Source organism: Salmo salar, chromosome ssa24, assembly GCF_905237065.1.
Source record: "Salmo salar chromosome ssa24, Ssal_v3.1, whole genome shotgun sequence".
NCBI lineage: Eukaryota > Metazoa > Chordata > Actinopteri > Salmoniformes > Salmonidae > Salmo > Salmo salar.
This window is the reverse complement of record NC_059465.1, coordinates 43,338,364-43,410,452: the sequence shown is the minus strand read 5'-3', so window position 1 is coordinate 43,410,452 and position 72,089 is coordinate 43,338,364. Positions and strand designations below refer to the sequence as shown.

Genomic DNA, 72,089 nt, shown 5'->3' with positions numbered 1-72,089 from the left:
CCCAGTAGCTAGTTAGTCTACACCCCCAGTAGCTAGTTAGTCTACACCCCCAGTAGCTAGTTAGTCTACACACCCCCAGTAGCTAGTTAGTCTACACACCCCCAGTAGCTGGTTAGTCTACACACCCCCAGTAGCTAGTTAGTCTACACCCCCCAGTAGCTAGTTAGTCTACACACCCCCAGTAGCTAGTTAGTCTACACCCCCCAGTAGCTAGTTAGTCTACACCCCCCAGTAGCTAGTTAGTCTACACACCCCCAGTAGCTAGTTAGTCTACACACCCCCCAGTAGCTAGTTAGTCTACACCCCCCAGTAGCTAGTTAGTCTACACACCCCCCAGTAGCTAGTTAGTCTACACACCCCCAGTAGCTAGTTAGTCTACAAACCCCCCAGTAGCTAGTTAGTCTACACCCCCAGTAGCTAGTTAGTCTACACCCCCCAGTAGCTAGTTAGTCTACACCCCCCAGTAGCTAGTTAGTCTACACCCCCCAGTAGCTAGTTAGTCTACACCCCCAGTAGCTAGTTAGTCTACACCCCCCAGTAGCTAGTTAGTCTACACCCCCCAGTAGCTAGTTAGTCTACACCCCCAGTAGCTAGTTAGTCTACACCCCCAGTAGCTAGTTAGTCTACACCCCCAGTAGCCAGTTAGTCTACACCCCCCAGTAGCTAGTTAGTCTACACCCCCCCGCAGTAGCTAGTTAGTCTACACCCCCAGTAGCTAGTTAGTCTACACCCCCAGTAGCTAGTTAGTCTACACACCCCCAGTAGCTAGTTAGTCTACACCCCCAGTAGCTAGTTAGTCTACACACCCCCAGTAGCTAGTTAGTCTACACCCCCAGTAGCTAGTTAGTCTACACCCCCCAGTAGCTAGTTAGTCTACACCCCCAAGTAGCTAGTTAGTCTACACCCCCAGTAGCTAGTTAGTCTACACACCCCCAGTAGCTAGTTAGTCTACACACCCCCAGTAGTTGGTTAGTCTACACACCCCCCAGTAGCTAGTTAGTCTACACCCCCCCCAGTAGCTAGTTAGTCTACACACCCCCAGTAGCTAGTTAGTCTACACCCCCCCAGTAGCTAGTTAGTCTACACCCCCAGTAGCTAGTTAGTCTACACACCCCCAGTAGCTAGTTAGTCTACACCCCCAGTAGCTAGTTAGTCTACACCCCCAGTAGCCAGTTAGTCTACACCCCCCAGTAGCTAGTTAGTCTACACCCCCCAGTAGCTAGTTAGTCTACACCCCCAGTAGCTAGTTAGTCTACACCCCCAGTAGCTAGTTAGTCTACACCCCCAGTAGCTAGTTAGTCTACACCCCCAGTAGCTAGTTAGTCTACACCCCCCAGTAGCTAGTTAGTCTACACCCCCCAGTAGCCAGTTAGTCTACACCCCCAGTAGCTAGTTAGTCTACACCCCCAGTAGCTAGTTAGTCTACACCCCCAGTAGCTAGTTAGTCTACACCCCCAGTAGCTAGTTAGTCTACACCCCCCTTGCACAGTCTTCACATGTTGCTGTTGTCTTAATTGCATTTCAAAAGGAAATACATTAGATTTTTTTCCCCCTACTAACACACACAACCTACTCCACCTTTTCAAAGTTAAGGAATTTACTGAGCTTGAGCAATTTTGACAAAAACAATGCGTATACAGTATGTTGACGTATTTTATCTATTTACTTAACCTTTATTTAAACTGGGCATGTCAGTATACTACGTTGCTGTAAGAGTTGTGAGAAGTTGATAGAATTTGATTCCACCAAGTATGAACTCTAATTTGCACAAGTTTTCTATACTTTTTTTCCTTTTGACTTTGGAAATTTTTAATAAGATGTGTACATTGGTAGAAAAAAAGTTATTTTATTAAAAAAAAAAATGTAAACTTAATTTTAAGGCAGCAAAATGTGACCAGTTTCCATAGGTCCTTTATGTACATGTAAGCCCCTCCTTCCACCTCGCCTACTGTTAGCAGTGACCTTTATAGATCAGTAACTCTGATCACTCATAACTAGAACACAGAAGACATTCTGGCACAATGACAGCTGAACTATTTCTATTTTTAGAATCTTTCCAAGTCTGAGTTATTCTGTTTTTGGAAGGAGGCGTTTTCAATGTATTTTTAGTTTGTGGTTTTGAAAGAATCCTGGTCTCGTCGCAGAGTTTACATTAACACAGGTGGAGCCTTGTATTCCATCGGTGGATGGAGGATTTCCACCAATTATAATTTCTTTTTTAAACCTTTATTTTTAACTAGGCAAGTCAATTAAGAGCAAATTCTTATTAACAATGACTGCCTTCCCCCGGCGAAACACAGACGGCGCTAGGCCAATTGTGCGCCGCCTTATGGGACTCCCAATCACAGCCGGATGTGACGCAGCCTGGATTCAAACCAGGGACTGTAGTGACAACTCTTGTACTGAGATACAGTGCCTTAGACCGCTGCGTCACTCGGAAGCAGCGATGGCTCATCAGCAGACATTGAATGAGTTTAAAGTCCTAGATCTACATGACCAAAAGTATGTGGACACCTGCTCGTGGGACATCTTATTCCGAAATCATGGGCATTAATATGGAGTTGGTCCCCCCCTTTGCTGCTATAACAGCCTCCACTCTTCTGGGAAGGCTTTCCATTAGATGTTGGAACATTGCTGCGGGGACTTGCTTCCATTCAGCCACAAGGGCATTAGTGAGGTCGGGCACTGATGTTGGGCGATTAGGCCTGGCTCGCAGTCGGCGTTCCAATTCATCCCAAAGGTATTCAATGGGGTTGAGGTCAGGGCTCTGTGCAGGCCAGTCAAGTTCTTCCACACTGATCACGACAAACCATTTCTGTATGGACCTTGTTTTCTGCACAGGGGCATTGTCATGCTGAAACAGGAACGGGCCTTCCCCAAACTGTTGCCACAAAGTTGGAAGCACAGAATCATCTGGAATGTCATTGTATGCTGTAGCGTTAAGATTTCCCTTCTCTGGAACGAAGGGGCCCGAACCATGAACAACAGCCCCAGACCATTATTCCTCCTCCACCAAACTTTACAGTTGGCACTATGCATTGGGGCAGGTAGCGTTCTTCTGGTATCCGCCAAACCCAGATTTGTCCGTCGGACTGCCAGATGGTGAAGTGATTCATCACTCCAGAGAAAGCGTTTCCACTGCTCCAGAGTCCAATGGTGGCGAGCCTCACACAACTCCAGCCGATGCTTGGCATTGCACATGGTGATCTTAGGCTTGTGTGCAGCTGCTCAGCATTGGAAACCCATTTCATTAAGTTCTCGACGAACAGTTATTGTGCTGACGTTGCTTCCAGAGGCAGTTTGGAACTCAGTAGTGAGTGGTGCAACTGAGGACAGACGATTTTTACACGCTTCAGCACTCGGCGCTCCCGTTCTGTGAGCTTGTGTGACCTACCACTTCGCGACTAAGCCGTTGTTGCTCCTAGATGTTTCCACTTCACAATAACAGCACTTACAGTTGACCGGGGGCAGCTCTAGCAGGGCAGAAATTTGACGAACCGACTTGTTGGAAAGGTGGCATCCTATGACGGTGCCACGTTGAAAGTCACTGAGCTCTTCAGTAAGGACATTCTACTGCCAATGTTTGTCCGTGGAGATTGCATGGCTGTGTGCTCGAATTTTATACACCTGTCAGCAACGGGTGTGGCTGAAATAGCCAAATCCACTCATTTGTATATATAGTGAATCTACTTTGGTTTAGATACAAGCATCATGAAACCTTTAACAAAATTAATTAATTTGACTTCGTGAAAATCTGTTTTGTGGACCAAACTTGCTTGCCACTTTTGTTCACCCGCACTCTCCCCCAATTGCTAATAATCCATCCGCAACCGCCCGACTATGTATAATATAATGAAAATCTGAGGCCAACAAACAACCCTAACTTACAAATATAGAAAATGCGCTGCAGGCCTCAGTGGAGGCTGGTGGGAGGAGCTATAGGATGACAGGCTCATTGTAATGGCTGGAATGGACTTTCAAACCGATCCATATATTCCATTCCAGCCATTACAATGAACCGGTCCTCCTATAGCTCCTCCCACTAGCCTTCTCTTGTAGGCCTACAGTCAGAGATGGCAGAATGTTTTTGGGACGAGGGCGGGGGATTTTTTGTTCTCGCTTGTAATTTCCGACATTTTGGTAAGCTATTAGTAAACTTGTCTATAGTTAGATACATGCAGCTTCTCTTCTGTCATTGCTTGTTTCCCTAGAAGTAAACCCTTGCTCACCATAATAATGTCATAAATCGATAGAATGAATGCTTTAATCTAGTTGACATCAGTAATGTTTTTTTCTCTTTCATCTCTGCTTCTCTTGCGTACTGTGGCGGATGAATCAGAATTAGTTGGGTAACATAGATAATTAAGATGTCTTATCTGCATAATATGCTTATGTGAGATACTTGTTATTAGAATGTATCCCTTTGGACTCTGGTGTTGGCAGTTGCACTTCTTCCCTCAGCTGGGGCTCAGTCACCTGGGGCCCAGAGAAGGGAGAGGTCAGGCTTGTCTTTCACATGTCCCTGGTGCTATGCAGAATATCAGAAAGGGAAGAGGACAGAGTGGAACATTGTCTTCCTATGTGAATGTGTCTTTACCTATTCTTAAACCATGTGAAGGGATGGTGTGATTAATGGGGGAACCAATTACTGGTTTCCAGAATGTCTGTGCGCCAGTCACTCCCTCCTTTGACCTTGGGGGATGTGTGTGGTAGTGTCTGGAGTTGACAATTGAGTTATGCCATTGGTCGAGTTGGTGTTTTTGTGCTAGGAGTAACAGGAACGAGATAGGAACCTCGTCTTAGGGACAAAACTGAACGATAATTTATAGCGAATGCTATCTGGCTACGGGATACTTCTTTCTCATTTAAAAAGTGTCAACTTGTGACCCATTCTGTGTATCTGTTGTTCGTCATGTGGGTTGAAAGGGGTGTATCTTGGCTATAAAAGACCTTTGTACTTTTGTATTGCCACTCAGCGGATCATTAGAAATGGTGAATCGTTGATAAGTCATTGCTATTGCAAAGCTCTCATTATTAAAGATTTAGTTTAAGTATAACTGACTTGTGTGATAAGTTTGTCTCTCCTCAATCGCCTCAATCACCACCTTCCGGAGACACCTGAAACCCCACCTCTTTAAGGAATACCTGGGATAGGATAAAGTAATCCTTCTAACCCCCCCCCCCCATCCCCCCCTAAAAGATTTAGATGCACTATTGTAAAGTGGTTGTTCCACTGGATATCATAAGGTGAATGCACCAATTTATAAGTCGCTCTGGATAAGAGCGTCTGCTAAATGACTTAAATGTAAACAACTGGTGAATAAGCTAGTTCTCTATTGGCCGGTCTGTCCACGGCTGGTGAATAAGCTAGTTCTCTATTGGCCAGTCTGTCCACGGCTGGTGAATAAGCTAGTTCTCTATTGGCCAGTCTGTCCAGGGCTGGTGAATAAACTGTGTTTTTATTTAGAGCGTCTGCTAAATGACTTAAATGTCAATGTAAATTTGATAGTACAGAAATGAACCACCAGGGACTGGAGAGAAAACACAATAACCCCCTCGATAAAACAAGGGGAAAAAATGATGTGCAAAAAAAACAACTAATTACATCAGTTTGACCAGTTTTAACAAAAGTGAAAGCTGTGAAAATGAGATCATATTTCTGATAAGATTTCAGTTCGGCTTGGATGCATATTTCACGTTTTTTAAATACCGTCACGGTTGTCGTAGAGAGGAGCGGACCAAAGTGCAATGTGTGTGTCGTTCCACATTTTATTAACACTGTGAAACTATGCAATACATAAATAAACTGAATGACAAAACACAACAAACCGTGACGCAGAGGTGAAACATACACAACTCAAAACTAATCTCCCACAAACCCAGGTGGAAAAAAAAACTACTTAAGTATGATCTCCAATTACAGACAACGAGGACCAGCTGCCTCTAATTGGAGATCAACCCAAACAGGCACAGTGTGGAGGCACACTGGAGGTCAGGAGCGTATGGCTGGCACAACCCGTCCTGGCTGAATGCTTACTTTAGCCCGGCAAGTGTGGGGTGCGGGCACAGGAGGAACTGGGCTGTGCAGGCACACTGGCGACACAGTGCGTAGAACTGGCGTAGGATATCCTTGACCGAGAAGGCGAACTGGAGACCAGGAGCGCTGAGCTGGCACCACCCTTCCTGGCTGAATGCTCAACCTAGCTCGGCAAATGCGGGGCGCGGGCACAGATCGCACCGGGCTGTGAATGGGCACTGGCAACACAGTGCGCATCACCGCATAACACGGTGCTTGCTTCTTCACTCGCTCCCCACGGTAAGCACGGGGAGTTGGCTCAGGTCTCCACCCTGACTCTGCCAAACTCCCCGTGTGCTCCCCCCCAAAAAACTGATTTGGGGGTGCCTCTCGTGCTTCCGTCGTTGCCGTGCTCGTTCCTCGTAACGTTGCTGTTCTGTCTCGCTGCCTCCACCTGTTCCCATGGGAGGCGATCCCATCCAGCCTGGATCTCCTCCCACGTCCAGGATCCCTTTCCATTCACAATGTCCTACCAGGTCCACTCCTGATCACGCTGCTTGGTCCTTTGGTAGTGGGAGATTCTGTCACGGTTGTCGTAGGAATGAGCAGACCAAAGTGCAGCGTGTGTGTCGTTCCACATTTTATTTATACAGTGAAACTATGCAATACATAAATAAACTGAATGACAAAACACAACAAACCGCGACGCAGAGGTGAAACATACACAACTCAAAATGAATCTCACACAAACCCAGGTGGAAAAAAACCCTACTTAAATATGATCTCCAATTAGAGACAACGAGGACCAGCTGCCTCTAATTGGAGATCATCCCAAACAAAACCAACATAGAAATACAAAACTAGAACATGAACATAGAAATACAAAACATAGAAAAACTTCCCCTGTCACGCCCTGACCTACTCTACCATAGAAAATAACATCTTACTATGGTCAGGACGTGACAAATACTATCAGCTTTTATGATACTGATAAAGATAGCACCTTTACAGACGGTCCCTAACTGCACATTCACATTCTCTCAAGATGCTGAAAAAAATATATATATTTCTCCACTCCTGTTCCTGAGTAAAATGTGCATTTGTTGCATCATTACAGGAAATGCTTAATTCTGCAGGATATTTGGTTATGTGAAAGGTTATACACCTACAGCCAGTATCCATATTTCAGTTACCACTCCATTTAACCCATCTGAACACAGTTCCGTTGACTTTCCCTATTTGAAGTCACCGTCATGACTGTTGAATTTGGATTGCGCCTCACAATCATCAAACATAACACTGCTATCATCCTCTTTTACCACTTAACCAGATCTTTCCCAGACAGACTACTGCTCTGGCCCTCCCTTATCTTTATTTTAAACTCTCCATTTAGCAGCTTCCCGCTGTGCACAAACTGGTTGAATTAACATATTGCCGGATGGGGCGTGATAGGGTGTGGAAGCCAAACGAACTGGCAGGAGCGTGGGAGCCTGGCGAGCCGGCTGAGGCATGGAAGCCCGACGATCCGGCTTAGGCAAGACGCCTGTCGATCCCGCTGCAGCGAGAGAGCCAGGTGATCCGTTGGAGCATGACGTGGGATGGAAACCTGCTGAGCCAACCGAGGCAAGGAAACCTCTCGAACCAGCCAGGACGTGCTAGGGCGTGGAAGCCCGACGAGCTGGATAGGCACCCCCGGTTCCATCGGCGGCGACCCAGAGCCGATGTCACCACCAACCGGAACGTCAGTACTCCCCGATGCTTTGTATGTTGGCTGCTGCATTAATTGTTTTTTTGTCTGTATTACTCGTTTGCTGACGCTGTTCCCGTCCGCTCCTCATTAAATGTTTGACTCCCCATACCTGCTTCGTCTCTCCAGCGTCATTCCATGTGACAGAATGCAGCAGCCGGGAACAGAGCAAGGGAACTGAAAAATATAGGGGAGGTAACAAACAAGTGATGAGTGAGTCCAGGTGAGTCCAATATTGCTGATGCACGTGACGAGGGAAGGCAGGTGTGCGTAATAGATTGCAGGAGTGCGTGATGCAAGGCAGCCTGGCGCCCTCAAGCATCGGGGGGGGGGAGCAGACGTGACACAAACCTTGTATAAAATATCAAATTTGTACCTTTGAAACATCAGATCGTTTAACGTTATATCCACTATCAGAAAAAAAAATAGGATGGGCAGCAACTCCTAATGGAGAGTTTATCTAGCTACAGCTTCTCTTTGGTCTCCTATCCAGGCTGGGCAGCACCTGCTAATGGAAATTTGATCGATTTACAGCAATTCAAGAGCCCACGGGAGAAAACAGACAACTTCTATAAGACCCTGCATTACACCATTGCAGCTTACTTCCCAAAAGGGGTGGTTAGGATGCATGCACAGGATAAGGAGCTGATTTCACCGAGAATCAAAGAGCTGATTCAAAGCAGACAGAAAACCTTCAGTGAAAAAGACTGGCCTTCATGGAGCACTCTGAGAAACACAACCCAGAGACAGATCCAGGCAGCAAGATCAACATTCTACCACACCGAAATCCAGAAAAACAAGAAGGCGAACCCAGCCACATGGTACCATCAAATTAAATCTCTGACCAGCACTAAAAAGACCGTCTCAATCAAAGCTGAGCGGCTCGACCCAGACAATTGAATGACCAGTTATTTGTCACCACATCATTACCACCACTAAACCTGTCAGACCTAACTGCATTCACTTCCGACTGTTGAACTATGGGAAATGCACAGGAAACTACTCTCTGTTCTAACCAGGAAGACCTTTTTTGATCTTGTGGATCACACCAATGCAATGAAACACCTTTTGGAATTATCTGACCGACCAGAGATCATGCCATGGATTTGTAACTTCCATTCCGACAGTAGTCAGGTGACAAAATACCATGACACTGTATCGCAGGCCCAAGAACTCTCCTGTGGCCTGCCCCCACGGCACACGGCTTGGTCCAATTGTATTCGTGGCTCACGTCAATGGTACATCAGAGGGTACCCTATGCAACACCTGGGCCTAGGTGGATGACCTGAACCTCATCGAATCAAGACCCATAGGTGACACTTCCACCATACAGCAGATCCTCAACTAATTAGCCGACTGGTCAGAACCAAACAAGATGAAGTTCAACCCAACCAAGTGCAAAGTCATGTACACCTGTTTTAGACACAATCCTGACCCACCTCCGCCATTATCCATCTCCGGCCACACACTTGAGGTGGTATCCAGCGCCAAAGCGCTTGGTGTGACATTCCAAGCCAAGATGTGTGGGACACACACTCATCTCCGACATTAACACCGAATCCCAGGATGACTACAAATGGCTGCCTCAGATGAAAGGCCATGTCAGTGGCAGATCTACCTGATCCAGTCACAAACTGAACCTTCTCCTTACTACCTGATCCAGTCACAAACTGAACCTTCCCCCTACTACCTGATCCAGTCACAAACTGAACCTTCCCCCTACTACCTGATCCAGTCACAAACCGAACCTTCCCCCTGCTACCTGATCCAGTCACAAACTGAACCTTCCTCCTACTACCTGATCCAGTCACAAACTGAACCTTCCTCCTACTACCTGATCCAGTCACAAACTGAACCTTCCTACTACTACCTGATCCAGTCACAAACTGAACCTTCTCCTTACTACCTGATCCAGTCACAAACTGAACCTTCCCTCTACTACCTGATCCAGTCACAAACTGAACCTTCCCTCTACTACCTGATCCAGTCACAAACTGAACCTTCTCCTTACTACCTGATCCAGTCACAAACCGAACCTTCCCCCTACTACCTGATCCAGTCACAAACTGAACCTTCTCCTTACTACCTGATCCAGTCACAAACTGAACCTTCCCCCTACTACCTGATCCAGTCACAAACTGAACCTTCCTCCTACTACCTGATCCAGTCACAAACTGAACCTTCCCCCTACTACCTGATCCAGTCACAAACGGAACCTTCCCTCTACTACCTGATCCAGTCACAAACTGAACCTTCCCCCTACTACCTGATCCAGTCACAAACTGAACCTTCCCCCTACTACCTGATCCAGTCACAAACTGAACCTTCTCCTTACTACCTGATCCAGTCACAAACTGAACCTTCCCCCTACTACCTGATCCAGTCACAAACTGAACCTTCCTCCTACTACTTGATCCAGTCACAAACTGAACCTTCTCCTTACTACCTGATCCAGTCACAAACTGAACCTTCCCCCTACTACCTGATCCAGTCACAAACCGAACCTTCCCCCTTACTACCTGATCCAGTCACAAACTGAACCTTCCCTCTACTACCTGATCCAGTCACAAACTGAACCTTCTCCTTACTACCTGATCCAGTCACAAACCGAACCTTCCCCCTACTACCTGATCCAGTCACAAACTGAACCTTCTCCTTACTACCTGATCCAGTCACAAACTGAACCTTCCTCCTACTACCTGATCCAGTCACAAACTGAACCTTCCTCCTACTACCTGATCCAGTCACAAACTGAACCTTCCCCCTATAACCTGATCCAGTCACAAACCGAACCTTCCCCCTACTACCTGATCCAGTCACAAACTGAACCTTCCTCCTACTACTTGATCCAGTCACAAACTGAACCTTCCCCTTACTACCTGATCCAGTCACAAACTGAACCATCTCCCTGCTGTGACTGACAGATACTACAACAGTCCTATGGCTTACTCTGTGAGACTGCTTAATGCCGCTTAACTGTAATATTGTATACTACGTCTGATATGTTTTGTTTTATTTACTTAATTATGTAGGTTTATGTATGCTGCACATTACCTTTTAGCTGCAAATATGTACAATAACAAAATAAACCTTCAATATATGTATTTTGTCTGCCATCCAGGGTTTTAACCAAGCCCAGCCCTACTTAGCTTTGATATTACTCACTGACTTCTACCAATGTGCTATCGTGAGGAAGATTAATGAGAGATCTCTTAATAACTAATGTAGTCACTGTTGTTATTGACGTCATTCCAAAGGGCGGGTTTAAAAGAGGAAATGAAATGCGACCATTACTTCATAAGTCATATATTACCAAATAATACTATGAAGGCCTGTAACTTCATGAATCTGGAACAGCCTTCCGTGTACTTTTTAAATGTAATCTCAACGACAATCCAGGTAATTGGGTTCTGCTATTAGATGAAGACCAGCGATAACACATTAAGTTGTTGTATAAATACTGGAAATAATTGAAAAAACTATTTCAGATTTTTGGTTTAGTTTAGTCACCCGAATGTCTATCACTGTCAACCATTTAAAAGGACAGCAAAGTTCAAAGTTCAAAAGGCATTTCAAGAACATCACAAACCAAATGTGGAATCGGTCCGGAAACACACTTTCAAGAATGAAATCTAATTGTGTCCTAATGAGCAACAGAAAAGCGTAGGTGCCAGTCGACGTGCTCAGGGGTGCTTTAGGTGCAGCGTGTACATTTGGAGACAGCAACTGCTGTCCCTGTCTCTGTCTCGGTATCGGTATTTTTTTGCCAAGGAAACTAATGTCCCCTCAGGCCTCTACTCCACCACATATCTTCAGCACAAAATGCATGTGTGTATAGTCCGTATGTCACGTCCTGACCATAGTAAGATGTTATTTTCTATGGTAGAGTAGGTCAGGGCGTGACAGGGGGTGTTTTTGCTATGTTTTGTATTTCTATGTTCATGTTCTAGTTTTGTATTTCTATGTTGGTTTTGCTTGGGATGATCTCCAATTAGAGGCAGCTGGTCCTCGTTGTCTCTAATTGGAGATCATACTTAAGTAGGGTTTTTTTTCCACCTGGGTTTGTGGGAGATTAGTTTTGAGTAGTGTCTTTCACCTCTGCATCACGTTTTATTTATTTATAGATATTTTTTGGGGTCATTCAAGGTTATTTATGTATTGCATAGTTTCACAGTATAAATAAAATGTGGAATGATACACACGCTGTACACACGCTGCACTTTGGTCCGCTCATTCCTACGACAACCGTGACATTGTATGTTATCGTGTGTGTAGTTCGTATGTTATCGTGTGTGTGTAGAGCGTATGTTATCGTGTGTGTATGCATGTGCCTATGTTTCTGTTGCTTCACAGTCCCCGCTGTTCCATAAGGTGTATTTTTATCTGTTTTTTAAATCTAATTTTACTGCTTGCATCAGTTACCTGATGTGGAATAGAGTTCTATGTAGTCATGGCTCTATGTAGTATTGTGCACCCCCCATAGACTGTTCTGGACTTGGAGATGGTGAAGAGACCTCTGGTGGCATGTCTTGTGGAGTATGCATGGGTGTTCGAGCTGTGCGCAAGAAATTCAAACAGACAGCTCGGTGCATACAACATGTCAGTACCTCTCATAAATACAAGTAGTGATGAAGTCAGTCTCTCGAGATTGACATGCATATTATTTATATTGGCTCTCTGTGTACATCCAAGGGCCAGACGTGCTGCCCTGTTCTGAGCCAATTGCAATTTTCCTAAGTCCCTTTATGTGGCACCTGACGAGAAAACTGAACAGTAGTCCACGTGTGACAAAACTAGGGCCTGTAGGACCTGCCTTGTTGATAGTGTTGTTAAGAAGGTAGAGCAGCTCTTTATTATGGACAGACTTCTCCCCATCTTAGCTACTGTTGTATCAATATGTTTTGACCATGACAGTTTACACTCCAGGGTTACTCCAAGTAGTTTAGTCACCTCAACTTGCTCAATTTCCACATTATTTATCACAAGATTTAGTTGAGGTTTAGGTTTTAGTGAATGATTTGTCCCAAATACAACGCTTTTAGTTTTAGAAATATTTAGGACTAACTTATTCCACCCATTCTGAAACTAACTGCAGCTCTTTGTTAAGTGTTGCAGTCATTTCAGTCGCTGTAGTCGCTGACATGTACAGTATTGAGTCATCCGCATACACAGACACACTGGCTTTACTCACAGCCAGTGGCATGTCATTAGTAAAGATTGAAAAAAGTAAGGGGCCTAGACAGCTGCCCTGGGGAATTCCTGATTCTACCTGGATTATGTTGGAGAGGCTTCCATTAAAGAACACCCTGTGTGTTCTGTTAGACAGGTAATTCTTTATCCACAATATAGCAGGGGATGTAAAGCCATAACACATATGTTTTTCATTCAGCAGACTATGATCGATAATGTCAAAAGCTGCACTGAAGTCTAACAAAACTATATAGCTTGTATGCATACCTGATTCAACTTGTCAACTGATCATCAAACCCTCAATGAGTCGAATCAGGTGAGTTTGTCCAGGGTTACAAAGAAAATCTGTACAGTTGTGGGTACTGGAGGACCAGGGTTGGGGGTACTGGAGGACCAGGGATGGGGGTACTGGAGGACCAGGGTTGGGGGTACTGGAGGACCAGGGTTGGGGGTACTGGAGGACCAGGGTTGGGGGTACTGGAGGACCAGGGTTGGGGGTACTGGAGGACCAGGGTTGGGGGTACTGGAGGACCAAGGTTGGGGGTACTGGAGGACCAGGGTTGGGGGTACTGGAGGACCAGGGTTGGGGTACTGGAGGACCAGGGTTGGGGGTATTGGAGGACCAGGGTTGGGGGTACTGGAGGACCAGGGTTGGGGGTATTGGAGGACCAGGGTTGGGGGTATTGGAGGACCAGGGTTGGGGGTACTGGAGGACCAGGGTTGGGGGTACTGGGGGACCAGGGTTGGGGGTACTGGAGGACCAGGGTTGGGGGTATTGGAGGACCAGGGTTGGGGGTACTGGAGGACCAGGGTTGGGGGTATTGGAGACCAGGGTTGGGGGTACTGGAGGACCAGGGTTGGGGTACTGGAGGACCAGGGTTGGGGGTACTGGAGGACCAGGGTGGGGGGTACTGGAGGACCAGGGTTGGGGGACTGGAGGACCAGGGTTGGGGGTATTGGAGGACCAGGGTTGGGGGTACTGGAGGACCAGGGTTGGGGTACTGGAGGACCAGGGTTGGGGGTACTGGAGGACCAGGGTTGGGGGGTACTGGAGGACCAGGGTTGGGGGTACTGGAGGACCAGGGTTGGGGGTACTGGAGGACCAGGGTTGTGGGTTCTGGGGGACCAGGGTTGGGGGTACTGGAGGACCAGGGTTGGGAAACACTGTTCTATATCTGTCAGTATGTATGTACCATGACCTCATCAACATGCCTCCTGTCTTCACTGATCCACTTCAATGTCCCCCTTCATTTATCTCCTCCAAGGTGATTGTGCAGAGATCATTACCCACACAGACACTCACAGACACAGACAAGACACACACACATGCACACACTCACAGGCCAGACTGACTACCTCACACTGACACTGACTACCTCACACTGACTACCTCACACTGACTACCTCAGATTAACTACCTCACACTGACTACCTCACACTGACTACCTCAGATTAACTACCTCACACTGACTACCTCAGATTAACTACCCAACACTGACTACCCCACACTGACTACCTCAGATTAACTACCTCACATTGACTACCTCACATGGACTACCTCAGATTGACTACCTCATACTCTCACCACCTTTTAGTTCTGTTGTTTACTGAGGTTAGAGACCCTGATCACACGCTAGACAACGCCACACTACATAACGAAGGGAACACCCTGTCACCTCTGCAGCTACTGTTTCTATCTTTCTGAGGCAGAGTTATTCAGTTTCGGGAAGGTAGAGTTTTTTTTTTTTTTAGGCAAGGCCACGGGTCTGAGACTCCAAACCAATCGACGACACTTCAATTCTGGGACACTTTATATTTCACATCCCCTGTCTATTCTATTTAAACACACTTTCCGAATAAACACCTTTCAAACACCCCAACATAACTGATATTACAAAAGTATTCCTATCTGAGGAATGTGTCCTGCTTTCTTTTATTTTTATTTTACATAATGTTTACTTTTTTTTTTATCTAACGCGGACACGTTGTTCAGAAAGTGATAGTTTTCTAGTAAGAGTTGGATTGGAGTGTTGTATGTAAGGTGTTTGAGACTGATTTTCATAATGAAACAGTCTCTATGGTGATACATTGACATGGAGGAAGTCTGAACAGCAGAACAGGTCTATTGTATGCTTTATTCATGTTATATATATGGCCTAAAATGTGTACTCTTGTTTCATCAAATAAACATATTTATACAGTTTTTATATTTATGAAAAATACACCACAATACAACACAACATCAAATGAACGTCATGTTATCACAAACATATCCAATCATTTGACTGATCTTACAACTGAACGACAATGCATTTAGACAAATTACTGGGAAAGTTCAGCTAGAACCAGTCGTGGCCAGATCTGACAATACAAGCATTTCGCTACACCCACAATAACATCTGCTAACCGTGTATATGGACCAATAACATCTGCTAACCATGTGACCAATAACATCTGCTAACCATGTGACCAATAACATCTGCTAACCATGTGTATGTGACCAATAACATCTGCTAACCATGTGTATGTGACCAATAACATCTGCTAACCATGTGTATGGACCAATAACATCTGCTAACCATGTGACCAATAACATCTGCTAACCATGTGTATGTGACCAATAACATCTGCTAACCATGTGTATGTGACCAATAACATCTGCTAACCATGTGTATGTGACCAATAACATCTGCTAACCATGTGTATGGACCAATAACATCTGCTAGCCATGTGTATGTGACCAATAACATCTGCTAACCATGTGTATGTGACCAATAACATATGCTAACCATGTGTATGGACCAATAACATCTGCTAACCATGTGTATGTGACCAATAACATCTGCTGAACGTGTGTATGTGACCAATAACATCTGTTAACCATGTGTATGGACCAATAACATCTGCTAGCCATGTGACCAATAACATCTGTTAACCATGTGTATGTGACCAATAACATCTGCTAAACGTGTGTATGTGACCAATAACATCTGCTAACCATGTGTATGTGACCAATAACATCTGCTAAACGTGTGTATGTGACCAATAACATCTGCTAACCATGTGTATGTGACCAATAACATCTGCTAACCATGTGTATGTGACCAATAACATCTGTTAACCATGTGTATGTGACCAATAACATCTGCTAGCCATGTGACCAATAACATCTGCTAACCATGTGTATGTGACCAATAACATCTGCTCAACACATGTGACCAATAACATCTGCTAACCACGTGTATGGACCAATAACATCTGCTAACCATGTGTATGTGACCAATAACATCTGCTAACCATGTGACCAATAACATCTGCTAACCATGTGTATGTGACCAATAACATCTGCTCAACACGTGTATGGACCAATAACATCTGCTCAACACGTGTATGTGACCAATACAATTAGATTTTATTTGATTCAACACATCTCTCAGAAAGGCTCAGGTGTCATTTCGTCTGGCTCTGAGAGGATCTGTTATGATAGGAGTCAAACCTGTAGCACCTGAATCATTTCTCACTTCTCATGACAACAGCCCATTCGTATCTTACTGAATGTGTGTGTGTGTGTTGATTCCAGGAGTTCCAGCTGAGAGGAAGGGAAAGGAGCTGACTTCTAGGGGTTCTAGGTGTTCTATGTGTTCTGGGTATATTATGATCTAGGTGTTCTGTATTCTAGGTGTTCTATGTGTTCTGTGTTGTAGGTGTTCTGTGTGTTCTATATGTTCTGTGTTCTATGTATAATGTGTTCTATGTGTTCTAGGTGTTGTATGTGTTGTGTGTTCTAGGTATAATGTGTTTGTAGGTGTTGTAGGTGTTATTTGTGTTCTGTGTCCTAGGTGTTCTATGTGTTCTAGGTATAATGTGTTCTATGTGTTCAGTATTCTTTGTGTTCTAGGTGTGCTGTGTTCTAGGTGTGCTGTGTTCTAGGTGTGCTGTGGTCTAGGTGTTCTATGTGTTCTAGGTATAATGTGTTCTATGTGTTCAGTATTTTTGTGTTCTAGGTGTGCAGTGTTCTAGGTGTGCTGTGTGTCTGTGTTCTAGGTGCTGTTCGAGGGTATGCTGTGTTCTAGGTGTGCTGTGGTCTAGGTGTTCTATGTGTTCTAGGTATAATGTGTTCTATGTGTTCAGTATTTTTTGTGTTCTAGGTGTGCAGTGTTCTAGGTGTGCTGTGGTCTAGGTGTGCTGTGGTCTAGGTGTTCTGTGTTCTAAGGGTGTGCTGTGTTCTAGGGTGTGCTGTGTTCTAGGTGTGCTGTGTTCTAGGTGTTCTGTGTCCTAGTTGTTCTATGTGTTCTAGGTATAATGTGTTCTATGTGTTCAGTATTCTTTGTGTTCTAGGTGTGCTGTGTTCTAGGTGTGCTGTGTTCTAGGTGTGCTGTGTTCTAGGTGTGCTGTGGTCGAGGTGTTCTGTGTTCTAGGTGTTCCAGACATGGCCCAGACAGTTTGCTCCAGCTGAGAGGAGCTTGGTTCCACTGGGACTGAGGGCCAGGTGCAAAACACGACCCATGTGACCTGAAAGACCATCACAATAACAGCATTGTAACAATGAGAAAAATACATATCTGGTCTTATCAGGCAGCTCTTATACAGTACCAGTCCAAAGTTTGGACACACCGACTCATTCAAGGGTTTTTCTTTATTTTTACTATTTTCTACATTGTAGAATAATAGTGAAGACATCAAAACTATGAAATAACACATATGGAATCATGTAGTAACCAAAAAAGTGTTAAACAAATCAAAATATATTTGAGATTCTTCAAAGTAGCCACCCTTTGCCTTGATGACAGCTTTGCACACTCTTGTCATTCTCTCAACCAGCTTCACCTGGAATGCTTTTCCAACAGTCTTGAAGGAGTTCCCACATATGCTGAGAACATGTTGGCTGCTTTTCCTTTACTCTGCGGTCCAACTCATCCCAAACCATCTCAATTGGGTGGAGGCCAGGTCATCTGATGCAGCACTCCATCACTCTACTTCTTGGTCAAATAGCCCTTACACAACCTGGAGGTGTGATGGGATGGCGTATCACTGCAGAATGCTGAGGTAGCCATACTGGTTAAGTGTGCCTTGATTTCTAAATCAAACACAGAGAGTGTCACCAGCAAAGCACCCCCACATAATCACACTTCCTTCTCCTTGCTTCATGGTGGGAACCACACATGCAGAGATCATCCGCTCACCGACTCTGTGTCTCACAAAGACACGGCGATTGGAACCAAAAATCTCAAATATGGACTCATCAGACCCAAGGACAGATTTTCACCGGTCTAATGTCCATTGCTCGTGTTTTTTGGCCCAAGCAAGTCTCTTCTTATTAGTGGTTTCTTTGCAGTAATTCGACCATGAAGGCCTGATACACACAGTCTCCTCTGAACAGATGTTGAGATGTGTCTGTTACTTGAACTCTGAGATGCATATATTTGTATTACTGTGAGTCTCTTACCATGTAGCTGGTAGGACCAGTGAGGAGTAGTAGTAGTAGTAGTAGTAGTAGTAGTAGCAGCAGCAGTAGTAGTAGTAGTAGTAGTAGTAGTAGTAGTAGTAGTAGTAGTAGTAGTAGTAGTAGTAGTAGTAGTAGTAGCAGCAATAGTAGTAGTAGTAGTAGCAGTAGTAGCAGCAGCAGTAGTAGTAGTAGCAGCAGTAGTAGTAGTAGCAGCAATAGTAGTAGTAGTAGTAGCAGCAGCAGCAGCAGCAGTAGTAGTAGTAGTAGTAGCAGCAGTAGTAATAGTAGTAACAGTAGTAGTAGTAGTAGCAGCAGTAGTAGCAGTAGTAGCAGTAGCAGCAGTAGCAGCAGCAGTAGTAGTAGTAGTAGTAGTAGCAGCAGCAGTAGTAGTAGTAGCAGCAGCAGTAGTAGTAGTAGCAGCAGCAATAGTAGTAGTAGTAGTAGCAGCAGAGCAGTAGTAGCAGTAGTAGTAATAGCAGTAGTAGTAGCAGTAGTAGCAGCAGAGCAGTAGTAGTAGTAGCAGTAGTAGTAGCAGTAGTAGCAGCAGAGCAGTAGTAGTAGTAGCAGTAGTAGTAGCAGTAGTAGTTCTAGCAGTAGTAGTACTAGCAGTAGTAGTAGTACTAGCAGTGGTAGTAGTAGCAATAATAGTAGTAGCAGTAGTAGCAGTAGCAGTAATAGTAGTAGTAGTACCAGTAATAGTAGTTGTAGCAGTAGTAGTTCTAGCAGTAGCAGTAATAGTAGTAGCAGTAGTAGCAGTAGCAGTAATAGTAGTAGCAGTAGTAGTAACAGTACTAGCAGTAGTAGTAGTAGTAGTTATAGTAGCAGCAGTAGTAGTTCTAGCAGTAGTAGTAGTAGTACTAGCAGTAGTAGTAACAGTAGTACTAGTAGTACTAGCAGTAGTAGTAGTAGTAGTAGTTAGTACTAGCAGAAGTAGTTAGTACTAGCAGTAATAGTAGTAGTAGCAGTAGTAGTAACAGTAGCAGCAGTAGTAGTAGTAGCAATAGCAGTAGTAGTCGTAGTAGTTGTAGTAGTAGTAGCAATAGCAGTAGTAGTCGTAGTAGTTGTAGTAGTAGCAGCAATAGCAGTAGTAGTCGTAGTAGTTGTAGTAGTAGCAGCAATAGCAGTAGTAGTCGTAGTAGTTGTAGTAGTAGCAGCAATAGCAGTTGTCGTCGCGCAGTAGTAGTAGTAGTAGTAGTGGTAGTAGTAGTAGTAGTAGCAGCAATAGCAGCAGTAGTCGTAGTAGTAGTAGTAGCAGCAGCAATAGCAGTAGTAGTAGTAGTAGTAGTAGTACTAGTAATAGCAGTAGTAGTCGTAGTAGTTGTAGTAGTAGTAGCAGCAATAGCAGTAGTTGTAGTAGTAGTAGTAGCAGCAATAGCAGTAGTTGTAGTAGTAGTAGCAGCAATAGCAGTAGTAGTCGTAGTAGTTGTAGTAGCAGCAGCAATAGCAGCAGTAGTAGTAGTAGTAGTAGTAGTAGTACTAGTAATAGCAGTAGTATTAGTAGCAATAGCAGTAGTAGTAGTAGCTATAGCAGTAGTAGTAGTACTAGTAATAGCAGTAGTATTAGTAGCTATAGCAGTAGTAGTCGTAGTAGTTGTAGTAGTAGTAGTACTAGTAATAGCAGTAGTCGTCGTCGTAGTAGCAGATGTGTCTCACCATGTAGCTGATAGGCCTGTTCTAGTGAGGGGGAGGGGCTCCAGCAGGTAATGTGGTGATGAGGAAGACCATGGCCAGTGAACAGAGCCTTCCTCTCCTCTGACCAGACCATGGAACACACCTACAATAGAATAGAACAACTTCCAATAATACATTTGATAACAATAACCTAGCAAATTACATTGGTTGTCAACAACTTATAAAACCTAATATTGTGCAAGCCATTTTCCAAGCATTTGAATACATATCACAATCGCTAATACTATAGAGTATCTTCGTAAAGTATTCTGACCCCTTCACATTTTTGTACATTTTGTTACATTAGTCTTATTTTAAAATGTATAAAAAATTCTTGTTTTTCCTCATCAATCTACACACATTACCCCATAATGACAAAGCAAACAAATTGTTTTTAGACATTTTTGCAAATGTATTTAAAATAAAAAACTGAAATATCACATTTACATAAGAATTCAAAGCCTTTACTCAGTACTTTGTTGAAGAACCTTTAGCAGCGATTACAGCCTCGAGTCTTCTTGGGTATGATGCTACAAGCGTGGCACACCTGTATTTGGGGAGTTTCTCCCATTCCTCTCTGCAGATCCTCTCAAGCTCTGTCAGGTTGGATGGGGAGCGTCGCTGCACAGCTATTTTCTGGTCTCTCCAGAGATGTTCGACCGGGTTCAAGTCCGGGTACAAGGCCACTCAAGGACATTCAGAGACTTGTCCCGATGCGGTGCCTTGTTTCCTCCAATCTTGGTTTCATCAGACCAGAGAATCATGTTTCTCATTGTCTAATCGTCCTTTAGGTGCCTTTCGGCAAACTCCAAGGTCCTGTGCCTTTTACTGAGTAGTGGCTTCCGTCTGGCCAGTCTACCACAGAGTGTCTGTTGAGATCAAATATATGAACCGACCGCGTTGTGGAACACCCACCTGTGAGTTGGTCTGGGCGGAGTCAACGCAGGTACCTGATTGGTTATTCCAGATCCTCAGAACGCCATCGCTCTGCCCCCCTCCCGTGGCGATCAGCTCCTTCTGCCAAGGACACCATGCCATAGCCTACACACACACACACACACACACACACACACACACGCACGCACGCACGCACGCACGCACGCACGCACGCGCACACACACACACACACATTATGATAACACTCATCTCAGTTAACTAAAGAACTAAAGTCTCGTGTAAATTGGTCAAATGCTTGATTAAGTTCTAGATCTATACGTGTTAAGAGACGAGATAGAACGAGGATTGGAACCAGAACGAGGATTGGAACCAGAACGAGGATTGGAACCAGAACGAGGATTGGAACCAGAACGAGGATCGGAAACACAACGAGGATCGGAAACAGAACGAGGATCGGAACCAGAACGAGGATCAGAACCAGAACAGGAACCAGAATGAGGATCGGAACCAGAATGAGGATCGGAACTAGAATGAGGATCGGAACCAGAATGAGGATCGGAACTAGAATGAGGATCGGAACCAGAACGAGGATCAGAACCAGAACAGGAACCAGAACGAGGATCGGAACCAGAACGAGGATCGGAACCAGAACCCTCTCTCTCTTTGTTAGTTATGGGCAAGTCTACGGGTCAAAGGTCCCCTCCCCTAGAAATCATGATTTGTCCAAAAGCCACAGAATTTATTATGCTTCTCATCACAGAACATGTTTATTTTTTTTATTGAACCTTTATTTAACTAGATAAGTCAGTTAAGAACAAATTGTTATTTACAATGACGGCCTAGCGGGGACAGTGGTTTAACTGCCTTGTTCAGGGGCAGAACAACAGATTTTTACCCTGTCAGCTCGGGGATTGGATCTAGCAACCGTTCAGTTACTGGCCAAACGCTCTAGCCACTAGGCTACCTGCCGCCCCAACATGGGTCAGTTAGTCACCCGCCCCAAGTTGTTGTTGTAGTGACAGAACATTTATGTTTATTAGCAGTAGTAGAGAACACACACTCTCTCTGAGGCCACACACCTTCACCGCACTGGGTTGTGTCATTGTCCTGGCAGGTGGGTGTGTCTTCGTCTTAGACCCCAGGTCATTGGTCCAGATGTTGAGGAGGCCGTCTATTGAGCCACTGGCCAGCCAATCTCCTTGCGGCGCCCACTCCAGCCCGCACACGCCCCCTTGTTGTCGGAACACACCCACTGTCGGGGTGTCTAGTCGGTAGTCATGGTGATGGATTAGCCCGAGAACAGAACCGCTGTCAGGGACAAGAACATAGTTGTGTTTCTCAACTCCTCAAGATCCTTAACAGTACACACACACACACACACACACAAACCACCACACCACACCACACACACACACACACACACACACACACCACACATACACACACACACACACACCACACATACACACACACACACACACACACACACACCCACACACACACACACACACACACACACACACACACACACACACACACACACACACACACACACACACACACACACACACACACACACACACACACCACACACACACACACACACACACACACACACACACACACCACACCACACCACACACCACACCACACTACCTGCTGAGTACGTGTTGGTTCCAGCTAAGCGCCCCCACTCCAGAGAGGTGTGACCTTATAGTTCTCAGTCTGGTCCTCTTCTCCACATCCCACAGCTGGAGGGAGAAGGAGAGGCGGAGCGAGAGGGAGAGGGAGGGGCAGAGAGGGAGAGGGAGGGAGGGGGAGAGGGGGAGAGGTGGGAGGCAGAGAGGGGAGGGGGAGCGAGAGGGAGAGGGAGAGGGGGAGCGAGAGGGAGGGGCGGAGAGGGAGGTAGGTAGGTAGGTAGGTAGGTAGGTAGGAGGAGGGAGGGAGGGAGGGAGGGAGGGAGGGAGGGAGGGAGGGAGGCAGGGAGGGAGGGAGGCGTCTTACAAACATCACTAATGTAGAATATGATAAGCACGTGGTAGTGCACGGTCCCTAAGCTAAACATAACCTCCCTGTAAGACAGAAGCAGGAAGTCACTCCACTGTGTTTGATGACGTGATATTGTTCTGTCTTCGTCAACAAAACAATCCAACACACGCAAAAGGAAACAACACAAATATATCATGCATTATATTAAAGCAGCCAGGTCACCCGTGATACAAGTCAGTATTTGACGTCCATCCATGTCTGAAGAAGTCGGGAGAGGACGTGGACACCGTCCACTAGGGGAAACAGTGAGCACCTAGGTTTCAGTCGTGGATGGAGGAGACCATTTGCCTCTGATTCCAAAGGTCTCAATTTCGAATCCAGCGATAGAAAGTTGTTTTTGAGATTTTTGTTTTCAGCCTGCCCCAAATCTTAACCCTTACCTTAATCATTCAGAGTTAATGCCTAACCTTACGATTTCAAAGAGTTAATGCCTAAACTTAACTTTAAACACTTCAAAATTTGACATTTGCAAACAACTTTAAAATGTGATGTTTGAGAAACATGGAGCAACATCTAATTTTGACGTGAGACTGTGAGACCTGGTCGATTAAAGGCACACTCTAGAACATTTGTATAATTTCAGCCAGTAGTTTTGAAAGTGGTTCTCACGAGCTAAAAGTGGTCCCTGTTTTTTGTGTACTATGTCATCCATTTTGTGTGATGTGTTACGAATCAAATTAGTGCAAAATATATTTTTTCTTAACCGTTTATTTTTGGGTGGGGGAGGCAGTATATCAGCTTTAATATTACAGATAGATTGTAGGATCTATCAATTTATTTTATTTGAAGCATTTTGAATTTCGTATGCAATATGTTTTTACGAATATTGTTGTGCTTATGGGTCGAGCATGTTTGTCTCTACCTGTACGTCCCCCTCCTTGGTCCCGATGCCCAGTGTACATCCATCTCTGCTCCAGGACACAGAGGAGACAGAGTGAGACAGGCTCAGTGGGAGAGAAGGTGCTGCTCTGGGCTGGATGCAGCCCTGCAGAGTGTGTGTGTCTGCCTTCCACAGGAACACATCAGACCCCAGGGCTATGGCCACAATACCACTGTTACTCCAGTCTAACGGGTGGCTGTCTGAGGAGAGAGGAGATAGTATGTTCCTTCATTTAAAAAAAAAAATCGATTTACACATTGTATTTGTAGTGACAGTATTCTATTAAATAGACAGCTGTTTTTTTTTGTGTGTGTATTATCACAAGATCATGTCAAATTGTGTCCATATGTGAAGTTTGAGTTCGACCTACGAATTTTGTGGTTTTGTGTTAAATGCTCTACGACAAAGCTTTCTCAGTGTCCAACAAGCTTTCTCTGCCCTTAGCCTTGTTCTGAACACCTCCAAAACAAAGGACATGTGGTTTGGTAAGAAGAATGCCCCTCTCCTCACAGGTGTGATTACTACCTCTGAGGGTTTAGAGCTTGAGGTAGTCACCTCATACAAGTACTTGGGTGTATGGCTAGACAGTACACTGTCCTTCTTTCAGTACATATCAAAGCTGCAGGCTAAAGTTAAATCGAGACTTGGTTTCCTCTATCGTAATCGCTCCTCTTTCACCCCCAGCTGCCAAACGAACCCTGATTCAGATGACCATCCTACCCATGCTAGATTACGGAGACATAATTTATAGATCGGCAGGTAAGGGTGCTCTCAAGTGGCAAGATGTTCTTTACCAATACGGCCATCAGATTTTCCACCAATGCTCCTTATAGGACACATCACTGCACTCTATACTCCTCTGTAAACTGGTCATCTCTGTATACCCGTCGCAAGACTCACTGGTTGATGATTTATTATAAAACCCTCTTAGGCCCCCACCCCCCCAATCTGAGATATCTACTGCAGCCCTCATCCTCCACATACAATACCAGTTCTGCCAGTCACATTCTGTTAAAGGTCCCCAAAGCACAGTGAGTGATGTATTGTCGTCTCTACCTTCTTGCCCTTTGTGCTGTTGTCTGTGCCCAATAATGTTTTTACCATGTTTTGTGCTGCTGCCATGTTGTGTTGCTACCATGTTGTTGTCATGTTGTGTTGCAACCATGCTGTGTTGTCATGTGTTGCTGCCTTGCTATGTTGTTGTCTTAGGTCTCTTTTTATGTAGTGTTGTGTTGTCTCTCTTGTTGTGATGTGTGTTTTGTCCTATATTTTTATTTCATTTATTTTTAATCCCAGCCACCGTCCCCGCAGGAGGCCTTTTGTCTTCTGGTAGGCCGTCATTGTAAATACGAATTTGTTCTCAACTGACTTGCCTAGATAAATAAAGGTTTAAATAAAATATAAATAAATAAATACATACAATCTGATTGTGAAGGCAAACACTGACAACTGCATATCAATTTCCAGTGAACTTAACAAATCGTCTGATTTTGGAATTTATATTTCACTTCCTGGAGAATCTGTTAAAGGCCAGCTGCGTCACTCTATACCTTCCATTAACTAGAAGATAAACACACAAAAAAAAAAAACACACACACACACACACACACACACACACACACACACACACACACACACACACACACACACACACTATAACTATAACACAATGGATAAGCTTGGTATCTACATTTTATTTCCATTCAAAATCTTATTTTACCTAACCCGGAAACCAAACCCTAAACCTAACTCCTAAACCTAAACCTAACTCCTAAACCTAACCCTAACTCCTAAACCTAACCCTAAACCTAGCTCCTAAACCTAACCCTAACTCCTAAACCTAACTCCTAAACCTAACTCCTAACCCTAAACCTAACTCCTAAACCTAACTCCTAACTCCTAAACCTAACTCCTAACCCTAAACCTAACTCCTAAACCTAACCCTAACTCCTAAACCTAAACCTAACTCCTAAACCTAACCGTTAGAGCGTTGGACTAGTAACCGAAAGGTTGCAAGATCGAATCCCCGAGCTGCCAAGGTAAAAATCTGTCGTTCTGCCCCTGAACAAGGCAGTTAACCCACTGTTCCTAGGCCGTCATTGAAAATAAGAGTTTGTTCTTAACTGACTTGCCTAGTTAAATAAAGGTAAACAATTTTTATTTTTAAAACCTAACCCTAACTCCTAACCCTAACCCCTAAACCTAACTCCTAAACCTAACCCTAACCCTAACTCCTAACCCTAACCCCTAAACCTAACTCCTAAACCCTAAACCTAACCCTAACTCCTAACCCTAACCCCTAAACCTAACTCCTAAACCCTAAACCTAACCCTAACCCTAACTCCTAACCCTAACCCCTAAACCTAACTCCTAAACCCTAAACCTAACCCTAACTCCTACCCCCAACTCCTAACTCCTAACCCTAACTCTAACTCCTAACCCTAACTCTAACTCCTAACCCTAACTCCTAAACCTAACTCCTAACCGTGTGTGTGTGTGTGTGTGTGTGTGTGTGTGTGTGTGTGTGTGTGTGTGTGTGTGTGTGTGTGTGTGTGTGTGTGTGTGCGTGTGCACGCGTGCGTGAGTGAGTGAGAGAGCCACATGCACTCACAGTAGTCATCCTGCAGAGAGGGCAGTGCCAGAGTCAGATGTGGTCTAGACAGGTCTGGAGACTGGTCAGGAGACTGGTCTGGAGCAGAGGGAGCCATATACAGGACTGAGAATGGCTGCAGGACAGATTCACACACAGAGACACACAGTCAGGTCTAAAACACACAGTAAAAATTATACTGTAGCACAGGTGGCACCTTAATTGTGGAGGCTCATCATAATGGCTGGAAAGAATTTATGGAATGGTATCGGATTTCATTCACTCCATTCCAGCCATTACTATGAGCCCGTCCTCCCCAGCCTCTTGTGTACTGCTGATACAGCAGGTAGTAAATAGAACTCAAATATAGCAGACATACTGTACCTGCCTTCTCTGTGCCTCTGTCCTGTTCTCCAGAAGCAGACCACACCCAATCCTACAACAACATCTTGTTATTTACAGTACAACCAAGGAAAATTATCCTTTGTGGGTACATTTCCCATATCCCCATGTGGACAAATGCTATTTTATGTTTAGAGGTTAGGTGTACAATTAGGTTTAAGAGTTAGGTTTAGGGTTTGGGTTCCCGGGTTAGGGTTAGGTGTAGGATTTAGGAGTTAGGTTTAGGCTTAGGAGTTAGGTTTAGGGTTAGGAGTTAGGTTTAGGCTTAGGAGTTAGGTTTAGGGTTAGGAGTTAAGTTTAGGGTTAGCGTTCCCGGGTTTTCATTAAGGTGGCTCAGTTGGTAGAGCATGCTGTTTGCAACGCCGGCATGGTGTGTGCAACGCCAGGGTTGTGGGTTCGATTCCCATGGGGGGCCAGTACAAAAAAAAAATGCATGAAATGAAATGTATGTATGTATGAAATGTATGCATTCACTACTGTAAGTCGCTCTGGATAAGAGTGTCTGCTAAATTACTAAAATGTAAATGTTAGGTTCAGGAGTTAGGTTTATGGTTAGGAGTTAAGTTTAGGGTTCAGGAGTTAGGTTTATGGTTAGGAATTAACTTTAGGGTTCAGGAGTTAGGTTTATGGTTAGGGTTTGGGTTTCCGGTTTAGGGTTTGGGTTCCCGGGTTAGGTTCAGGGGTTAGGAGGTTAGGAGTTAAGTTTAGGGTTTATGGTTAGGGTTTGGGTTCCCGGGTTAGGAGGTTAGGAGTTAAGTTTAGGGTTTAGGGTTTGGGGTTAGGTTCAGGAGTTAGGTTTATGGTTAGGAGTTGGGTTTAAGGTTTGGGTTCCAAGGTTAACGTTAAGGTAAGGGAAAATAACATTTTGAATGGAAATCAAATGAAGGTCACCACAACGATAGAAGAACCCAAAAACATGCGTGTGTGAATAGACCTGTTTAGGCACATTCCTCCTGTAAGTGGTTGATGGTGAGATTGATCTGACGACATTACAGTGTGACACTCCAGCCTCCGTCACTGTGTCTGACAGAGAAAGTTTACACAGTCAGCTTGCATCATGTACACTGAACAAAAAATATAAAATGCAACAGGAAACAATTTAAAATATTTTACTGAGTTACAGTTCAAAAGGAAATCAGTCAATTTAAATAAATAAATCAGGCCCTAATCTATGGATGTCACATGACTGGGCAGGTGTGCAGCCATGCGTGGGCCTGGGGGGTCATAAACCCACCCACTGGGGAACAAGGCCCAGCCAATCAGAATGAGTTTTTCCCACAAAAAGGCTTTACAGACAGAAATACTCCTCAGCACCCCCCCTCCCCCAGCACAAGGTGCACCTGTGTAATGATCATGCTGTTTAATCATTCTTGATATGCCCCACCTGTCAGGTGGATGGATTATCTTGGTAAAGGAGAAATGCTCACTGACAGGGATGTCAACACATTTTGTGCACAAAACTTGAGATAATTTTATTTGTGCGTATCGGAACATTTCCCATGAAACATGAGACCAACACTTTACATGTTGCATTTATATTTTTGTTCAGTGTATGTCTGTGTACCTTTACAGTCATTGGTGCTTACATTAACAGGAAATAAGATGAGGCCCTTTTCACATAACCAACATTGTGTAAATTTGTGGCTGTTTGCAAATATAAGAAATAGACCTTGTAGAGCTAACTGTTACCTGCAGTAGGCTACTTATATAATAAGGAAAAAATCATGAATTCATTCATTCCTTAATTCAAACCTTGAAGGCTTGTCTCTGTGCTCTGCTGTTGTGTCCGTTTTGTTCTCGCTGCGCCCCCTGACGGTGAATCCAGAGACAGTCTCTGACAGACCGTGTGGAACTCCCGGCTGGGAGAGTGGCGCCCCCTGCCGACCAGGGGGCTACTGGCTAAAGGCTCTGCGCTCAGCCGCCGGCTCATCATCCGACTCTTGAAGCGCTTGTACGATGATGAGAGATGAGGCGCCTCGGTGCTTGTCTAAAAAAGAGGAAAATTAGACATCACATTAGAATAATGGCTGATAAAACATGAGTTATTAACTGTAAGATATAGGATTAAGTGTATCCCTATGTTCACATTTTACGGATTTTTATTTTATTTTTTAAAAGTAGACTACAGTAAAACATTTCAGATTTAAAGAATTTGCCCGAGATGTAGGCCTAGACAAATAATAAATCAGAGTTTTGATAAATCGACATAAAAACTGAATTCCTTTAATGAAATTTGATGCCGAACACAGAACAGACCTCCTCCAAAGCCCGTTGCCTCCTCAATTCGCTATGCGCCCGTCCAGCCAGCCAGCCAGACTCAACCCAACAGCGGGTCACCACTCCTTCCCCCGCACCCAGAGCATTATCCCCTCCAAGATGGAGGCGCTGGAGGTTTTGGGGGGCTACCCGAACAAGCCCTCTAACCCTCGATCACGAATGGTCAGGGTTTTACTGAGTATGACTGTTGTTATGGGATGTTTATTAATGTTACATAGTTTTCTGAAAATCGCTATGTCGCGGAAGCCGCAAGATTTCTACTCTTTTGAGGTGAAGGACGCCAAAGGGAAAAGCGTTTCTCTGGAGAGATACCGAGGCAAAGTAAGTCCACATCAGCAAAACTCCGCAAGTAAACTAACTGAACTCAGTGTAGGCGTACTGCTGAAGTCACTTCGTTTTTCTAAAATGTTAGATAACTGGTTTCTGCGATTTAGATATAGAAAATATATAGTATTTAGGCCTAATGTTTACAATGCTGTGCTTTTCTTGCTGCGCGCAGGCGTCTCTGGTTGTCAACGTGGCGAGCCACAGCGAACACACAGACAATAACTACCGCTCTCTGCAAGAGCTGCACCGCGAACTGGGGACGTCCCATTTCAACGTGCTGGCTTTTCCCTGCGGCCAGTTCGGGGACACCGAGATGGGGACCAGCCGGGACATCGAGGCCAACGCCAAGAACACCCATGGTGTCACCTTCCCTATCTTCAGTAAGATTAAAATCATGGGATCGGAAGCGGAACCAGCTTTTAAATTCATAACAGGTAAGACACAGTAGACTTTATCATTAAACCAGAGATTTAATCGAGATAGTTTAGTCTTTTTTCTAAGGACAAGAACAAGGTGAAGTTTATCACAAGTAAACAAAGCTTAGCCTATAGACCTTTACAGCCTTATCTTTAGTCTAAATATTTTTTTTATTTTCTATAGGAGATTATGTTTTTCATGGACACTGTGGGTGTAGGAGGGAATTAGTGTACTCATTGGTGTAGGAGGTGTAGGAAGAATTGCAGTTATTGTGGTACATTGACACACAACCCAACACAGAACATTGGGGCCTAATAAATGTTTGTTTCCATTCATCGTACAGATTCTGTAAAAAAGATTCCTAAGTGGAACTTCTGGAAGTTCCTGGTGAACCCTGAGGGCCAGGTGGTAAGGTACTGGAAGGCAGAGGAGCCCGTCGAGAGCGTGCGTCAGGAGGCCACGGCCATGGTGCGTCAGATCATTCTGAAGAAACGGGCAGAGCTCTAACAGGTTTGAACTTGGAACTTGTCGAGACAGGAGGGAGACCTCTGAGTTCAAGAGTTCAGTTGAACGTTCCTGGGCTACTGTACGACGGACGAACATTTCAACACACTTTATTACCCTGTGACATGGGAAATGATTTGGCCACTTTGCAGAAGATCATGCTCACTGCACTGTAGGTGGGTTTACTATTCCACTGGATCGCAGCAGGACTAGAATAACAGCTGTGTGTCTCTGTGTCTCTCTGTGTGTGTGTGTGTGTCTCTCTGTGTGTGTGTGTCTCTGTGTGTGTGTCTCTCTGTGTGTGTGTGTCTCTGTGTGTGTGTCTCTCTCTGTGTGTGTGTCTCTCTGTGTGTGTGTGTCTCTGTGTGTGTGTCCTGTGTGTGTGTGTGTGTGTCTGTGTGTGTGTCTGTGTGTGTCTCTCTGTGTGTGTGTGTGTGTGTGTGTGTGTGTGTGTGTGTGTGTGTGTGTGTGTGTCTCTCTGTGTGTGTGTGTGTCTCTGTGTGTGTCTCTCTGTGTGTGTGTCTCTCTGTGTGTGTGTCTGTGTGTCTATCTTGTGTGTCTCTGTGTGTGTGTGTGTGTGTGTGTGTGTGTGTGTGTGTGTGTCTCTGTGTGTGTGTCTCTCTCTGTGTGTGTGTGTGTGTATCTCTGTGTGTGTGTCTCTCTCTGTGTGTGTGTGTGTGTGTGTCTCTGTGTGTGTGTGTGTGTGTGTCTGTGTGTGTGTGTGTGTGTGTGTGTGTGTCTCTCTGAGTGTGTGTGTGTCTCTGAGTGTGTATGTGTCTCTCTGAGTGTGTGTCTCTCTGAGTGTGTGTGTGTGTGTGTGTGTGTGTGTGTGTGTCTCTCTGAGTGTGTGTGTGTCTCTCTGTGTGTGTGTGTGTGTGTGTGTGTGTGTGTGTCTCTGAGTGTGTGTGTGTGTCTCTGAGTGTGTGTGTGTCTCTCTGAGTGTGTGTGTGTGTTCTGTGTGTGTGTGTGTCTCTGAGTGTGTGTGTGTCTCTCTGTGTGTGTGTGTGTGTGTGTGTCTCTCTGAGTGTGTGTGTGTCTCTCTGAGTGTGTGTGTGTCTCTCTGGGGTGTGTGTGTGTGTGTCTCTCTGAGTGTGTGTGTGTCTCTCTGAGTGTGTGTGTGTCTCTCTGAGTGTGTGTGTGTCTCTCTGAGTGTGTGTGTGTGTGTGTGTCTCTCTGAGTGTGTGTGTGTCTCTCTGAGTGTGTGTGTGTCTCTCTGAGTGTGTGTGTGTCTCTCTGAGTGTGTGTGTGTCTCTCTGAGTGTGTGTGTGTGTGTGTGTGTGTGGACCATGTGCCATGTCGTTTACTACTAAGCTAGTATCATGGCCTGGAGGAACCACTTTGATGTGTAATATGGATTTTCTGTTCCATACAACTCTTTTTGTCAGTACTCTCTGGTAACTACATGTATACATGGCCATCTTGTTCAGTTTGTCTTGCTCTGAGATAGATTAAAGACTGTTATGTTTATCCATGTTCAAATCAAACTTTATTTGTCTCGTGCGCCGACTACAACAGGTGTAGTAGACCTTACAGTGAAATGCCGACTACAACAGGTGTAGTTAGACCTTACAGTGAAATGCTGACTACAACAGGTGTAGTAGACCTTACAGTGAAGTGCTGAATACAACAGATGTAGTAGACCTTACAGTGAAATGCTGAATACAACAGATGTAGTAGACCTTACAGTGAAATGCTGAATACAACAGGTGTAGTAGACCTTACAGTGAAGTGCTGAATACAACAGGTGTAGTAGACCTTACAGTGAAATGCTGAATACAACAGATGTAGTAGACCTTACAGTGAAATGCTGAATACAACAGGTGTAGTAGACCTTACAGTGAAATGCTGAATACAACAGGTGTAGTAGACCTCACAGTGAAATGCTGAATAAAACAGGTGTAGTAGACCTTACAGTGAAATGCTGAATACAACAGGTGTAGTAGACCTTACAGTGAAATGCTGAATACAACAGGTGTAGTTAGACCTTACAGTGAAATGCTGAATACAACAGGTGTAGTAGACCTTACAGTGAAATGCCGACTACAACAGGTGTAGTTAGACCTTACAGTGAAATGCTGACTACAACAGGTGTAGTAGACCTTACAGTGAAATGCTGAATACAACAGGTGTAGTAGACCTCACAGTGAAATGCTGAATACAACAGGTGTAGTAGACCTTACAGTGAAATGCTGAATACAACAGGTGTAGTAGACCTTACAGTGAAGTGCTGAATACAACAGATGTAGTAGACCTTACAGTGAAATGCTGAATACAACAGGTGTAGTAGACCTCACAGTGAAATGCTGAATACAACAGGTGTAGTAGACCTCACAGTGAAATGCTGAATACAACAGGTGTAGTAGACCTTACAGTGAAATGCTGACTACAACAGGTGTAGTAGACCTTACAGTGAAATGCTGAATACAACAGGTGTAGTAGACCTCACAGTGAAATGCTGAATACAACAGATGTAGTAGACCTTACAGTGAAATGCTGAATACAACAGGTGTAGTAGACCTTACAGTGAAATGCTGAATACAACAGGTGTAGTAGACCTCACAGTGAAATGCTGAATAAAACAGGTGTAGTAGACCTTACAGTGAAATGCTGAATACAACAGGTGTAGTAGACCTTACAGTGAAATGCTGAATACAACAGGTGTAGTTAGACCTTACAGTGAAATGCTGAATACAACAGGTGTAGTAGACCTTACAGTGAAATGCTGAATACACCAGGTGTAGTAGACCTTACAGTGAAATGCTGAATACAACAGGTGTAGTAGACCTTACAGTGAAATGCTGAATACAACAGGTGTAGTAGACCTCACAGTGAAATGCTGAATACAACAGTTGTAGTAGACCTCACAGTGAAATGCTGAATACAACAGGTGTAGTAGACCTCACAGTGAAATGCTGAATACAACAGGTGTAGTAGACCTCACAGTGAAATGCTGAATACAACAGGTGTAGTAGACCTTACAGTGAAATGCTGAATACAACAGGTGTAGTAGACCTTACAGTGAAATGCTGAATACAACAGGTGTAGTAGACCTCACAGTGAAATGCTGAATAAAACAGGTGTAGTAGACCTTACAGTGAAATGCTGAATACAACAGGTGTAGTAGACCTTACAGTGAAATGCTGAATACAACAGGTGTAGTTAGACCTTACAGTGAAATGCTGAATACAACAGGTGTAGTAGACCTTACAGTGAAATGCTGAATACACCAGGTGTAGTAGACCTTACAGTGAAATGCTGAATACAACAGGTGTAGTAGACCTTACAGTGAAATGCTGAATACAACAGGTGTAGTAGACCTCACAGTGAAATGCTGAATACAACAGTTGTAGTAGACCTCACAGTGAAATGCTGAATACAACAGGTGTAGTAGACCTCACAGTGAAATGCTGAATACAACAGGTGTAGTAGACCTCACAGTGAAATGCTGAATACAACAGATGTAGTAGACCTTACAGTGAAATGCTGAATACAACAGGTGTAGTAGACCTTACAGTGAAATGCTGAATACAACAGGTGTAGGACCTTACAGTGAAATGCTGAATACAACAGGTGTAGTAGACCTTACAGTGAAATGCTGAATACAACAGGTGTAGTAAACCTTACAGTGAAATGCTGAATACAACAGGTGTAGTAGACCTCACAGTGAAATGCTGAATACAACAGTTGTAGTAGACCTTACAGTGAAATGCTGAATACAACAGGTGTAGTAGACCTCACAGTGAAATGCTGAATATAACAGGTGTAGTAGACCTTACAGTGAAATGCTGAATACAACAGGTGTAGTAGACCTCACAGTGAAATGCTGAATATAACAGGTGTAGTAGACCTTACAGTGAAATGCTGAATACAACAGGTGTAGTAGACCTCACAGTGAAATGCTGAATACAACAGGTGTAGTAGACCTTACAGTGAAATGCTGAATACAACAGGTGTAGTAGACCTCACAGTGAAATGCTGAATATAACAGGTGTAGTAGACCTCACAGTGAAATGCTGACTACAACAGGTGTAGTAGACCTTACAGTGAAATGCTGAATATAACAGGTGTAGTAGACCTTACAGTGAAATGCTGAATACAACAGGTGTAGTAGACCTCACAGTGAAATGCTGAATAAAACAGGTGTAGTAGACCTTACAGTGAAATGCTGAATACAACAGGTGTAGTAGACCTCACAGTGAAATGCTGAATACAACAGGTGTAGACCTTACAGTGAAATGCTGAATACAACAGGTGTAGTAGACCTTACAGTGAAATGCTGAATACAACAGGTGTAGTAGACCTCACAGTGAAATGCTGAATACAACAGGTGTAGTAGACCTTACAGTGAAATGCTGAATACAACAGGTGTAGACCTTACAGTGAAATGCTGAATACAACAGGTGTAGTAGACCTTACAGTGAAATGCTGAATACAACAGGTGTAGTAGACCTTACAGTGAAATGCTGAATACAACAGGTGTAGTTAGACCTCACAGTGAAATGCTGAATACAACAGGTGTAGTAGACCTTACAGTGAAATGCTGAATACAACAGGTGTAGTAGACCTCACAGTGAAATGCTGAATACAACAGGTGTAGTAGACCTTACAGTGAAATGCTGAATACAACAGGTGTAGTAGACCTTACAGTGAAATGCTGAATACAACAGGTGTAGTAGACCTTACAGTGAAATGCTGAATACAACAGGTGTAGTAGACCTCACAGTGAAATGCTGAATACAACAGGTGTAGTAGACCTCACAGTGAAATGCTGAATACAACAGGTGTAGTAGACCTCACAGTGAAATGCTGAATACAACAGGTGTAGTAGACCTTACAGTGAAATGCTGAATACAACAGGTGTAGTAGACCTCACAGTGAAATGCTGAATACAACAGGTGTAGTAGACCTTACAGTGAAATGCTGAATACAACAGGTGTAGTAGACCTTACAGTGAAATGCTGAATACAACAGGTGTAGTAGACCTTACAGTGAAATGCTGAATACAACAGGTGTAGTAGACCTTACAGTGAAATGCTGAATACAACAGGTGTAGTAGACCTCACAGTGAAATGCTGAATACAACAGGTGTAGTAGACCTCACAGTGAAATGCTGAATACAACAGGTGTAGTAGACCTCACAGTGAAATGCTGAATACAACAGGTGTAGTAGACCTCACAGTGAAATGCTGAATACAACAGGTGTAGTAGACCTCACAGTGAAATGCTGAATACAACAGGTGTAGTAGACCTCACAGTGAAATGCTGAATACAACAGGTGTAGTAGACCTCACAGTGAAATGCTGAATACAACAGGTGTAGTAGACCTCACAGTGAAATGCTGACTACAACAGGTGTAGTAGACCTCACAGTGAAATGCTGAATACAACAGGTGTAGTAGACCTCACAGTGAAATGCTGAATACAACAGGTGTAGTAGACCTCACAGTGAAATGCTGAATACAACAGGTGTAGTAGACCTTACAGTGAAATGCTGAATACAACAGGTGTAGTAGACCTTACAGTGAAATGCTGAATACAACAGGTGTAGTAGACCTCACAGTGAAATGCTGAATACAACAGGTGTAGTAGACCTCACAGTGAAATGCTGAATACAACAGGTGTAGTAGACCTCACAGTGAAATGCTGAATACAACAGGTGTAGTAGACCTCACAGTGAAATGCTGAATACAACAGGTGTAGTAGACCTCACAGTGAAATGCTGACTACAACAGGTGTAGTAGACCTTACAGTGAAATGCTGAATACAACAGGTGTAGTAGACCTCACAGTGAAATGCTGAATACAACAGGTGTAGTAGACCTCACAGTGAAATGCTGAATACAACAGGTGTAGTAGACCTCACAGTGAAATGCTGAATACAACAGGTGTAGTAGACCTCACAGTGAAATGCTGAATACAACAGGTGTAGTAGACCTTACAGTGAAATGCTGAATACAACAGGTGTAGTAGACCTTACAGTGAAATGCTGAATACAACAGGTGTAGTAGACCTTACAGTGAAATGCTGAATACAACAGGTGTAGTAGACCTCACAGTGAAATGCTTACTAACCAATAGTGAAAAGGTATTAGGTGAAAAAAAAAGGTATTAGGTGAACAATAGGTAAGTAAAGAAATAAAACAACAGTAAAAAGACAGGCTATATACAGTAGAGAGGCTATATACAGTAGAGAGGCTATATACAGTAGAGAGGCTATATACAGTAGAGAGGCTATATACAGTAGAGAGGCTATATACAGTAGAGAGGCTATATACAGTAGAGAGGCTATATACAGTAGAGAGGCTATATACAGTAGAGAGGTTATATACAGTAGAGAGGCTATATACAGTAGAGAGGCTCTAACAGTAGAGAGGCTATATACAGTAGAGAGGCTATATACAGTAGAGAGGTTATATACAGTAGAGAGGCTATATACAGTAGAGAGGCTATATACAGTAGAGAGGCTATATACAGTAGAGAGGTTATATACAGTAGAGAGGTTATTTACAGTAGAGAGGCTATATACAGTAGAGAGGCTATATACAGTAGAGAGGCTATATACAGTAGAGAGGATATATACAGTAGAGAGGATATATACAGTAGAGAGGCTATATACAGTAGCGAGGCTTTATACAGTAGAGAGGCTATATACAGTAGAGAGGCTATATACAGTAGAGAGGCTATATACAGTAGAGAGGCTATATACAGTAGCGAGGCTATATACAGTAGAGAGGTTATATACAGTAGAGAGGTTATATACAGTAGAGAGGCTATATACAGTACAGAGGCTATATACAGTAGAGAGGCTACATACAGTAGAGAGGTTATATACAGTAGAGAGGTTATATACAGTAGAGAGGCTATATACAGTAGAGAGGATATATACAGTAGAAAGGCTATAACAGTAGAGAGGCTATATACAGTAGAGAGGATATATACAGTAGAGAGGCTATAACAGTAGAGAGGTTATATACAGTAGAAAGGTTATATACAGTAGAGAGGATATATACAGTAGAGAGGCTATAACAGTAGAGAGGCTATATACAGTAGAGAGGCTATAACAGTAGAGAGGTTATATACAGTAGAGAGGCTATATACAGTAGAGAGGCTATATACAGTAGAGAGGTTATATACAGTAGAGAGGCTATATACAGTAGAGAGGCTATATACAGTAGAGAGGCTATATACAGTAGAGAGGCTATATACAGTAGAGAGGCTATATACAGTAGAGAGGCTATATACAGTAGAGAGGCTATATACAGTAGAGAGGCTATATACAGTAGAGAGGCTATAACAGTAGAGAGGCTATATACAGTAGAGAGGCTATATACAGTAGAGAGGATATATACAGTAGAGAGGCTATATACAGTAGAGAGGCTATATACAGTAGAGAGGCGACATACAGTAGAGAGGCGACATACAGTAGAGAGGCGACATACAGACACCGGTTAGTCAGGCTGATTGAGGTAGTATGTACATGTTTAATGTACAACAATCATTCAATGTAAAACATAAAAAACTGTTCATGTTGAATTTCAAGTAATCAGCTTAACGGGATTTTGTTTCATTGATTCATAGAAGGAATAGTATTTTACACGTTTGATACAATGTTTACAATGTTGACCTTAAAAAATCCTATTTGTGATATGGAAGTCTGTGTAACTGCTAAACTCAAAACAGCCAGCTTACATCTATCTCCTCGCCTCCTTTAAAAATATATATATTAACGAGGCAAGTCAGTTAATACGAACAAACTCTTAATTACAATGATGATTTACACTGACCAAAGCCAGACAACACTGGGCCAATTGTGCACTGCCCTATGGGACTCCAAATCACAGCCAGATATGACATAGCCTGGATTTGAACCAGGGACTACAGTGATGCCTCTTGCACAGAGATGCAGTGCCTTAGACCGCTGCGCCACTCAGGAGCCTCCCAGCTCCTCACCTTCACAACCGTGTTGGAGGAGAAGGTCCAACGTCCTGCCGAGCAGGACTTCTTCTTCGCCAATGAGTTTTACAGAAGGAGAGGAGAAGAGGTAACAAATCAGTTAAAGATGAGTTGAGAAAAAAGCCATTTATAAAGGACTCAACTTGGATGTAAACTTGTATTAGCAAGGACATCGCCATTGAGGGCTTTCACCATTTTAAAGTAGTCAACTGGGTGGGACTTCCTATGGGTTAAGGAAGGATCACATGACTCAACCGGGTCATCAGGAGGTATCAACCAACCAGGTCAACCAATGAATTATACTTGTGAAGAAGAAAATTGACTACTTTGTTTACATTTTTGTAATTTAGAGGATGCTCTCATCCAGAGCAACTTACAATGGAGATGGTCTCCATGGTGATGCCCATGCACCTCACAGATGCCTTAATGATACAGAGATGTCTATCCAAGTCAATGGAACATACTCGGGGTGGCAGCGTAGCCTAGTGGTTAGAGCGTTGGACTAGTAACTGATAGGTTGCTTGATCGAATCCCCGAGCTGACAAGGTATAAATCTGTTGTTCTGCCCCTGAACAAGGCAGTTAACCCACTGTTCCTAGGCCGTCGTTGAAAATAAGAATTTGTTCTTAACTGACTTGCCTACTTAAATAAAGGTTAAATAAATACTCCCATAGATGATACAGAGATGTCAATGGAACAACTTCCTGGTGGGGCCCAGGTATGCAAACTGTTCCCATTTCATATGTCTGAAGGTGCAAACTGCCCTGGTGGGGCCCAGAAATCATAATCAAGTGCCATGGAAGGCTCAGATTATTGTATCTACAGTAATGTAGCAGGTGTAAAAATAAAGCTAAATGAAAGTTGAGTGATAAAGTGAGATATATTACTTAGCACTGTCAACACTTTTTTGTATTCTACACTTTTATTAAACATAAATTGCACATTCTACTCATGCTACAACCAGTGTATCAATAGGCTTGAATTTGTTATTATTAGCTCAGGTCTTTTTTTTTTTATATCGAGGAATATTTCACTTTCTCTGGTCATAGGAGTAACAACCTGAATTTGTGCATGAGGCAGGAATAAGGCAGTGCGACTCGAGTTTCGCCATCAGCTGGAAGACGGGGAGTCTTTTTGGGTCAGTGTCAGCGGAGGAAAGGGAGAGCGGAGAGATGCCGAGTAGCGGACTCTCAGTCTGCTGCTCTCTCCCTCTGCTGAGACTGACCATCAGTCTGCTGCTCTCTCCCTCTGCTGAGACTGACCATCAGTCTGCTGCTCTCTCCCTCTGCTGAGACTGACCATCAGTCTGCTGCTTTCTCCCTCTGCTGAGACTGACCATCAGTCTGCTGCTCTCTCCCTCTGCTGAGACTGACCATCAGTCTGCTGCTCTCTCCCTCTGCTGAGACTGACCATCAGTCTGCTGCTCTCTCCCTCTGCTGAGACTGACCATCAGTCTGCTGCCCTCTCCCTCTGCTGAGACTGACCATCAGCTGGAAGACGGGGAGTCTTTTTGGGTCAGTGTCAGCGGAGGAAAGGGAGAGCGGAGAGATGCCGAGTAGCGGACTCTCAGTCTGCTGCTTTCTCCCTCTGCTGAGACTGACCATCAGTCTGCTGCTTTCTCCCTCTGCTGAGACTGACCATCAGTCTGCTGCTTTCTCCCTCTGCTGAGACTGACCATCAGTCTGCTGCTCTCTCCCTCTGCTGAGACTGACCATCAGTCTGCTGCTCTCTCCCTCTGCTGAGACTGACCATCAGTCTGCTGCTCTCTCCCTCTGCTGAGACTGACCCTCAGTCTGCTGCTCTCTCCCTCCGCTGAGACTGACCATCAGTCTGCTGCCCTCTCCCTCTGCTGAGACTGACCATCAGCTGGAAGACGGGGAGTCTTTTTGGGTCAGTGTCAGCGGAGGAAAGGGAGAGCGGAGAGATGCCGAGTAGCGGACTCTCAGTCTGCTGCTCTCTCCCTCTGCTGAGACTGACCATCAGTCTGCTGCTCTCTCCCTCTGCTGAGACTGACCATCAGTCTGCTGCTTTCTCCCTCTGCTGAGACTGACCATCAGTCTGCTGCTTTCTCCCTCTGCTGAGACTGACCATCAGTCTGCTGCTTTCTCCCTCTGCTGAGACTGACCATCAGTCTGCTGCTTTCTCCCTCTGCTGAGACTGACCATCAGTCTGCTGCCCTCTCCCTCTGCTGAGACTGACCATCAGTCTGCTGCTCTCTCCCTCTGCTGAGACTGACCATCAGATGCAAGCACCATCAGCCCAAGTTTAATGAGCTAACTTTAAAAAAATATATATATATATATATAATTTTGTATTTGTTGCTTGACATTAAAGGCTAACACACCAGGAAATCAGCTCCATTAAAGCCTGTAACACACCAGGAAATCAGCTCCATTAAAGACTGTAACACACCAGGAAATCAGCTCCATTAAAGACTGTAACACACCAGGAAATCAACTCCATTAAAGACTGTAACACACCAGGAAATCAGCTCCATTAAAGACTGTAACACACCAGGAAATCAGCTCCATTAAAGACTGTAACACACCAGGAAATCAGCTCCATTAAAGACTGTAACACACCAGGAAATCAGCTCCATTAAAGACTGTAACACACCAGGAAATCAACTCCATTAAAGACTGTAACACACCAGGAAATCAGCTCCATTAAAGACTGTAACACACCAGGAAATCAACTCCATTAAAGACTGTAACACAATGGGAAATCAGCTCCATTAAAGACTGTAACACACCAGGAAATCAACTCCATTAAAGACTGTAACACACCAGGAAATCAGCTCCAAGAGATTTTAATTTTGGAAATCTGAATTATTCCCACGCATAATAGAGAGGCGTGATTACATTTAAGTCATTTAGCAGACGCTCTTATCCAGAGCGATTTACAGTGGTGAATGCATACATTTCATTTCATAATTTTTTTCCCCCCCATACTGGTCCCCCATGGGAATCGAACCCACAACCCTGGCGTTGCAAACACCATCCTCTACCAACTGAGCCACACGGGACCAGTACATGATCGTATACAAATGTAAGCAAGGTTTGAAATGATTATGTTTTAGTCAAATATTATATCTGTTTGAGCTTCTTCTGGTCAATTTGCAGTCTACAAATGATTTGTAATTATGTTCAGGCCACACTGACCATCCGCTCAACATTAAAACAAAATGGCTGACTCATGGCTGAGTCTGGTTGATGATCTCTGCTGTACTGTACAGCCATTAGAGATGATGGTTTACATGGACAGCTAGAGGGCAGTACCAGGTAAGCTGGTAAAACAAACCAATCAGCTAACAAGACACTGCCTCCCAGCCGCCCAATCCGAACAGAAGAGAAGGCAGGGACGGCCAACCCTCTTCCTGGAGAGCCACTAGGGCTCCAGCCCTGCTCTACCACACCTTATGCAGCTAATCAAACCAACAAAGAGAAGCAGATTAGTAGAATCAGGTGTGTTAGTGCAGGGTTGGGGGGAAAAGGCCTGTATGCATCACGCCCGTCCAGGTGGGTTAAATCCTTGGCGGGTGAAGGCGGAGTTTCGGGTGAGAGGTTAGGGAGCAACTGTAGCGTGAGCTGACAAATGAGAAAACAGTCAGCTAACGTTACACTGCCTACTAACCAATCACGTTACATTACATTGCTTACTAACCAATCACATGTTGAACAACTCTCAACCAATCAAATCACAGAAGTCAACCCGACATTACACTGCCTACTGACCAAATACAAATGATATAATACACACAACCAAAAAGATGCTACCTAGAACCTAAAAGGGTTCTTTGAAGAACCCTTTTGGGTTCCATTTAGAACCCTTTGAAGAACCCTTTTGGGTTCCATTTAGAACCCTTTGAAGAACCCTTTTGGGTTCCATTTAGAACCCTTTGAAGAACCCTTTTGGGTTCCATGTAGAAACTCTTTCCACAGAGGGTTCTACATGGAACCCAAAGGGGTTCTACCTGGAACCAAAAAGGGTTCTCCTTTAGGGACAGCCAAAACAACCCTTTTGGAAGCCTTTTTTTTCGAAGAGTGTACTAAAACCAAGCACATTTCACCACTATCTCATGAGTAATTACATCATACGTTCTGCCTATTCATTGATGAATACAGCCCAGCACCTTGTAATAAAGGGAAGAGTGTTTGACTTTCAAGGCTACTTGTGTTTCTGTCTCTGCCAGCTGCTTCTTTGACATCTGCTGCCCACTCAAATCAGCTTTACCACCAGACCCCGCCCAGCCCACAGGAGGACTTCAATCTGTGTTACCATCTAAAACTGCCACTTGTGTTAGTCTGAGAAACCAATGTATTTTTTTTTGTATTAAAAAAATCAAACAGGTGCAATAGGTGTTTTAAGGTGCATGCCTGCCTGCCTGCCTGCCTGCCTGCCTGCCTGCCTGCCTGCCTGCCTGCCTGCCTGCCTGCCTGCCTGCCTTGCCTGCCTGCCTGTCTGTCTGTCTGTCTGTCTCTGTGTCTGTGTGCCTGTCGGTCTGCCTGTCTCCGTGTCTGTCTGTCGGTCTGCCTGTCTCCGTGTCTGTCTGTCTGTCTCTGTGTCTGTCTGCCTGTCTCTGTGTCTGTCTGTCTGTTAAAGTTGGGGTGGGGTACTGCTTCAGACAGCAGCAGTGAGGAGTGTAGCTGACAGCTGTCAATCACATTAGCACAGCTAGCAGCGGTACACTGCCACACTGTCACCATCCTCTCCACCCCTCTTCCCTGCTTTTCTGTTCTCTCCTCCTCTCCTCACCTCTGTTCTCTCCTCCTCTCCTCACCTCTGTTCTCTCCTCCTCTCCTCACCTCTGTTCTCTCCTCCTCTCCTCTCCCACTCCTTCTATCCCCCGCTTTCATGTCTTCTTCTCCTGTCCTTTCCTGTCCACTGATATGTTTAAAACAAACTGATTTAACTATTATTTCCTCCGTGTCTTCTTCATTGTATTGTGGCACAATCAAAGTAGATGTGTGTTATTACTAGCCTATGTTATAAAATGATTGATATCACCACCTTACCTCTTGTGTTGTAGGAACGGAGGAATGTCTCCTCTTCGTCCTGAAATCCACCAGGAGTCTCCTCGTGATGTTCTCCTGACCGGTAGAATAAAATAAAAAAAACAACAGTTTACATTGCGTTCACCAGTCGACGTTCACCCCACAATTACGCACTACACAACAGTTGGTGGACTTAAACCTACCCAAAGCATCGTGTCCTCGGATTTCACTTTAAAACGAGAATATCTATTCAACTTCCAGTCCATATTAGCTACAAAAATAAAAAATATTAAAAACTCTTGCGAACTTTACTGACTGACAGTAGTAGCCTAACTTGTCACCCTTTCAATCCACCGTGGCTGAATGTGCACCTGTTTTGTGCCTGTGCTTCGTAGTTCCTAAATACACGCAGGGGCGGATGCCGGAGCGGGAAGTCTGTTCCTCGGCTCACCATTGGTGGATAGAGAGGTGATCCCCGACACTGGCAGGGTTTCCCTCTGTAGAGGCGTCCTAGTTTCCCTGGAGACCGACAGATATAATAACAGTGAAACAATATCTGATCTAAAGAGTCAACAGAGCGCAACGCGGCAACGTTTTAAAGGTCTTGGCGCGGTTATAGAGAATAGCGTCTAATTTATTTTAAACAGGTCATCATTATCAGTGGTGATTTAAAAACAATCGAAAATGTTCTGCAATTCTGTAAGGCCCCTAATTCATTTTTGGACATTCCTGCATGCTTTATTGTAGACTAGCTCACACACACACACACACACACACACACACACACACACACACACACACACACACACACACACACACACACACACACACACATTTCGATCCCAAAAATATGTTATAGGAAGTGATAAAACAGCCTATAGAAGGCCTAAATTAAATAATGTAACCCATGAGATAGAAGACATAGACTTAAAATAGACAATAGCCTGTTATTGTTATTACACTCAACAAAGGTTCTTCTTAGATCCTCAAAGTTCTCTGAAGAACCTTATAGGGTTCTTGGCACTGAAAATGGCCCCTAAAAGGTTCTTCTTAGATCCTCAAAGTTCTCTGAAGAACCTTATAGGGTTCTTGGCACTGAAAATGGCCCCTAAAAGGTTCTTCTTAGATCCTCAAAGTTCTCTGAAGAACCTTATAGGGTTCTTGGCACTGAAAATGGCCCCTAAAAGGTTCTTCCAAGAACCCCGTAATAGGTGGGGGTTCATCGAGGAACCTCCTTAATTGGTGGATGGGTTCTTTGCAGGAATCTAACTGCCCAACTGAAACATTTGAATTTGAATTTTTAAAGGAGAGCAGGTTTAGCCACATAACTGAGAAATGTAAAGATCTCCTCAATTTAAGGTTAAGGTTTGACCCTTGTGTGGTATACATTTATATTGTTTTCTGATGACACTATGTGTCTATTCATATTTGTGCAAATCTTTCTAAAAACAGAAAATGGACACAATTCAATGGATATCAGTCAACAAAGAGGTAAGAATATGTTGGGCTATGAGAATATGTTGAAGGTTAGCTGTATTGGGTCCAGATGACTGAACTGCTCACTTTAGTGTCTGTGTCTGCAGGCAAACAGACGAGGAGGCACACAAAGATAAGTAAATTGGTATTGTTATGTTATTATGCAGAGCACATTTACCATCCTCCTTCCTTACCTCATCAATGAATATCCCATAGGCCTCTACATTATGGACAAGGTATGTAAACTCATTAATAAAGCAGTTTTTCTCATTCACATTTACCACAAAACCAAGGTGTGAATAGTGTAATGTGTATGTGTTTTGTTAATCATCTGTACAACCGCTATGTTTTTTTGGGGATTGACAGACTTCCTCCTCCCTCCCTACACCTCTGATGAATATAACAGGAAACCTGATCAATCACCAAGCACTGCATATTCATTCTGTCTGTGGATACGGAGAACATCACCACATTAACATCAACACGCCAGAGGATAAACCCATTGGACTTGGGGTTCTGCTCATGTTAGGATTTTTTATTTATTCTGCTTTGCCACTAAATTCATAATAAACACTGACTACTAAAATATTGTGTTATAGTTGTTATTGTTTTGCGTATTGTTATTAATTATTATAATAGGGGAGGAGGGGGAGGGGGGTAATTAAAAAATGTACCCCAAAAGGTTCTTCAAAAGGTTCTCCGAGGAACCATTAAAAGATGTTCCCACACAGTTTCAATTTGAAGAACCCCTAAAAAAAAATATTTTCAGAGTGTTTTACGAATCAATACAATGTTGACGAATCAATTAGGCATATTAGGCTATTATTATTATTATTATTATTATTATTATCGTTATTACTAGGCTATTCATTAATATCGGCTATAAACTAGGCTATAAAATGACACAGAAATAAAGTGTGAATATTTGGATATCAATATAATTGTCTAGTCTGTTGCCCGCGGGTCTCCATGACTCCCTCATGAATCAACCGGACCGGAGCTCCCGCTCTGAGTGCTGAAGGGCGCGAACTGCGGGAGAAGAGACGGGTTCATGTTTTAAACCGCCACCTGCCACTTCCATATGTTTCCCCTCACAGCCTGAGATCAGCCTCGGCCTGGGTGTAAACAGGTACACTCAATGACCAGGAGCGACAACAGATGCTTTCCCTATAATGTCATTTATAGTGATGGCATGGGATTTAATCATCATCATTATCACGTGTATCTTTAACATCGCCAGCTCTATCATCATCATCATCCTTCTTCTTCTTCTCATCACCGACAGCGGCATTAGTTACTGATTAAATCTATAGACTAATATAGTCTGACGTTTATTTGTCTCTCAAGCTACTTAAAAAAAAAAAGTGTTTTCTTATTATGTTGCGTTGGAAACGTATTGTCAGGAGATATACTTTCCCGCATTCTCTCCCGCAGTTTGGCGGTAACCGTAGAACTTGTCACCAACAAGCTGTGTCAAACTGCTGCGCCTTGCTTTATTCTGAGGGCTTATCAACGAGAAACGGATTTGTTTGCTGGAACAATGGCTCAAGGAAAGTCACGCTTTGGCGTTCATGTGTTTTTGTTTTTTTTTGGGGGGGGGGGGGGGTCTGACCCTAAAGTAGTTTTTTAACGGATGAAGGCAAGTCCTTTCTTTCTGACAGCAAGCGTCCTGTTTGATTTACACCGGCATCAAGGAAACTAACAGCGAACATTTCCATAGTCTATTCTTGAAAATGTGATAGACTGCTTTCCATGAACCCAAAACATAATCACACATATAATCATTAAACAATTTTAACTATTCAGAGCCATGTGAAGGGGGAGTCAGAAAATATTTTTAAAAAAGGGGTGAAATACACAGGCGGTTTCATGTTTTAGTTTGGATTTGTATTCCTCATTTCTTGACAAGAGATGCAAAAGGAACAAACTGTAGTCTATACCCAGAAAATAAACATATTTTTAGGCAAGGCATGGGGAAGTAAAAAAAATATGTAAATAAAATTATTCTATTCTATTTTATAACAACGTCATCACAGAAATATTGTCTCTGTACATATCATATTACACTGAGTGCACAAAACATTAAGAACACCTGCTCTTTCCATGACAGACTGACCAGGTGAATCCAGGTGAAAGCTATGATCCCTTATTGATGTTACCTGTTAAATCCACTTCAATCAGTGTAGATGAAGGGGAGGAGGAAGGTTAAAGAAGGATTTTTCATTCTTAAGACAGTTGAGACATGGATTATATATGTGTGCCATTCAGAGAGTGAATGGGCAAGACAACATTTTTTTAAGTAAGTGCCTTTGAACGGGGGTATGATAGTAGGTGCCAGGCGCAACGGTTTGTGTCAAGAACTGCAACGCTGCTGGGTTTTTCACCCTCAACAGTTTCCCGTGTGTATCAAGAATGGTCCACCACCCAAAGGACATCCAGCCAACTGTGGGAAGCATTGGAGTCAACAAGGGCCAGAATCCTTATGGAATGCCTTCAACACCATATAGAGTCCATGCCCCCGACGAATTGAGGCTATTCTGAGGGGAAAAATGGCGGTTGCAACTCAATATAAGGAAAGTATTCCTAATGTTTGGTTATAGTCAGTGTATATCCCTATCATATCTCTCAGAACAGTAGCATGGCAGGGTCATTTTAGGGTCAGTCCTGTGTTTTGGTCAGTTGGCGTCAGCAGAGAGCCAACTCAAGCTCTTAGTGTGTGTGTGTGTGTGTGTGTGTGTGTGTGTGTGTGTGTGTGTGTGTGTGCGTGCGTGCGTGCGTGCGTGCGTGCGTGCGTGCGTGCGTGCGTGCGTGCGTGTGTGCGTGCGTGTGTGTGTGTGTGTGTGTGTGTGTGTGTGTGCGTGCGTGCGTGCGTGCGTGCGTGCGTGTGTGTGTGCGTGTGTGTGTGACATACATTTTTTTGCCGCTGGCTGCTGGTAAGCTTTCTTGACTTGGACAGTCATTTTTTTTCTCCAACAAATGGCTAACCTTTGTTTAACAAGATAAACAGCTTCTCTTAGCAGTAATGTGTTTGGAGTTACCTTTCCAGTAAATAGCTCTCACTTCCTCTTCCTGTTATAATGTGGGGAGGTCAAAATCATGAGAAAGTATTAGTTTTAAAATATTGATTACTTCTCCTTGCCTTTATCATTCACTTGATGATAAGACAAGACAGCATATTTTTTGCTAACATATTATGGGGGGGGGGTCACTGGATTGCCTGGGAGGGGGTTCCTGGGTCACTGGTTTGCCTGGGAGGGGGGGTTCCTGGGTCACTGGTTTGCCTGGGAGGGGGGTTCCTGGGTCACTGGTTTGCCCAGGAGGGGAGTTCCTGGGTCACTGGTTTGCCTGGGAGGGGGGTTCCTGGGTCACTGGTTTGCCCAGGAAGGGGGTTCCTCGGTCACTGGTTTGCCTGGGAGGGGGTTCCTGGGTCACTGGTTTGCCCAGGAGGGGGTTCCTGGGTCACTGGTTTGCCTGGGAGGGGGTTCCTGGGTCACTGGTTTGCCCAGGAAGGGGGTTCCTCGGTCACTGGTTTGCCTGGGAGGGGGTTCCTGGGTCACTGGTTTGCCTGGGAGGGGGTTCCTGGGTCACTGGTTTGCCTGGGAGGGGGTTCCTGGGTCACTGGTTTGCCCAGGAGGGGGTTCCTGGGTCACTGGTTTGCCCAGGAAGGGGGTTCCTCGGTCACTGGTTTGCCTGGGAGGGGGTTCCTGGGTCACTGGTTTGCCTGGGAGGGGGTTCCTGGGTCACTGGTTTGCCCAGGAAGGGGGTTCCTCGGTCACTGGTTTGCCTGGGAGGGGGTTCCTGGGTCACTGGTTTGCCTGGGAGGGGGTTCCTGGGTCACTGGTTTGCCTGGGAGGGGGGTTCCTGGGTCACTGGTTTTCCCAGGAAGGGGGTTCCTCGGTCACTGGTTTGCCTGGGAGGGGGTTCCTGGGTCACTGGTTTGCCTGGGAGGGGGTTCCTGGGTCACTGGTTTGCCTGTGAGTGGGTTCCTGGGTCACTGCTTTGCCCAGGAGTGGGTTCCTGGGCAAGAACAGTTTGAAGACCCCTGATCTAAGGGCTTACATCTACAGGCGTTAAGCAATAAGACCTGAGGAGATGTGGTATATGGTCGATATACCACGACTAAGGGCTGTTCTTAATAAATGTTTTGTCATACCCGCGGTATACGGTCTGACATACCACGGTTGTCAGCCAATCAGCATCCAGGACCCAAACTACTGGGTTAATAAATGCTTTATAGCAAAAATATCTCATGATGTTCTTTCCTTTTATTTACCTCTGATACCATGTTCTCTACTGACTGGTCAGCTCTGATACCATGTTCTCTACTGACTGGTCAGCTCTGATACCATGTTCTCTACTGACTGGTCAGCTCTGATACCATGTTCTCTACTGTCTGGTCAGCTCTGATACCATGTTCTCTACTGACTGGTCAGCTCTGATACCATGTTCTCTACTGACTGGTCAGCTCTGATACCATGTTCTCTACTGACTGGTCAGCTCTGATACCATGTTCTCTACTGTCTGGTCAGCTCTGATACCATGTTCTCTACTGTCTGGTCAGCTCTGATACCATGTTCTCTACTGACTGGTCAGCTCTGATACCATGTTCTCTACTGTCTGGTCAGCTCTGATACCATGTTCTCTACTGTCTGGTCAGTTCTGATACCATGTTCTCTACTGACTGGTCAGCTCTGATACCATGTTCTCTACTGACTGGTCAGCTCTGATACCATGTTCTCTACTGACTGGTCAGCTCTGATACCATGTTCTCTACTGACTGGTCAGCTCTGATACCATGTTCTCTACTGACTGGTCAGCTCTGATACCATGTTCTCTACTGACTGGTCAGCTCTGATACCATGTTCTCTACTGACTGGTCAGCTCTGATACCATGTTCTCTACTGTCTGGTCAGCTCTGATACCATGTTCTCTATTGTCTGGTCAGCTCTGATACCATGTTCTCTACTGACTGGTCAGCTCTGATACCATGTTCTCTACTGTCTGGTCAGCTCTGATACCATGTTATCTACTGACTGGTCAGCTCTGATACCATGTTCTCTACTGACTGGTCAGCTCTGATACCATGTTCTCTACTGTCTGGTCAGCTCTGATACCATGTTCTCTACTGTCTGGTCAGTTCTGATACCATGTTCTCTACTGACTGGTCAGCTCTGATACCATGTTCTCTACTGACTGGTCAGCTCTGATACCATGTTCTCTACTGTCTGGTCAGCTCTGATACCATGTTCTCTACTGACTGGTCAGCTCTGATACCATGTTCTCTACTGACTGGTCAGCTCTGATACCATGTTCTCTACTGACTGGTCAGCTCTGATACCATGTTCTCTACTGACTGGTCAGCTCTGATACCATGTTCTCTACTGACTGGTCAGCTCTGATACCATGTTCTCTACTGACTGGTCAGCTCTGATACCATGTTCTCTATTGACTGGTCAGCTCTGATACCATGTTCTCTACTGACTGGTCAGCTCTGATACCATGTTCTCTACTGACTGGTCAGCTCTGATACCATGTTCTCTACTGACTGGTCAGCTCTGATACCATGTTCTCTACTGACTGGTCAGCTCTGATACCATGTTCTCTACTGACTGGTCAGCTCTGATACCATGTTCTCTACTGACTGGTCAGCTCTGATACCATGTTCTCTACTGACTGGTCAGCTCTGATACCATGTTCTCTACTGACTGGTCAGCTCTGATACCATGTTCTCTACTGACTGGTCAGCTCTGATACCATGTTCTCTACTGACTGGTCAGCTCTGATACCATGTTCTCTACTGACTGGTCAGCTCTGATACCATGTTCTCTACTGACTGGTCAGCTCTGATACCATGTTCTCTACTGACTGGTCAGCTCTGATACCATGTTCTCTACTGTCTGGTCAGCTCTGATACCATGTTCTCTACTGACTGGTCAGCTCTGATACCATGTTCTCTACTGACTGGTCAGCTACTGACTGGTCAGCTCTGATACCATGTTCTCTACTGACTGGTCAGCTCTGATACCATGATCTCTACTGTCTGGTCAGCTCTGATACCATGTTCTCTACTGTCTGGTCAGCTCTGATACCATGTTCTCTACTGTCTGGTCAGCTCTGATACCATGTTCTCTACTGACTGGTCAGCTCTGATACCATGTTCTCTACTGACTGGTCAGCTCTGATACCATGTTCTCTACTGACTGGTCAGCTCTGATACCATGTTCTCTACTGACTGGTCAGCTCTGATACCATGTTCTCTACTGACTGGTCAGCTCTGATACCATGTTCTCTACTGACTGGTCAGCTCTGATACCATGTTCTCTACTGACTGGTCAGCTCTGATACCATGTTCTCTACTGACTGGTCAGCTCTGATACCATGTTCTCTACTGACTGGTCAGCTCTGATACCATGTTCTCTACTGTCTGGTCAGCTCTGATACCATGTTCACTACTGTCTGGTCAGCTCTGATACCATGTTCTCTACTGACTGGTCAGCTCTGATACCATGTTCTCTACTGACTGGTCAGCTCTGATACCATGTTCTCTATTGACTGGTCAGCTCTGAATCATACCATGTTCTCTATTGACTGGTCAGCTCTGAATCATACCATGTTCTCTACTGTCTGGTCAGCTCTGATACCATGTTCTCTACTGTCTGGTCAGCTCTGATACCATGTTCTCTACTGACTGGTCAGCTCTGATACCATGTTCTCTATTGTCTGGTCAGCTCTGATACCATGTTCTCTATTGTCTGGTCAGCTCTGATACCATGTTCTCTACTGTCTGGTCAGCTCTGATACATACCATGTTCTCTACTGACTGGTCAGCTCTGATACCATGTTCTCTACTGTCTGGTCAGCTCTGATACCATGTTCTCTACTGACTGGTCAGCTCTGATACCATGTTCTCTACGGTCTGGTCAGCTCTGATACCATGTTCTCTATTGTCTGGTCAGCTCTGATACCATGTTCTCTACTGTCTGGTCAGCTCTGATACCATGTTCTCTACTGTCTGGTCAGCTCTGATACCATGTTCTCTATTGTCTGGTCAGCTCTGATACCATGTTCTCTACTGACTGGTCAGCTCTGATACCATGTTCTCTACGGTCTGGTCAGCTCTGATACCATGTTCTCTATTGTCTGGTCAGCTCTGATACCATGTTCTCTACTGACTGGTCAGCTCTGATACCATGTTCTCTACTGACTGGTCAGCTCTGATACCATGTTCTCTACTGACTGGTCAGCTCTGATACCATGTTCTCTACTGACTGGTCAGCTCTGATACCATGTTCTCTACTGTCTGGTCAGCTCTGATACCATGTTCTCTATTGTCTGGTCAGCTCTGATACCATGTTCTCTACTGACTGGTCAGCTCTGATACCATGTTCTCTACTGACTGGTCAGCTCTGATACCATGTTCTCTACTGACTGGTCAGCTCTGATACCATGTTCTCTACTGACTGGTCAGCTCTGATACCATGTTCTCTACTGTCTGGTCAGCTCTGATACCATGTTCTCTATTGTCTGGTCAGCTCTGATACCATGTTCTCTACTGACTGGTCAGCTCTGATACCATGTTCTCTACTGACTGGTCAGCTCTGATACCATGTTCTCTACTGTCTGGTCAGCTCTGATACCATGTTCTCTACTGACTGGTCAGCTCTGATACCATGTTCTCTACTGTCTGGTCAGCTCTGATACCATGTTCTCTATTGTCTGGTCAGCTCTGATACCATGTTCTCTACTGACTGGTCAGCTCTGATACCATGTTCTCTACTGACTGGTCAGCTCTGATACCATGTTCTCTACTGACTGGTCAGCTCTGATACCATGTTCTCTACTGAGTGGTCAGCTCTGATACCATGTTCTCTACTGACTGGTCAGCTCTGATACCATGTTCTCTACTGACTGGTCAGCTCTGATACCATGTTCTCTACTGACTGGTCAGCTCTGATACCATGTTCTCTACTGACTGGTCAGCTCTGATACCATGTTCTCTACTGACTGGTCAGCTCTGATACCATGTTCTCTACTGTCTGGTCAGCTCTGATACCATGTTCTCTACTGACTGGTCAGCTCTGATACCATGTTCTCTACTGACTGGTCAGCTCTGATACCATGTTCTCTATTGACTGGTCAGCTCTGAATCATACCATGTTCTCTATTGACTGGTCAGCTCTGAATCATACCATGTTCTCTACTGTCTGGTCAGCTCTGATACCATGTTCTCTACTGTCTGGTCAGCTCTGATACCATGTTCTCTACTGACTGGTCAGCTCTGATACCATGTTCTCTATTGTCTGGTCAGCTCTGATACCATGTTCTCTATTGTCTGGTCAGCTCTGATACCATGTTCTCTACTGTCTGGTCAGCTCTGATACATACCATGTTCTCTACTGACTGGTCAGCTCTGATACCATGTTCTCTACTGTCTGGTCAGCTCTGATACCATGTTCTCTACTGACTGGTCAGCTCTGATACCATGTTCTCTACGGTCTGGTCAGCTCTGATACCATGTTCTCTATTGTCTGGTCAGCTCTGATACCATGTTCTCTACTGTCTGGTCAGCTCTGATACCATGTTCTCTACTGTCTGGTCAGCTCTGATACCATGTTCTCTATTGTCTGGTCAGCTCTGATACCATGTTCTCTACTGACTGGTCAGCTCTGATACCATGTTCTCTACGGTCTGGTCAGCTCTGATACCATGTTCTCTATTGTCTGGTCAGCTCTGATACCATGTTCTCTACTGACTGGTCAGCTCTGATACCATGTTCTCTACTGACTGGTCAGCTCTGATACCATGTTCTCTACTGACTGGTCAGCTCTGATACCATGTTCTCTACTGACTGGTCAGCTCTGATACCATGTTCTCTAATGTCTGGTCAGCTCTGATACCATGTTCTCTATTGTCTGGTCAGCTCTGATACCATGTTCTCTACTGACTGGTCAGCTCTGATACCATGTTCTCTACTGACTGGTCAGCTCTGATACCATGTTCTCTACTGACTGGTCAGCTCTGATACCATGTTCTCTACTGACTGGTCAGCTCTGATACCATGTTCTCTACTGTCTGGTCAGCTCTGATACCATGTTCTCTATTGTCTGGTCAGCTCTGATACCATGTTCTCTACTGACTGGTCAGCTCTGATACCATGTTCTCTACTGACTGGTCAGCTCTGATACCATGTTCTCTACTGTCTGGTCAGCTCTGATACCATGTTCTCTACTGACTGGTCAGCTCTGATACCATGTTCTCTACTGTCTGGTCAGCTCTGATACCATGTTCTCTATTGTCTGGTCAGCTCTGATACCATGTTCTCTACTGACTGGTCAGCTCTGATACCATGTTCTCTACTGACTGGTCAGCTCTGATACCATGTTCTCTACTGACTGGTCAGCTCTGATACCATGTTCTCTACTGAGTGGTCAGCTCTGATACCATGTTCTCTACTGACTGGTCAGCTCTGATACCATGTTCTCTACTGACTGGTCAGCTCTGATACCATGTTCTCTACTGACTGGTCAGCTCTGATACCATGTTCTCTACTGACTGGTCAGCTCTGATACCATGTTCTCTACTGACTGGTCAGCTCTGATACCATGTTCTCTACTGACTGGTCAGCTCTGATACCATGTTCTCTACTGTCTGGTCAGCTCTGATACCATGTTCTCTACTGACTGGTCAGCTCTGATACCATGTTCTCTACTGTCTGGTCAGCTCTGATACCATGTTCTCTACTGACTGGTCAGCTCTGATACCATGTTCTCTACTGACTGGTCAGCTCTGATACCATGTTCTCTACTGACTGGTCAGCTCTGATACCATGTTCTCTACTGACTGGTCAGCTCTGATACCATGTTCTCTACTGTCTGGTCAGCTCTGATACCATGTTCTCTACTGTCTGGTCAGCTCTGATACCATGTTCTCTAATGTCTGGTCAGCTCTGATACCATGTTCTCTACTGACTGGTCAGCTCTGATACCATGTTCTCTACTGACTGGTCAGCTCTGATACCATGTTCTCTACTGACTGGTCAGCTCTGATACCATGTTCTCTATTGACTGGTCAGCTCTGAATCATACCATGTTCTCTATTGACTGGTCAGCTCTGAATCATACCATGTTCTCTACTGTCTGGTCAGCTCTGATACCATGTTCTCTACTGTCTGGTCAGCTCTGATACCATGTTCTCTACTGACTGGTCAGCTCTGATACCATGTTCTCTATTGTCTGGTCAGCTCTGATACCATGTTCTCTATTGTCTGGTCAGCTCTGATACCATGTTCTCTACTGTCTGGTCAGCTCTGATACATACCATGTTCTCTACTGACTGGTCAGCTCTGATACCATGTTCTCTACTGTCTGGTCAGCTCTGATACCATGTTCTCTACTGTCTGGTCAGCTCTGATACCATGTTCTCTACTGACTGGTAAGCTCTGATACCATGTTCTCTACGGTCTGGTCAGCTCTGATACCATGTTCTCTATTGTCTGGTCAGCTCTGATACCATGTTCTCTATTGACTGGTCAGCTCTGATACCATGTTATCTACTGTCTGGTCAGCTCTGATACCATGTTCTCTACTGTCTGGTCAGCTCTGAATCATACCATGTTCTCTACTGTCTGGTCAGCTCTGAATCATACCATGTTCTCTATTGTCTGGTCAGCTCTGATACCATGTTCTCTATTGACTGGTCAGCTCTGATACCATGTTCTCTATTGTCTGGTCAGCTCTGATACCATGTTCTCTACTGTCTGGTCAGCTCTGATACCATGTTCTCTATTATACATACAGTCAGTAACATATAACATGACATCCAAACCTCAATAGTCTTGTGGGTTTAAGGTTTATCTTGCTCAGAAATACCTACATATTGCCTAGTCAAACAGTGGCCCAACGCTGGTTCGTCTGAACTGATAACTCAATCATAAGGGTGTGTGTGTGTGTGTGTGTGTGTGTGTGTGTGTGTGTGTGTGTGTGTGTGTGTGTGTGTGTGTGTGTGTGTGTGTGTGTGTGTGTGTGTGTGTGTGCAGTGATAAGACAGCGGTAAAACTTCAAGGTGACAATGTGGATCAAGCCCTCAGTTGAACGGAGAATCAGATGAGCAAACAGAGATCTCCCAGTTTCACGATATTGGGAAAGTGTTGTAAATGTTGTGGTCAGTGTTTTGATTTGCTGAACAAACGTTACCATGAAATACGATAAGAAGTTTGAGCTGGGTAGCTGCGTGTGTCCAACGGCACGCTGGTTATCACTGATACATGTTGTAATGTCTGATGGTTCAGGAAGCAGACGCACGTAAAGACGCTGTCGGCCAGTTGTTAGGCTGAGACGAACGTTATCAAGGTCAGCTGTGAGATGCTTTAAAAAAGTTAATCAAATATTGTCAGAATTGGAATGTTTGATGACCCCCCCCCAAAAAAATGAAATGGAATTGAGGAACTGGAAATACCAATTCAGTAGGAGACCTATGGGACTTTAAGTGTTTCTTTGTTATATTCACCTGCAGCAGAACTGCATGAACTCATTGGTTGATACAGGACCTATGCAGTGCAGTGATTGGTTGATACAGGGCCTATGCAGTGCAGTGATTGGTTTATACACGGCCTATGCAGTGCAGTGATTGGTTGATACAGGGCCTATGCAGTGCAGTGATTGGTTGATACAGGGCCTATGCAGTGCAGTGATTGGTTGATACAGGGCCTATGCAGTGCAGTGATTGGTTTATACACGGCCTATGCAGTGCAGTGATTGGTTGATACACGGCCTATGCAGTGCAGTGATTGGTTGATACAGGGCCTATGCAGTGCAGTGATTGGTTGATACAGGACCTATGCAGTGCAGTGATTGGTTGATACAGGGCCTATGCAGTGCAGTGATTGGTTGATACAGGGCCTATGGAGTGTAGTGATTCGTTGATACAGGGCCTATGCAGTGCAGTGATTGGCTGATATAGGCCCTATGCAGTGCAGTGATTGGTTGATACAGGGCCTATGCAGTGCAGTGATTGGTTGATACACGGCCTATGCAGTGCAGTGATTGGTTGATACAGGCCCTATGCAGTGCAGTGATTGGTTGATACAGGGCCTATGCAGTGCAGTGATTGGTTGATACAGGGCCTATGCAGTGCAGTGATTGGTTGGTACAGGACCTATGCAGTGCAGTGATTGGTTGATACACGGCCTATGCAGTGCAGTGATTGGTTGATACAGGGCCTATGCTGTGCAGTGATTGGTTGGTACAGGACCTACGCAGTGCAGTGATTGGTTGATACACGGCCTATGCAGTGCAGTGATTGGTTGATACAGGACCTATGCAGTGCAGTGATTGGTTGATACAGGACCTATGCAGTGCAGTGATTGGTTGATACAGGACCTATGCAGTGCAGTGATTGGTTGATACAGGGCCTATGCAGTGCAGTGATTGGTTGATACAGGGCCTATGCAGTGCAGTGATTGGTTGATACAGGACCTATGTAGTGCAGTGATTGGTTGATACAGGGCCTACGCATTGCAGTGATTGGTTGATACAGGGCCTACGCAGTGCAGTGATTGGTTGATACAGGACCTACGCAGGGCAGTGATTGGTTGATACAGGACCTACGCAGTGCAGTGATTGGTTGATACAGGACCTACGTAGTGCAGTGATTGTCAGGTCTCAGACTAAGTATGTCTCCTTTTATCTCCTCCTTGCCTCCCTAGTCCAAGTAGCGCTGTAGTCTCTCAGCCCACTTCAAGCACCTGGTAAACAACCGTTTGAAGACACATCCATCCCAGTGGGATTGAAACATTGTCTGTAGTGCGTCTTGGTAAACCAGTTTTTTATTAGGAGGGGGGAGGGTGGAGGATGTCCAGCACCTGATTGTTTTCATATTTCAACACAACTGGATAAATCCAGTTAACAGAGATTGTGGTTTTCAGGTCTCAGTCTCTATAACTTATCTCCTCCTTTCCTCACTCCTTCCCTCGGGCTGTTAAATTCTCCTCAAACAATACTTCCTTCAGTAACAGTCCTGTAAATCATGCCCTGCTCATGTCTTGTTTCCAGAGGCCTTAGGCAAACACACCTTAAGGCTTAGGAGTTTGAACAGGTGTCCTAGTGTGGTCTGATGTTCACCTCTGGACAGCCTCACCCTCTCTTTCCCTTCCCTTAACCTCCCTCAACCTCCCTTTCCCTTCCCTTAACCTCCCTCACCCACCCTCCCCCTTCCCTTAACCTCCCTCACCCTCCCTTTCCCTTCCCTTAACCTCCCTCACCCACCCTCCCCCTTCCCTTACCTCCCTCACACTCCCTTAACCTCCCTCCCCCTTCCCTTAACCTCCCTTCCCCTTCCCTTAACCTCCCTCCCCCTTCCCCTTCCCTTAACCTCCCTCACCCTCCCTTCCCCTTCCCTTAACCTCCCTCACCCTCGCTCCCCCTTCCCTTAACCTCCCTCACCCTCCCTCCCCCTTCCCTTAACCTCCCTCCCTCAACCTCCCTTCCCCTTCCCTTAACCTCCCTTCCCCTTCCCTTAACCTCCCTCACCCTCCCTCCCCCTTCCCTTAACCTCCCTCCCCCTTCCCCTTCCCTTAACCTCCCTCAGCTTCCCTTAACCTCCATTCCCCTTCCCTTAACCTCCCTCCCTCACCCTCCCTTCCCCTTCCCTTAACCTCCCTCCCTCCCTCCCTCACCCTCCCTTTCCATTCCCTTAACCTCCCTCCCTCACCCACCCTCCCCCTTCCCTTACCTCCCTCACCCTCCCTTAACCTCCCTCCCCCTTCCCTTAACCTCCCTTCCCCTTCCCTTAACCTCCCTCAACCTCCCTCCCCCTTCCCTTAACCTCCCTCCCTCACCCTCCCTTCCCCTTCCCTTAACCTCCCTCACCCTCGCTCCCCCTTCCCTTAACCTCCCTCACCCTCCCTCCCCCTTCCCTTAACCTCCCTCCCTCAACCTCCCTTCCCCTTCCCTTAACCTCCCTTCCCCTTCCCTTAACCTCCCTCACCCTCCCTCCCCCTTCCCTTAACCTCCCTCACCCTCCCTTCCCCTTCCCTTAATCTCCCTCCCTCACCCTCCCTTCCCCTTCCCTTAACCTCCCTCCCTCCCTCCCTCCCTCACCCTCCCTTTCCATTCCCTTAACCTCCCTCCCTCACCCACCCTCCCCCTTCCCTTACCTCCCTCACCCTCCCTTAACCTCCCTCCCCTTCCCTTAACCTCCCTTCCCCTTCCCTTAACCTCCCTCAACCTCCCTCCCTCCCCCTTCCCTTAACCTCCCTCCCTCACCCTCCCTTCCCCTTCCCTTAACCTCCCTCACACCCGTGGAAGTCTTCCTTTGACCTCGAATCCTTAATTTCTTGCCACCTTTCTCCTTGCTTCCTTCTCAAAACGTCACAGGGAAACCAAGACAAGAGGACCACAACACAGACAGACAGACAGACAGACAGACAGACAGACAGACAGACAGACAGACAGACAGACAGACAGACAGACAGACAGACAGACAGACAGACAGACAGACCAAATGAAGATCAAGGACCTACAGGTCAAGTGTCGCTGGGGTCACGTTTGTTTTGCTCCTGAAACATGGAAAGGAAACCCTTAAACCTCTTACATTTAGATGTTCCGCTAGCGGAACGCTTCACCAATATCCAATGGTATAGCGTGGCGTGAATTACAAATACCTCAAAAATGCAAAAACGTAAATTTTTCAAACATATGACTATTTTACACCATTTTAAAGACAAGACTCTCCTTTATCTAACCACATTGTCCGATTTCAAAAAGGCTTTACAACGAAAGCAAAACATTAGATTATGTCAGGAGAGTACCCAGCCAGAAATAATCACACACCCATTTTTCAAGCTAGCATATAATGTCACAAAAACCAAAACCACAGCTAAATGCAGCACTAACCTTTGATGATCTTCATCAGATGACACTCCTAGGACATTATGTTACACAATACATGCATGTTTTGTTCAATCAAGTTCATATTTATATAAAAAAACAGCTTTTTACATTAGCATGTTTTGTTCAGAACTAGCATACCCACCGAAAACTTCCGGTGAATTTACTAAATTACTCATGATAAATGTTCACAAAAAACATAACAATTATTTTAAGAATTATAGATACAGAACTCCTTTATGCAATCGCGGTGTCCGATTTTAAAATAGCTTTTCGGTGAAAGCACATTTTGCAATATTCTGAGTAGATGGCCCGGCCATCATGGCTAGCTATTTAGACACCCACCAAGTTTAGCCCTCACCAAACTCAGATTTACTATAAGAAAAATGTGATTATCTTTGCTGTTCTTCGTCAGAATGCACTCCCAGGACTTCTACTTCAACACCCAATGTTGTTTTGGTTCCAAATAATCCATAGTTATATCCAAATAGCTGCGTTTTGTTCTTGTGTTCATGACACTATCCGAACGGTGACGCGCCGGCGCATATCGTGACAAAAAAATTCTAAATATTCCATTACCGTAATTCGAAGCATCTCAAACGCTGTTTAAAATCTATTTTTATGCGATTTTTCTCGTAAAATAGCGATAATATTCCGACCGGGAGACGTTCAAACACTGAAAGTACAAAATGGCGTCGTCACATGCAAAACCCCTACTGTTTTTCGCCCAGGGACTGCAGAGTTATCATTCCACGTTCTGGCGCCTTCTGAGAGCCTATGGGAGCCTTAGAAAATGTCACGTTACAGCAGAGATCCTGTATTTTCGATAAAGAGGCTACAGAAGGCCAAGAAATGGTCAGACAGGGCACTTCCCATATAGAATCTTCTCAGGTTTTGGCCTGCCATATGAGTTCTGTTATACTCACAGACACCATTCAAACAGTTTTAGAAACTTTAGGGTGTTTTCTATCCACATCTACTAATTATATGCATATTCTAGTTTCTGGGCAGGAGTAATAACCAGATTAAATCGGGTACGTTTTTTATCCGGCCGTGAAAATACTGCCCCCTACCCCCAACAGGTTAAAAAACATAAAAATAAACTTCTACTTTCTTTCCCTTTACTTATAGTCCTTTAATTCATTTACACTTACTATCCCTTAAATCCTCCTTAAAACTGCAATAAGCAGTTTAAACAATAACAAAACATCTTTCCTAACCCGATTCGGTATGGATGCAAGGACTGACCATCCATGATATCAAAAGTGTAGTTTTAACCATGTTGTAAGGCTATACAGTGTTTGTTTACCTTTACTTTCAAACATTGGAGAGAAACAAGCGTATATTTGTGATTACGTTTATTAGTGATTATTATTATTTGACCCTGCTGGTCATTTATGAACATTTGAACATCTTGGCCATGTTCTGTTATAATCTTCACCCGGCACAGCCAGAAGAGGACTGGCCACCCCTCATAGCCTGGTTCCTCTCTAGGTTTCTTCCTAGGTTTTGGCCTTTCTAGGGAGTTTTTCCTAGCCACCGTGCTTCTACACCTGCATTGCTTGCTGTTTGGGGTTTTAGGCTGGGTTTCTGTACAGCACTTTGAGATATCAGCTGATGTAAGAAAGGATATATAAATACATTTGTATGACGGATGAACTGAGGCATTTCTAAGTTATATTTTTCAAGAATCAAAATGGGTATATTTCATTAATGAATGAAGCAAATTCAGAGTGCCCCATTAATCTATACAGAAATCATTATGTATATGACAATATTTATTCAAAACATCATCTTTATTACATATAACAAAATGACAACATGTATCTTTAGACTTTGAAACATTGGTGTAAATCACTTGGGTGAGGTGTTCCATCGTCCAACTGGATTATTAGCCTGGACCCTGAGGACTTTCAACACACGCACGAGCAAACGTAAACACAAAGATGGAATTAACTAACAAAAACACAGTTTAATTCAGTTGCTTGGATACCTGAGGAGACAGCATCATTAAGCCTATAGACACCCATTCTACTTGGTTTGTTGATTGACCTTTTTATTTAACTAGGTAAGTCAGTTAAGAACAAATTCTTATTTACAATGACAGCCTAGGAACAGTGGGTTAACTGCCTTATTCAGGGGCAGAATGACAGATTTTTACCTCGTCAGCTCGGGGATCTGAACTAGCAACCTTTACGATTACTGGCCCAACGCTCTAACCACTAGGCTACCTGCCGCCCCTGGTAGTAAGAAAATGGTAGTTTGATAAATTAATTGACCATACCTTGGTCAAAGCACTGAGTAAAGAATATACTGCCACTGCCGAAAGCTTTTGGCTTGTTGTACACACAAAGTGATTTACAATTTAGAATGTTCTCAGTATGTAGGCAGGTTATTATTCAGAAAGGGAGGGTTGGCCAACCCTGAGATATACACTACATGATCAAAGTATGTGGACACCTGCTCGTCAAACATCTTATGGAGTTGGTCCTCCCTTTCTCGCTACAACAGCCTCCATTTTTCTGGTAAGGCTTTCCACTAGATGTTGGAACATTGCTTCGGGAACTAACAGTATATTCTTTATTCAGCCACAAGAGCATTAGTGAGGTCGGGCACAGATGTTGGGCGATTAGGCCTGGTTTGCAGTCGGTGTTCCAATTCATCTCAAAGGTATTCAATGGGGTTGAGGTCAGGGCTCTGTGCAGGCCAGTCAAGTTCTTCCACAATGACAAACCATTTCTGTATGGACTTCGCTTTGTGCACGAGGGTCATTGTCATGCTGAAACAGCAAATGTCCTTCCCCAAACTGTTTCCACAAAGTTGGAAGCACAGAATCATCTAGAATGTCATTGTAGGCTGTAGCGTTAAGATTTCCCTTCACTGGAACTAAGGGGCCCGAACCATGAAAAACAGCCCCAGACCATTATTCCTCCTCCACCAAACTTTACAGTTGGCACTATGCATTGGGGCAGGTAGCATTGTCCTGGCATCCGCTAAACCCAGATTCGTCCATCGGACTGGCACATGGTGAAGCTTGATTCATCACTCCAGAGAATGTGTTTCCACTGCTCCAATGGCAGCGAGCTTTACACCACTCCAACCGACGCTTGGCATTGTGATCTTAGGCTTGTGTGTGGTTGCTTGGCCATGAAAACCCATTTCATGAAGCTCCTGACAAACAGTTCTTGTGCTGACATTGCTTCCAGAGGCAGTTTGGAACTCGGTAGTGAGTGTTGCAAGCAAGATTATTATGTGCTCGGCGCTTTGGCACTCCCATGAGCTTGTATGGCCTACCACTTCACAGGTTAGCCGTTGTTGCTCCTAGACATTTCCACTTCACAATAACAGTTGACCGGGGAAGCTCTAGCAGGGCAGAAATTGGACAAACTGACTTGTTGGAAAGGTGGCATCCTATGATGATGCCATATTGAAAGTGACTGAGCTCTTTTAACCTTTATTTAACTAGGCAAGTCAGTTAAGAACAAATTCTTATTTACAATGACAGCCTACAGCAGCCAAACCCTAACCCAGACGACACTGGGCCAATTGTGTGCCATCCTATGGGACTTTCAATCACAGATGATTATGATATAGCCTGGAATCGAACCAGGGTCTGTAGTGATGCCTCTAGCACTGAGATGCAGTGCCTTAGACTACTGTGCCACTCGGGAGCCTCTTCAGTAAGGCCATTCTACTGCCAATGTTTGTCTATGGAGATTGCATGGCGTTGTGCTCGATTTTATACACCTGTCAGCAACGGATGTGGCTGAAATAGAATCCACTAATTTGAAGGGGTGTCCACATACTTTTATAAATATAGTGTAGCTAGTATTTAGCCAAAACTAGCAGTCTAATAACAGCAGTACCTACTACATGTTCAAGATGGCTCTAGCTCAGTGCTAATGCTAAGGGCTAGCTCTGGCTGGGAACCCAGTACCGCTAAGGGCTAGCTCTGGCTGGGATACCAGTACCGCTAAGGGCTAGCTCTGGCTGGGAACCCAGTATCGCTAAGGGCTAGCTCTGGCTGGGATACTAGTACCGCTAAGGGCTAGCTCTGGCTGGGAACCCAGCGGAAGCGGTACCCTCCCTGGGTCGTCCTGGAGGTGAAGGCGTGCCCGTGAGGGAAGGTCTGAGTCCTGATCGTACAGTGTTCCCTAATTGAAGTCCTGAAAGACGAGTCACTACTGCTCTCTCCTGCCTCCGCGTCCTCCATGCTCACCACAGCGCCACCTGTGGTCCTGGATGTCTGCAGTCCAGAGAACGCCCCGAACATCCGTATTTTCTCTGGGTCACTATCCTGGGTAAGAGGTGGTTGAGCGGTGCTGTGGTGCAGGACGGTGTTGCAGCGCTCGCTGACATCCCGTAGGATGTCTTCCACACACCCAGGGGGCGATGTGTCGTCACAGGTGTCGTCCAGACGCTGCCTCTTACATGGGATCGTTGACATGGGGGATTCGTCACAGGGGGATGTTGAGGGTTGTCGAAAACATGATGGTTCCCTCACCATCATCAGCTTCTGAGAGAGAGAGAGAGAGAGAGAGAGAGAGAGAGAGAGAGAGAGAGACAGAGAGAGAGAGAGAGAGACAGAGAGAGAGAGACAGAGAGAGAGAGAGAAAGAGAGAGAGAGAGAGAGAGAGAGAGAGAGAGAGAGAGACAGAGAGAGAGAGAGAGAGAAAGAGAGAGAGAAAGAGAGAGAGAGAGCGAGACAGAGAGAGAGGGAGAGAGACAGAGAGAGAAAGAGAGAGAGAGAGAGAAAGAGAGAGAGAGAGAGACAGGGAGAGATTTGGTTGCAACCAGGTACTATAGTTGTATGTAGTTGATCATCTGATGTGTTTATTTATGTGAATGTGTGTGTGTGTGCGCGTGCGCGCGCGTGTGTTTCCATTCTCCTGACTTACATCCAGTACAGAGGCTAGGTGTTTAGCTCTGGTGGCCAATTCTCTGAGGTGGACATTGCGTTGCTGCAGGGCATTAATCTCCTCCTGCCTCCTGCTCACAGTCAGGTGAAGCTGGGGAAAAGACAAGAGGACAGAATCTGGAACCGAAACCATGAAAGAGCGTGAAAGTGTTTTACCTACATCAAACCTGGCACAGGAGTTTGACAGCAAAGAAGAACTTTGCAGAAATAAAGAGGTAATGTCTACTCGCTGTTATTAAAACTAATAAGAGCAGCAGAGAGGAAACTATTTTTCAGTTGAACTGGGTGTACATGACAGCACACCCAGTACACGACAGCACACGACAGCACACCCAGTACATGACAGCACACCCAGTACACGACAGCACACCCAGTACACGACAGCACACCCAGTACACGACAGCACACCCAGTACACGACAGCACACCCAGTACACGACAGCACACCCTGTACACGACAGCACACCCAGTACACGACAGCACACCCAGTACACGACAGCACACCCAGTACATGACAGCACACCCAGTACATGACAGCACACCCAGTACATGACAGCACACCCAGTACATCCAGTGAGTCGACATCGCAACGCATGGCAATCAACCGCAGATTCAGATAAAATTCTTCCTGCACGCCTTGTCACACAAGGTCTGTCTGTCTGTCTGTCTGTCTGTCTGTCTGTCTGTCTGTCTGTATGTCTGTACCTGGCTGTTGGTCTCCAGTGTGTGTCCCAGGACCCTGGTGTGGTGCTGAGCAATGCCCCTCCAGAGTATCCCATCCTGGGCCTGAGGCTGGCCGAGGCCTGGGTCTGAGGAAGGGTAGCTCTGCTGGTCCTGGCCCTCTGGACATGGCTCCCGCTGGGGGGTGAGAGGAGGGATGATACACCCTTGGAAGGCCACCAGATCAGCAGGAGACAGACTGCGCTCCAATGTGGCTGGAGAGTCTACATGGGAGAATAGGAGATTTTCATGACTTTCAGTTTTTTATTTAGATAGGGTCAGATACAATCAAAACATTGACTCATTCAGTATAAAACAGTCAGATGTATTGTCCCATCAAACTTTCGCTGAGTCTAATATATGGGAAAATGGGAGAGGGGATTAACATAATACATGGGAGAGGGGATTAACATAATACATGGGAGAGAGGATTAACATAATACATGGGAGAGGGGATTAATATAATACATGGGAGAGGAGATTAATATAATACATGGGAGAGGGGATTAATATAATACATGGGAGAGGGGATTAACATAATACATGGGAGAGGGGATTAATATAATACATGGGAGAGGGGATTAATATAATACATGGGAGAGGGGATTAACATAATACATGGGAGAGGGGATTAACATAATACATGGGAGAATGGGAGAGGGGATTAACATAATACATGGGAGAAGGGATTAACATAATACATGGGAGAGGGGATTAATATAATACATGGGAGAGGGGATTAACATAATACATGGGAGAGGGGATTAACATAATACATGGGAGAGGGGATTAATATAATACATGGGAGAGGGGATTAACATAATACATGGGAGAGGGGATTAACATAATACATGGGAGAGGGGATTAACATAATACATGGGAGAGAAGATTAACATAATACATGGGAGAGGGGATTAATATAATACATGGGAGAATGGGAGAGGGGATTAATATAATACATGGGAGAGGGGATTAATATAATACATGGGAGAGGGGATTAACATAATACATGGGAGAAGGGATTAATATAATACATGGGAGAGGGGATTAACATAATACATGGGAGAGGGGATTAACATAATACATGGGGGGGGATTAATATAATACATGGGAGAGGGGATTAACATAATACATGGGAGAGGGGATTAATATAATACATGGGAGAGGGGATTAACATAATACATGGGAGAGGGGATTAACATAATACATGGGAGAATGGGGGAGGGGATTAACATAATACATGGGAGAGGGGATTAATATAATACATGGGAGAATGGGGGAGGGGATTAACATAATACATGGGAGAGGGGATTAACATAATACATGGGAGAGGGGATTAATATAATACATGGGAGAATGGGGGAGGGGATTAACATAATACATGGGAGAGGGGATTAATATAATACATGGGGGAATGGGGGAGGGGATTAACATAATACATGGGAGAGGGGATTAATATAATACATGGGAGAATGGGGGAGGGGATTAACATAATACATGGGAGAGGGGATTAACATAATACATGGGAGAATGGGAGAGGGGATTAACATAATACATGGGAGAGGGGATTAACATAATACATGGGAGAGGGGATTAACATAATACATGGGAGAATGGGGGAGGGGATTAACATAATACATGGGAGAGGGGATTAACATAATACATGGGAGAATGGGAGAGGGGATTAACATAATACATGGGAGAATGGGAGAGGGGATTAACATAATACATGGGGGAGGGGATTAACATAATACATGGGAGAGGGGATTAACATAATACATGGGAGAGGGGATTAACATAATACATGGGAGAGGGGATTAACATAATACATGGGAGAGGGGATTAATATAATACATGGGGGAGGGGATTAATATAATACATGGGGGAATGGGAGAGGGGATTAACATAATACATGGGGGAATGGGGGAGGGGATTAATGTAATTGTCACGGCTGTCTGAAGAATGGGACCAAAGCGCAGCGTGTGTATCGTTCCACATTTTATTATAACTGTGAAACTATGCAAGACATACAAATAAACTAATGAACAAAACAACAAACCGTGACGACGATGTGCAACATACACATACTCAAAATAATCTCCCACAAAACCTAGTGGGAGAAACAACAACTTAAATATGATCCCCAATTAGAGACAACGATGACCAGCTGCCTCTAATTGGAGATCATCCCCCCCCCAAAAAAACATAGAAATACAACAACTAGAACCCCACATAGAAATACATAAACTAGACAAAACCCCCAACATATAAAAAAGAAACTAAAACCAACATACACATAAATAAACTAGACAAAACCCTCTGTCACACCCTGACCTACTCTACCATAGAAAAATAAAAGCTTTCTATGGTCAGGACGTGACAATAATACATCGGGAATGGGAGAGGATAATACAGATACAGATGTGGAAATGAACTCTTATTTTAGTCTTTGTTTGCTGTTTTTACGATATATTTATAGACATTTACATTAGATTCTTACAGTTTAACATTCACTATCATAAAAAAAAATACGTTTTACACAGCTGATAGAGCTGAAGCAAGATCACCGTTTTTCTTCAGGAACTGTACCTAATAAATACATGTATCTATTCATCGCAATAAATCAAAACAACACAGAAGATGACTCTATATTTACCTAAAACAACTTTTGCAGTCTAAATCCTAGCGTCCTCATCAATCGTCAATACAGATTAAAAACGATTAGGCTACTTTGTTGTTCCCTCTGAATGATTTGAATCTCGATGTTCTTACCAGCTATGAAGTCCAGGGCATATTCCCCGAATTCCAGGTCATCTCCGTCGGAATCGTTCACCTGTTCGATACACACAAACACACAAACACACACACAAAAAAAAAGCGTACAGCCTCATTCACACCGAACAGACCGACATTGCACAGGCTAGATTGTAGAAATACGAGAGATAACATACTCATATCCACACAATCAGTAGCGCGGTTACCTGGAAATCCCAACCGGAATCCCAGCGCGGTAAATACACCGAGGTGCAGGTCTGTGCGCCCATGTTGCTGTGTGGGGTCCTTTCAGTTCAATGTGAGTGTCGGTGTTTAATAAAAAAAAGTGTCAGTTAAATGAGATTAGGACTAGTTTCGGTAGGCAGGTTGGCAACTTTGAAGTGTTTTTTTTTTCTTTTTCTATAAGGCGTGTGGCAAGAGCATAAATACACCGTCTTTGGCGCTCCGCTGGTAACCTGTCTGTCAAATATTAACCGGCCAGAGCCGTCAGATAACCATGGAAACGGCTAATCCTCTAACGTGAAACTTATCGGTGTGTATGTGCATCTTTCTCTCTCTCACACACTCTCCCTCTGTGTGTGTGTGTGTGTGTGTGTGTGTGTGTGTGTGTGTGTGTGTGTGTGTGTGTGTGTGTGTGTGTGTGTGTGTGTGTGTGTGTGTGTGTGTGTGTGTGTGTGTGTGTGTGTGTGTGTGTTATTTTACCTGGGAACCCAGGGAGTCGCTCTCTCGCCTCATCACGGACGCACATTCCTCCAAGTCATCCCATGCTATCGTTGCGAATGCTACAAATAGTGAAGACAACAATATATGTATATATGAATTTATTTAACATTGTACTTTGAATTTGTATTAATTAATAAGACAAAACAATGAAAACATCGTGCGTGTAGTCTGAGCAATATGCCCATGGTTCATCTACCCTCTTCAACGATGCAGGGATTCCGGTCCACATACACCGCGACCGGGCTGCTGCTCCTGGGGAGCCTCGGTCTGCCCTGTGGATAAGAGGTTCGCAATGTCTCTAACAATATTAGATAGGACTACATAGGTTCCGTCCCTCTCTTCGCCCCAACCTGGGCTCGAACCAGGGACCCTCTGCACACATCAACAACTGACACCACACGAAGCATCGTTACCCATCGCGCCACAAAAGCCGCGGCTCTTGCGACGTTGCAAGGGGAAACCCTACTTCAGGTCTCAGAGCGATTGAAACGCGCACCACCGCTAACTAACTAGCCATTTCACATCGGTTACACTGACAATGCATAAATTGCCATCAAAATGCAGTGGTGTAAAGTACTTAGGTAAAAAAAATACTTTAAAGTACTCCTTAAGTATATATATATTTTTGTATCTGTACTTTCCTTTAATATTTATAACTTTTACAACTGTTACATTTACTTCACTACATTCCTAAAGAAAATAATACATTTTTTACTCCGTACATTTTCCCTGACACCCAAAAGTACTCGTTACACCTTTGAATGCTTAGCAGCCCACGAAAACAGAACATTCCTGGTCATCCATTACTGCCTCTGATCTGGCGGACTCAGTAAACACAAACGCTTCGTTTGTCTGAATGTTGGAGTGTTCCGCTGTTAACCCGTAAATTAAACAAACACGTCTGGTTTGCATAATATAAGGACTTTGAATGTATTTATACTTTTACTTTTGATACTTAAGTAGGTCTATATTCTAGTAATTACATTTAGGCTACTGTCGATACTTATGTATATGTCAAATCAAATACTTTTAGAATTTTATGCAAGTAATATTTTACTGGGTGACTTTCAATTTTACTTGAGTCATTTTCTATTATTAAGGGTATCTTTTACTTTTACTCAAGTATGACAATTGAGTACTTTTTCCACCACTGGTAAAATGAGTATAGACTAGCAGATAGCCGGTTAATCATCTCTGTACCTTTCTAGCTGCTGTCTGTCTTCTGTCTTGATTCTGACGAGGAGCCACTGATAGTGGACAGATAGTCCCCAACACTTTTCTGCCTCCATGCATTCTCCGTTAGTTTCCGTTTCAGATGGACACAGATTTTATGTCTGTAGTAGCCCAGAATTAAACCGACACTCACCAGACAAAGATTATATACTGAACCAAACTGCAGATGTTGTCACTCGTGCAAAAAATAAAAAATAATAATAATCAGTCCAAAACACAGTGAGATTCTAGCTGAGGTAGATTGTTTTTTATAAGCCGTATTCTCCCGGTTTATACCGTTCCATGCCGCCGTTTAAAGTCTGTGGTCCAATCAAACCAGGTCATGGTCTCTAAGGACACGAGGTTTCCCCCGGAGATTTAACAGGTGTAGACCTAACGGTTTTTAGGCTCAGAGGGAAAATGTTTCTGCTGGAGGCGGCGCCTGCTTTTACCGCGGTCTCCGAGTGTATTCGACGCGCGTAGAGCATGACGCGCGTAGAGCGAGATATCCTTGCATGGAGATCACCGACCAGTGGCCAACAGAGATGCCGTCAACAAGAGACTAACGGGCTTTGCGCCTCTCCATCTCCAGATTTCACACATGTTTAGCCTGGTTTAGCTGATGGCTCATACACATGGTTCGCCATGATCCAAGCGTTAATTAACAATTCAGAGACTTGGGTTTATTTTGGTAGGCCTATATAAAAATGTGATTTAGGCTAACCGGTTATCCGAGCTAAATCATTCTTGATCTTGAAAGATGTACACGAAGTGGGAAAACTATAGGCATGTCTGTCGGTATAAATGCTTATTATCTCCAGATATGCCATAGCCTAGTCAACATCAACGTGACAGGCGGAAATAAAATAAGATAATGAATAATTAATTGTGTCAGTGAAACTCAACAATCTTTCGATAACCCAACAAAGGAACCTAACAGTAACCTGCATGACCCGTGAAACTCAAGGCCCCCGTGTCTGGTCTCGACTTCACCGGCGTACCGGACAAGCCCGTGAAACTCAAGGCCCCCGTGTCTGGTCTCGACTTCACCGGCGTACCGGACAAACCCGAAACCAGCGCTGAGGGACCATGAGCCTGTCATCAATGTCTAGTTTTGAATTTTTTTAAACGTAATAAATCATTTTGACAGTAATGGTCCAAAAAAGTAATTCATAAACCTTTTAAATTTCCTTATTTACGAGAGAGTTAAGTGTTTGTTTCTTGGGCTTCAGGAATGTGATTGATAAAGTGCCTCTGGCCTTTCAATACCGATTGAAAGTAAAGGGATATCGGTTATTAACAAAAGCAGTGGTGAACGGCTCTGACGGCGCCGGTGCAATGAGTTGGAGCTTAACACTGGTGTTCCAAAGCCTACATCAGATCGAGAGACTAATGCTTCTATAGTATGAGTTTTAGTTCAGAAAACAATCTCTCCGCAAAAGATACAGTTACAGGGATGATAAACACAGTTTGATTGAAGTAGCAACATCAGGGAAACTGTCCAGAAGAGAGTGATGCTTCAAATACTGCAATTCTGTAGCCTAACATCTTTAATTGAGCCTCTCTCATTCTCCGACCTCTTGGCAGATGCAAACAGATGATATTTAGCGGACAACAGTTATTGAGAGCTTGAACAAAACAAGAAAAGTGTTTATACTGGTGAACCGGCGTTTGAGTTGTGTGGGCTGAATATCAGCAGTCATTTATCTCTGGTATATCTTGGCATGTATCATTTAAGTTTATGTGCAGCTACAGACTGTAGTGAAAACATTTGCACACCCAAAAAAAATACAAGGCGAAGCAGTCGTATACTGCAGCTATAGGCCTCCGCAGAACAGAAGAGAGAGAGAGAGAGAAGCCCAGAGAGAGACTGTTTTCTAAGACACAGATAAACAGAGAGAGACTGTTTTCTAAGACACAGATAAAGAGAGAGAGACTGTTTTCTAAGGCACAGATAAACAGAGAGAGACTGTTTTCTAAGACACAGATAAAGAGAGAGAGACTGTTTTCTAAGACACAGATAA

The 72,089-nt window shown here is 44.5% G+C and overlaps 3 protein-coding genes across 3 annotated transcripts; 1 reads left to right on the top strand and 2 right to left on the bottom strand.

Annotated features, from left to right (window-relative positions):
• Window positions 1-17,007: 17,007 nt before the first annotated feature.
• On the bottom strand, window positions 17,008-43,799 carry LOC106585932 (cell division cycle protein 20 homolog B). Its single transcript, XM_045706829.1, has 11 exons — window positions 43,561-43,799; window positions 43,379-43,453; window positions 28,641-28,875; window positions 27,674-27,911; window positions 26,871-26,922; window positions 26,508-26,622; window positions 23,879-24,096; window positions 22,624-22,718; window positions 22,047-22,275; window positions 20,053-20,173; window positions 17,008-17,465 (listed from the first exon to the last, which is right to left on the bottom strand). The coding sequence occupies exons 1-11, from the start codon at window positions 43,621-43,623 to the stop codon at window positions 17,368-17,370; spliced, it is 1,539 nt and encodes a 512-aa protein (XP_045562785.1). The 5' UTR covers window positions 43,624-43,799; the 3' UTR covers window positions 17,008-17,367.
• Window positions 29,145-30,723, top strand: LOC106585933 (probable glutathione peroxidase 8). Its single transcript, XM_014172681.2, has 3 exons — window positions 29,145-29,486; window positions 29,665-29,926; window positions 30,253-30,723. The coding sequence occupies exons 1-3, from the start codon at window positions 29,178-29,180 to the stop codon at window positions 30,414-30,416; spliced, it is 735 nt and encodes a 244-aa protein (XP_014028156.2). The 5' UTR covers window positions 29,145-29,177; the 3' UTR covers window positions 30,417-30,723.
• Window positions 43,800-62,833: 19,034 nt separating the features above from the next.
• On the bottom strand, window positions 62,834-70,304 carry mcidas (multiciliate differentiation and DNA synthesis associated cell cycle protein). Its single transcript, XM_014172673.2, has 7 exons — window positions 70,054-70,304; window positions 69,050-69,125; window positions 68,833-68,912; window positions 68,128-68,188; window positions 65,341-65,579; window positions 64,617-64,727; window positions 62,834-64,234 (listed from the first exon to the last, which is right to left on the bottom strand). The coding sequence occupies exons 1-7, from the start codon at window positions 70,144-70,146 to the stop codon at window positions 63,767-63,769; spliced, it is 1,128 nt and encodes a 375-aa protein (XP_014028148.1). The 5' UTR covers window positions 70,147-70,304; the 3' UTR covers window positions 62,834-63,766.
• Window positions 70,305-72,089: the final 1,785 nt, after the last annotated feature.

What these genes read in the sequence shown, in the direction of transcription:
- LOC106585933 (XM_014172681.2), top strand. Translation starts at nt 29,178, where the DNA reads ATGCGCCCGTCCAGCCAGCCAGCCAGACTCAACCCAACAGCGGGTCAC. An exon ending in TGGAGAGATACCGAGGCAAA is followed by an intron (nt 29,487 to 29,664) that starts GTAAGTCCACAT and finishes TGCTGCGCGCAG; the next exon opens with GCGTCTCTGGTTGTCAACGT. An exon ending in AGCTTTTAAATTCATAACAG is followed by an intron (nt 29,927 to 30,252) that starts GTAAGACACAGT and finishes TTCATCGTACAG; the next exon opens with ATTCTGTAAAAAAGATTCCT.
- LOC106585932 (XM_045706829.1), bottom strand. Translation starts at nt 43,623, where the DNA reads ATGGACTGGAAGTTGAATAGATATTCTCGTTTTAAAGTGAAATCCGAG. An exon ending in CTCTCTGCAGGATGACTACT is followed by an intron (nt 24,097 to 26,507) that starts GTGAGTGCATGT and finishes CTCTCTCCTCAG; the next exon opens with ACAGCCACCCGTTAGACTGG. An exon ending in CACAACCCAGTGCGGTGAAG is followed by an intron (nt 20,174 to 22,046) that starts GTGTGTGGCCTC and finishes ATTCTATTGTAG; the next exon opens with GTGTGTTCCATGGTCTGGTC.
- mcidas (XM_014172673.2), bottom strand. Translation starts at nt 70,146, where the DNA reads ATGCATGGAGGCAGAAAAGTGTTGGGGACTATCTGTCCACTATCAGTG. An exon ending in GACAGACAGCAGCTAGAAAG is followed by an intron (nt 69,126 to 70,053) that starts GTACAGAGATGA and finishes TCTTATCCACAG; the next exon opens with GGCAGACCGAGGCTCCCCAG. An exon ending in TGCCCTGGACTTCATAGCTG is followed by an intron (nt 65,580 to 68,127) that starts GTAAGAACATCG and finishes TCTCCCATGTAG; the next exon opens with ACTCTCCAGCCACATTGGAG.